We start from the raw sequence: 72,089 nt of genomic DNA on the forward strand, positions 1-72,089 counted from the left end.
GGGTACAATACTGACTCCTGATGGAGGACCTCCTCCTGGCACGCTCTATGGTGTACAGGGTAGAATACTGACTCCTGATGGAGGACCTCCTCCTGGCACGCTCTATGGTGTACAGGGTAGAATACTGACTCCTGATGGAGGACCTCCTCCTGGCACGCTCTATGGTGTACAGAGTAGAATACTGACTCCTGATGGAGGACCTCCTCCTGGCACGCTCTATGGTGTACAGGGTAGAATACTGACTCCTGATGGAGGACCTCCTCCTGGCACGCTCTATGGTGTACAGGGTAGAATACTGACTCCTGATGGAGGACCTCCTCCTGGCACCTCCAGCCTGGCCTGCTGTGTGGTGTACAGAGTGGAATACTGACTCCTGATGGAGGACCTCCTCCTGGCACGCTCTATGGTGTACAGAGTGGAATACTGACTCCTGATGGAGGACCTCCTCCTGGCACGCTCTATGGTGTACAGGGTAGAATACTGACTCCTGATGGAGGACCTCCTCCTGGCACGCTCTATGGTGTACAGAGTGGAATACTGACTCCTTATGGAGGACCTCCTCCTGGCACGCTCTATGGTGTACAGGGTAGACTACTGACTCCTGATGGAGGACCTCCTCCTGGCACCTCCAGCCTGGCCTGCTGTGTGGTGTACAGAGTGGAATACTGACTCCTGATGGAGGACCTCCTCCTGGCACCTCCAGCCTGGCCTACTGTGTGGTGTACAGAGTGGAATACTGACTCCTGATGGAGGACCTCCTCCTGGCACGCTCTATGGTGTACAGGGTAGAATACTGACTCCTGATGGAGGACCTCCTCCTGGCACGCTCTATGGTGTACAGGGTAGAATACTGACTCCTGATGGAGGACCTCCTCCTGGCACGCTCTATGGTGTACAGGGTAGAATACTGACTCCTGATGGAGGACCTCCTCCTCGCACGCTCTATGGTGTACAGGGTAGAATACTGACTCCTGATGGAGGACCTCCTCCTGGCACGCTCTATGGTGTACAGGGTAGAATACTGACTCCTGATGGAGGACCTCCTCCTGGCACGCTCTGTGTTGTACAGGGTAGAATACTGACTCCTGATGGAGGACCTCCTCCTGGCACGCTCTATGGTGTACAGGGTAGAATACTGACTCCTGATGGAGGACCTCCTCCTGGCACGCTCTATGGTGTACAGGGTAGAATACTGACTCCTGATGGAGGACCTCCTCCTGGCACGCTCTATGGTGTACAGGGTAGAATACTGACTCCTGATGGAGGACCTCCTCCTGGCACGCTCTATGGTGTACAGGGTAGAATACTGACTCCTGATGGAGGACCTCCTCCTCGCACGCTCTATGGTGTACAGGGTAGAATACTGACTCCTGATGGAGGACCTCCTCCTGGCACGCTCTATGGTGTACAGGGTAGAATACTGACTCCTGATGGAGGACCTCCTCCTGGCACGCTCTATGGTGTACAGGGTAGAATACTGACTCCTGATGGAGGACCTCCTCCTGGCACGCTCTATGGTGTACAGAGTGGAATACTGACTCCTGATGGAGGACCTCCTCCTGGCACGCTCTATGGTGTACAGGGTAGAATACTGACTCCTGATGGAGGACCTCCTCCTGGCACGCTCTATGGTGTACAGGGTAGAATACTGACTCCTGATGGAGGACCTCCTCCTGGCACCTCCAGCCTGGCCTGCTGTGTGGTGTACAGAGTGGAATACTGACTCCTGATGGAGGACCTCCTCCTGGCACGCTCTATGGTGTACAGAGTGGAATACTGACTCCTGATGGAGGACCTCCTCCTGGCACGCTCTATGGTGTACAGGGTAGAATACTGACTCCTGATGGAGGACCTCCTCCTGGCACGCTCTATGGTGTACAGGGTAGAATACTGACTCCTGATGGAGGACCTCCTCCTGGCTCGCTGTATGGTGTACAGAGTGGAATACTGACTCCTGATGGAGGACCTCCTCCTGGCACGCTCTATGGTGTACAGGGTAGAATACTGACTCCTGATGGAGGACCTCCTCCTGGCACCTCCAGCCTGGCCTGCTGTGTGGTGTACAGAGTGGAATACTGACCCCTGATGGAGGACCTCCTCCTGGCACGCTCTGTGTTGTACAGGGTAGAATACTGACTCCTGATGGAGGACCTCCTCCTCGCACGCTCTATGGTGTACAGGGTAGAATACTGACTCCTGATGGAGGACCTCCTCCTGGCACGCTCTATGGTGTACAGGGTAGAATACTGACTCCTGATGGAGGACCTCCTCCTGGCATGCTCTATGGTGTACAGGGTAGAATACTGACTCCTGATGGAGGACCTCCTCCTGGCACGCTCTATGGTGTACAGGGTAGAATACTGACTCCTGATGGAGGACCTCCTCCTCGCACGCTCTATGGTGTACAGGGTAGAATACTGACTCCTGATGGAGGACCTCCTCCTGGCACGCTCTATGGTGTACAGGGTAGAATACTGACTCCTGATGGAGGACCTCCTCCTGGCACGCTCTATGGTGTACAGGGTAGAATACTGACTCCTGATGGAGGACCTCCTCCTGGCACCTCCAGCCTGGCCTGCTGTGTGGTGTACAGAGTGGAATACTGACTCCTGATGGAGGACCTCCTCCTGGCACGCTCTATGGTGTACAGAGTGGAATACTGACTCCTGATGGAGGACCTCCTCCTGGCACGCTCTATGGTGTACAGGGTAGAATACTGACTCCTGATGGAGGACCTCCTCCTGGCTCGCTGTATGGTGTACAGAGTGGAATACTGACTCCTGATGGAGGACCTCCTCCTGGCACGCTCTATGGTGTACAGGGTAGAATACTGACTCCTGATGGAGGACCTCCTCCTGGCACCTCCAGCCTGGCCTGCTGTGTGGTGTACAGAGTGGAATACTGACCCCTGATGGAGGACCTCCTCCTGGCACGCTCTGTGTTGTACAGGGTAGAATACTGACTCCTGATGGAGGACCTCCTCCTCGCACGCTCTATGGTGTACAGGGTAGAATACTGACTCCTGATGGAGGACCTCCTCCTGGCACGCTCTATGGTGTACAGGGTAGAATACTGACTCCTGATGGAGGACCTCCTCCTGGCACGCTCTATGGTGTACAGGGTAGAATACTGACTCCTGATGGAGGACCTCCTCCTGGCACGCTCTATGGTGTACAGGGTAGAATACTGACTCCTGATGGAGGACCTCCTCCTCGCACGCTCTATGGTGTACAGGGTAGAATACTGACTCCTGATGGAGGACCTCCTCCTGGCACGCTCTATGGTGTACAGGGTAGAATACTGACTCCTGATGGAGGACCTCCTCCTGGCACGCTCTATGGCAGGGTTCCCCAACTCCAGTCCTCAAGGCCCACCAACAGGTCATGTTTTCAGGATTTCCTTAGTATTGCACAGGTGATGGAATTATTGCCTGTGCAGGTGATGCAATTATCACCTGTGTAATACTAAGGAAATCCTGAAAACATGACCTGTTGGTGGGCCTTGAGGACTGGAGTTGGGGAACCCTGCTCTATGGTGTACAGGGTAGAATACTGACTCCTGATGGAGGACCTCCTCCTGGCACGCTCTATGGTGTACAGGGTAGAATACTGACTCCTGATGGAGGACCTCCTCCTGGCACGCTCTATGGTGTACAGGGTAGAATACTGACTCCTGATGGAGGACCTCCTCCTGGCACGCTCTATGGTGTACAGGGTAGAATACTGACTCCTGATGGAGGACCTCCTCCTCGCACGCTCTATGGTGTACAGGGTAGAATACTGACTCCTGATGGAGGACCTCCTCCTGGCACGCTCTATGGTGTACAGGGTAGAATACTGACTCCTGATGGAGGACCTCCTCCTGGCACGCTCTATGGTGTACAGGGTAGAATACTGACTCCTGATGGAGGACCTCCTCCTGGCACGCTCTATGGTGTACAGAGTGGAATACTGACTCCTGATGGAGGACCTCCTCCTGGCACGCTCTATGGTGTACAGGGTAGAATACTGACTCCTAATGGAGGACCTCCTCCTGGCACGCTCTATGGTGTACAGGGTAGAATACTGACTCCTGATGGAGGACCTCCTCCTGGCACCTCCAGCCTGGCCTGCTGTGTGGTGTACAGAGTGGAATACTGACTCCTGATGGAGGACCTCCTCCTGGCACGCTTTATGGTGTACAGAGTGGAATACTGACTCCTGATGGAGGACCTCCTCCTGGCACGCTCTATGGTGTACAGGGTAGAATACTGACTCCTGATGGAGGACCTCCTCCTGGCACGCTCTATGGTGTACAGGGTAGAATACTGACTCCTGATGGAGGACCTCCTCCTGGCACGCTCTATGGTGTACAGAGTGGAATACTGACTCCTGATGGAGGACCTCCTCCTGGCACGCTCTATGGTGTACAGGGTAGACTACTGACTCCTGATGGAGGACCTCCTCCTGGCACCTCCAGCCTGGCCTGCTGTGTGGTGTACAGAGTGGAATACTGACTCCTGATGGAGGACCTCCTCCTGGCACCTCCAGCCTGGCCTACTGTGTGGTGTACAGAGTGGAATACTGACTCCTGATGGAGGACCTCCTCCTGGCACGCTCTATGGTGTACAGGGTAGAATACTGACTCCTGATGGAGGACCTCCTCCTGGCACGCTCTATGGTGTACAGGGTAGAATACTGACTCCTGATGGAGGACCTCCTCCTGGCACGCTCTATGGTGTACAGGGTAGAATACTGACTCCTGATGGAGGACCTCCTCCTGGCACGCTCTATGGTGTACAGGGTAGAATACTGACTCCTGATGGAGGACCTCCTCCTGGCACGCTCTGTGTTGTACAGGGTAGAATACTGACTCCTGATAGAGGACCTCCTCCTGGCACGCTCTATGGTGTACAGGGTAGAATACTGACTCCTGATGGAGGACCTCCTCCTGGCACGCTCTATGGTGTACAGGGTAGAATACTGACTCCTGATGGAGGACCTCCTCCTGGCACGCTCTATGGTGTACAGGGTAGAATACTGACTCCTGATGGAGGACCTCCTCCTGGCACGCTCTATGGTGTACAGGGTAGAATACTGACTCCTGATGGAGGACCTCCTCCTCGCACGCTCTATGTTGTACAGGGTAGAATACTGACTCCTGATGGAGGACCTCCTCCTGGCACGCTCTATGGTGTACAGGGTAGAATACTGACTCCTGATGGAGGACCTCCTCCTGGCACGCTCTATGATGTACAGGGTAGAATACTGACTCCTGATGGAGGACCTCCTCCTGGCACGCTCTATGGTGTACAGAGTGGAATACTGACTCCTGATGGAGGACCTCCTCCTGGCACGCTCTATGGTGTACAGGGTAGAATACTGACTCCTGATGGAGGACCTCCTCCTGGCACGCTCTATGGTGTACAGGGTAGAATACTGACTCCTGATGGAGGACCTCCTCCTGGCACCTCCAGCCTGGCCTGCTGTGTGGTGTACAGAGTGGAATACTGACTCCTGATGTAGGACCTCCTCCTGGCACGCTCTATGGTGTACAGAGTGGAATACTGACTCCTGATGGAGGACCTCCTCCTGGCACGCTCTATGGTGTACAGGGTAGAATACTGACTCCTGATGGAGGACCTCCTCCTGGCACGCTCTATGGTGTACAGGGTAGAATACTGACTCCTGATGGAGGACCTCCTCCTGGCACGCTCTATGGTGTACAGAGTGGAATACTGACTCCTGATGGAGGACCTCCTCCTGGCACGCTCTATGGTGTACAGGGTAGAATACTGACTCCTGATGGAGGACCTCCTCCTGGCACCTCCAGCCTGGCCTGCTGTGTGGTGTACAGAGTGGAATACTGACCCCTGATGGAGGACCTCCTCCTGGCACGCTCTATGGTGTACAGGGTAGAATACTGACTCCTGATGGAGGACCTCCTCCTGGCACGCTCTGTGTTGTACAGGGTAGAATACTGACTCCTGATGGAGGACCTCCTCCTCGCACGCTCTATGGTGTACAGGGTAGAATACTGACTCCTGATGGAGGACCTCCTCCTGGCACGCTCTATGGTGTACAGGGTAGAATACTGACTCCTGATGGAGGACCTCCTCCTGGCACGCTCTATGGTGTACAGGGTAGAATACTGACTCCTGATGGAGGACCTCCTCCTGGCACGCTCTATGGTGTACAGGGTAGAATACTGACTCCTGATGGAGGACCTCCTCCTCGCACGCTCTATGGTGTACAGGGTAGAATACTGACTCCTGATGGAGGACCTCCTCCTGGCACGCTCTATGGTGTACAGGGTAGAATACTGACTCCTGATGGAGGACCTCCTCCTGGCACGCTCTGTGTTGTACAGGGTAGAATACTGACTCCTGATGGAGGACCTCCACCTGGCACGCTCTATGGTGTACAGGGTAGAATACTGACTCCTGATGGAGGACCTCCTCCTGGCACGCTCTATGGTGTACAGGGTAGAATACTGACTCCTGATGGAGGACCTCCTCCTGGCACGCTCTATGGTGTACAGGGTAGAATACTGACTCCTGATGGAGGACCTCCTCCTGGCACGCTCTATGGTGTACAGGGTAGAATACTGACTCCTGATGGAGGACCTCCTCCTCGCACGCTCTATGGTGTACAGGGTAGAATACTGACTCCTGATGGAGGACCTCCTCCTGGCACGCTCTATGGTGTACAGGGTAGAATACTGACTCCTGATGGAGGACCTCCTCCTGGCACGCTCTATGGTGTACAGGGTAGAATACTGACTCCTGATGGAGGACCTCCTCCTGGCACGCTCTATGGTGTACACAGTGGAATACTGACTCCTGATGGAGGACCTCCTCCAGGCACGCTCTATGGTGTACAGGGTAGAATACTGACTCCTAATGGAGGAACTCCTCCTGGCACGCTCTATGGTGTACAGGGTAGAATACTGACTCCTGATGGAGGACCTCCTCCTGGCACCTCCAGCCTGGCCTGCTGTGTGGTGTACAGAGTGGAATACTGACTCCTGATGGAGGACCTCCTCCTGGCACGCTTTATGGTGTACAGAGTGGAATACTGACTCCTGATGGAGGACCTCCTCCTGGCACGCTCTATGGTGTACAGGGTAGAATACTGACTCCTGATGGAGGACCTCCTCCTGGCACGCTCTATGGTGTACAGGGTAGAATACTGACTCCTGATGGAGGACCTCCTCCTGGCACGCTCTATGGTGTACAGAGTGGAATACTGACTCCTGATGGAGGACCTCCTCCTGGCACGCTCTATGGTGTACAGGGTAGACTACTGACTCCTGATGGAGGACCTCCTCCTGGCACCTCCAGCCTGGCCTGCTGTGTGGTGTACAGAGTGGAATACTGACTCCTGATGGAGGACCTCCTCCTGGCACCTCCAGCCTGGCCTACTGTGTGGTGTACAGAGTGGAATACTGACTCCTGATGGAGGACCTCCTCCTGGCACGCTCTATGGTGTACAGGGTAGAATACTGACTCCTGATGGAGGACCTCCTCCTGGCACGCTCTATGGTGTACAGGGTAGAATACTGACTCCTGATGGAGGACCTCCTCCTGGCACGCTCTATGGTGTACAGGGTAGAATACTGACTCTTGATGGAGGACCTCCTCCTTGCACGCTCTATGGTGTACAGGGTAGAATACTGACTCCTGATGGAGGACCTCCTCCTGGCACGCTCTATGGTGTACAGGGTAGAATACTGACTCCTGATGGAGGACCTCCTCCTGGCACGCTCTGTGTTGTACAGGGTAGAATACTGACTCCTGATGGAGGACCTCCTCCTGGCACGCTCTATGGTGTACAGGGTAGAATACTGACTCCTGATGGAGGACCTCCTCCTGGCACGCTCTATGGTGTACAGGGTAGAATACTGACTTCTGATGGAGGACCTCCTCCTGGCACGCTCTATGGTGTACAGGGTAGAATACTGACTACTGATGGAGGACCTCCTCCTGGCACGCTCTATGGTGTACAGGGTAGAATACTGACTCCTGATGGAGGACCTCCTCCTCGCACGCTCTATGGTTTACAAGGTAGAATACTGACTCCTGATGGAGGACCTCCTCCTGGCACGCTCTATGGTGTACAGGGTAGAATACTGACTCCTGATGGAGGACCTCCTCCTGGCACGCTCTATGGTGTACAGTGTAGAATACTGACTCCTGATGGAGGACCTCCTCCTGGCACGCTCTATGGTGTACAGGGTAGAATACTGACTCCTGATGGAGGACCTCCTCCTGGCACGCTCTATGGTGTACAGAGTGGAATACTGACTCCTGATGGAGGACCTCCTCCTGGCACGCTCTATGGTGTACAGGGTAGAATACTGACTCCTAATGGAGGACCTCCTCCTGGCACGCTCTATGGTGTACAGGGTAGAATACTGACTCCTGATGGAGGACCTCCTCCTGGCACCTCCAGCCTGGCCTGCTGTGTGGTGTACAAAGTGGAATACTGACTCCTGATGGAGGACCTCCTCCTGGCACGCTTTATGGTGTACAGAGTGGAATACTGACTCCTGATGGAGGACCTCCTCCTGGCACGCTCTATGGTGTACAGGGTAGAATACTGATTCCTGATGGAGGACCTCCTCCTGGCACGCTCTATGGTGTACAGGGTAGAATACTGACTCCTGATGGAGGACCTCCTCCTGGCACGCTCTATGGTGTACAGAGTGGAATACTGACTCCTGATGGAGGACCTCCTCCTGGCACGCTCTATGGTGTACAGGGTAGACTACTGACTCCTGATGGAGGACCTCCTCCTGGCACCTCCAGCCTGGCCTGCTGTGTGGTGTACAGAGTGGAATACTGACTCCTGATGGAGGACCTCCTCCTGGCACCTCCAGCCTGGCCTACTGTGTGGTGTACAGAGTGGAATACTGACTCCTGATGGAGGACCTCCTCCTGGCACGCTCTATGGTGTACAGGGTAGAATACTGACTCCTGATGGAGGACCTCCTCCTGGCACGCTCTATGGTGTACAGGGTAGAATACTGACTCCTGATGGAGGACCTCCTCCTGGCACGCTCTATGGTGTACAGGGTAGAATACTGACTCTTGATGGAGGACCTCCTCCTCGCACGCTCTATGGTGTACAGGGTAGAATACTGACTCCTGATGGAGGACCTCCTCCTGGCACGCTCTATGGTGTACAGGGTAGAATACTGACTCCTGATGGAGGACCTCCTCCTGGCACGCTCTGTGTTGTACAGGGTAGAATACTGACTCCTGATGGAGGACCTCCTCCTGGCACGCTCTATGGTGTACAGGGTAGAATACTGACTCCTGATGGAGGACCTCCTCCTCGCACGCTCTATGGTTTACAAGGTAGAATACTGACTCCTGATGGAGGACCTCCTCCTGGCACGCTCTATGGTGTACAGGGTAGAATACTGACTCCTGATGGAGGACCTCCTCCTGGCACGCTCTATGGTGTACAGGGTAGAATACTGACTCCTGATGGAGGACCTCCTCCTGGCACGCTCTATGGTGTACAGAGTGGAATACTGACTCCTGATGGAGGACCTCCTCCTGGCACGCTCTATGGTGTACAGGGTAGAATACTGACTCCTGATGGAGGACCTCCTCCTGGCACGCTCTATGGTGTACAGGGTAGAATACTGACTCCTGATGGAGGACCTCCTCCTCGCACGCTCTATGGTTTACAAGGTAGAATACTGACTCCTGATGGAGGACCTCCTCCTGGCACGCTCTATGGTGTACAGGGTAGAATACTGACTCCTGATGGAGGACCTCCTCCTGGCACGCTCTATGGTGTACAGGGTAGAATACTGACTCCTGATGGAGGACCTCCTCCTGGCACGCTCTATGGTGTACAGAGTGGAATACTGACTCCTGATGGAGGACCTCCTCCTGGCACTCTCTATGGTGTACAGGGTAGAATACTGACTCCTGATGGAGGACCTCCTCCTGGCACGCTCTATGGTGTACAGGGTAGAATACTGACTCCTGATGGAGGACCTCCTCCTGGCACCTCCAGCCTGGCCTGCTGTGTGGTGTACAGAGTGGAATACTGACTCCTGATGGAGGACCTCCTCCTGGCACGCTCTATGGTGTACAGAGTGGAATACTGACTCCTGATGGAGGACCTCCTCCTGGCACGCTCTATGGTGTACAGGGTAGAATACTGACTCCTGATGGAGGACCTCCTCCTGGCACGCTCTATGGTGTACAGGGTAGAATACTGACTCCTGATGGAGGACCTCCTCCTGGCACGCTCTATGGTGTACAGGGTAGAATACTGACTCCTGATGGAGGACCTCCTCCTGGCACGCTCTATGGTGTACACAGTGGAATACTGACTCCTGATGGAGGACCTCCTCCAGGCACGCTCTATGGTGTACAGGGTAGAATACTGACTCCTAATGGAGGAACTCCTCCTGGCACGCTCTATGGTGTACAGGGTAGAATACTGACTCCTGATGGAGGACCTCCTCCTGGCACGCTCTATGGTGTACAGGGTAGAATACTGACTCCTGATGGAGGACCTCCTCCTCGCACGCTCTATGGTGTACAGGGTAAAATACTGACTCCTGATGGAGGACCTCCTCCTGGCACGCTCTATGGTGTACAGGGTAGAATACTGACTCCTGATGGAGGACCTCCTCCTGGCACGCTCTATGGTGTAGAGTGGAATACTGACTCCTGATGGAGGACCTCCTCCTGGCACGCTCTATGGTGTACAGGGTAGACTACTGACTCCTGATGGAGGACCTCCTCCTGGCACCTCCAGCCTGGCCTGCTGTGTGGTGTACAGAGTGGAATACTGACTCCTGATGGAGGACCTCCTCCTGGCACGCTCTATGGTGTACAGGGTAGAATACTGACTCCTGATGGAGGACCTCCTCCTGGCACGCTCTATGGTGTACAGGGTAGAATACTGACTCCTGATGGAGGACCTCCTCCTCGCACGCTCTATGGTGTACAGGGTAAAATACTGACTCCTGATGGAGGACCTCCTCCTGGCACGCTCTATGGTGTACAGGGTAGAATACTGACTCCTGATGGAGGACCTCCTCCTGGCAAGCTCTGTGTTGTACAGGGTAGAATACTGACTCCTGATGGAGGACCTCCTCCTGGCACGCTCTATGGTGTACAGGGTAGAATACTGACTCCTGATGGAGGACCTCCTCCTGGCACGCTCTATGGTGTACAGGGTAGAATACTGACTCCTGATGGAGGACCTCCTCCTCGCACGCTCTATGGTGTACAGGGTAGAATACTGACTCCTGATGGAGGACCTCCTCCTGCCACGCTCTATGGTGTACAGGGTAGAATACTGACTCCTGATGGAGGACCTCCTCCTGGCACGCTCTATGGTGTACAGGGTAGAATACTGACTCCTGATGGAGGACCTCCTCCTGGCACGCTCTATGGTGTACAGGGTAGAATACTGACTCCTGATGGAGGACCTCCTCCTGGCACGCTCTATGGTGTACAGGGTAGAATACTGACTCCTGATGGAGGACCTCCTCCTGACACCTCAAACCTGGCCTGCTGTGTGGTGTACAGAGTGGAATACTGACTCCTGATGGAGGATCTCCTCCTGGCACGCTCTATGGTGTACAGGGTAGAATACTGACTCCTGATGGAGGACCTCCTCCTGGCACGCTCTATGGTGTACAGAGTGGAATACTGACTCCTGATGGAGGACCTCCTCCTGGCACGCTCTATGGTGTACAGGGTAAAATACTGACTCCTGATGGAGGACCTCCTCCTGGCACGCTCTATGGTGTACAGAGTGGAATACTGACTCCTGATGGAGGACCTCCTCCTGGCACGCTCTATGGTGTACAGGGTAGAATACTGACTCCTGATGGAGGACCTCCTCCTGGCACGCTCTATGGTGTACAGGGTAGAATACTGACTCCTGATGGAGGACCTCCTCCTGGCACGCTCTATGGTGTACAGGGTAGAATACTGACTCCTGATGGAGGACCTCCTCCTGGCACGCTCTATGGTGTACAGGGTAGAATACTGACTCCTGATGGAGGACCTCCTCCTGGCACGCTCTATGGTGTACAGGGTAGAATACTGACTCCTGATGGAGGACCTCCTCCTGGCACGCTCTATGGTGTACAGGGTAGAATACTGACTCCTGATGGAGGACCTCCAGCCTGGCCTGCTGTGTGGTGTACAGAGTGGAATACTGACTCCTGATGGAGGACCTCCTCCTGGCACGCTCTATGGTGTACAGGGTAGAATACTGACTCCTGATGGAGGACCTCCTCCTGGCCTGCTGTGTGGTGTACAGAGTGGAATACTGACTCCTGATGGAGGACCTCCTCCTGGCACGCTCTATGGTGTACAGAGTGGAATACTGACTCCTGATGGAGGACCTCCTCCTGGCACGCTCTATGGTGTACAGGGTAGAATACTGACTCCTGATGGAGGACCTCCTCCTGGCACGTTCTATGGTGTACAGGGTAGAATACTGACTCCTGATGGAGGACCTCCTCCTGGCACGCTCTATGGTGTACAGGGTAGAATACTGACTCCTGATGGAGGACCTCCTCCTGGCACGCTCTATGGTGTACAGGGTAGAATACTGACTCCTGATGGAGGACCTCCTCCTGGCACGCTCTATGGTGTACAGGGTAGAATACTGACTCCTGATGGAGGACCTCCTCCTGGCACGCTCTATGGTGTACAGGGTAGAATACTGACTCCTGATGGAGGACCTCCAGCCTGGCCTGGTGTGTGGTGTACAGAGTGGAATACTGACTCCTGATGGAGGACCTCCTCCTGGCACGCTCTATGGTGTACAGGGTAGAATACTGACTCCTGATGGAGGACCTCCTCCTGGCACGCTCTATGGTGTACAGGGTAGAATACTGACTCCTGATGGAGGACCTCCTCCTGGCACGCTCTATGGTGTACAGAGTAGAATACTGACTCCTGATGGAGGACCTCCTCCTGGCACGCTCTATGGTGTACAGAGTGGAATACTGACTCCTGATGGAGGACCTCCTCCTGGCACGCTCTATGGTGTACAGGGTAGAATACTGACTCCTGATGGAGGACCTCCTCCTGGCACGCTCTATGGTGTACAGGGTAGAATACTGACTCCTGATGGAGGACCTCATCCTGGCACGCTCTATGGTGTACAGAGTGGAATACTGACTCCTGATGGAGGACCTCCTCCTGGCACGCTCTATGGTGTACAGGGTAGAATACTGACTCCTGATGGAGGACCTCCTCCTGGCACGCTCTATGGTGTACAGGGTAGAATACTGACTCCTGATGGAGGACCTCCTCCTGGCACGCTCTATGGTGTACAGGGTAGAATACTGACTCCTGATGGAGGACTTCCTCCTGGCACGCTCTATGGTGTACAGGGTAGAATACTGACTCCTGATGGAGGACCTCCTCCTGGCACGCTCTATGGTGTACAGGGTAGAATACTGACTCCTGATGGAGGACCTCCTCCTGGCACGCTCTATGGTGTACAGGGTAGAATACTGACTCCTGATGGAGGACCTCCTCCTGGCACGCTCTATGGTGTACAGGGTAGAATACTGACTCCTGATGGAGGACCTCCTCCTGGCACGCTCTATGGTGTACAGGGTAGAATACTGACTCCTGATGGAGGACCTCCTCCTGGCACGCTCTATGGTGTACAGGGTAGAATACTGACTCCTGATGGAGGACCTCCTCCTGGCCTGCTGTGTGGTGTACAGAGTGGAATACTGACTCCTGATGGAGGACCTCCTCCTGGCACGCTCTATGGTGTACAGGGTAGAATACTGACTCCTGATGGAGGACCTCCTCCTGGCCTGCTGTGTGGTGTACAGAGTGGAATACTGACTCCTGATGGAGGACCTCCTCCTGGCACGCTCTATGGTGTACAGGGTAGAATACTGACTCCTGATGGAGGACCTCCTCCTGGCACGCTCTATGGTGTACAGAGTAGAATACTGACTCCTGATGGAGGACCTCCTCCTGGCACGCTCTATGGTGTACAGAGTGGAATACTGACTCCTGATGGAGGACCTCCTCCTGGCACGCTCTATGGTGTACAGGGTAGAATACTGACTCCTGATGGAGGACCTCCTCCTGGCACGCTCTATGGTGTACAGGGTAGAATACTGACTCCTGATGGAGGACCTCCTCCTGGCATGCTCTATGGTGTACAGGGTAGAATACTGACTCCTGATGGAGGACTTCCTCCTGGCACGCTCTATGGTGTACAGGGTAGAATACTGACTCCTGATGGAGGACCTCCTCCTGGCACGCTCTATGGTGTACAGGGTAGAATACTGACTCCTGATGGAGGACCTCCTCCTGGCACGCTCTATGGTGTACAGGGTAGAATACTGACTCCTGATGGAGGACCTCCTCCTGGCATGCTCTATGGTGTACAGGGTAGAATACTGACTCCTGATGGAGGACCTCCTCCTGGCACGCTCTATGGTGTACAGGGTAGAATACTGACTCCTGATGGAGGACCTCCTCCTGGCACGCTCTATGGTGTACAGGGTAGAATACTGACTCCTGATGGAGGACCTCCTCCTGGCACGCTCTATGGTGTACAGGGTAGAATACTGACTCCTGATGGAGGACCTCCTCCTGGCACGCTCTATGGTGTACAGGGTAGAATACTGACTCCTGATGGAGGACCTCCTCCTGGCACGCTCTATGGTGTACAGGGTAGAATACTGACTCCTGATGGAGGACCTCCTCCTGGCACGCTCTATGGTGTACAGGGTAGAATACTGACTCCTGATGGAGGACCTCCTCCTGGCACGCTCTATGGTGTACAGAGTAGAATACTGACTCCTGATGGAGGACCTCCTCCTGGCACGCTCTATGGTGTACAGAGTGGAATACTGACTCCTGATGGAGGACCTCCTCCTGGCACGCTCTATGGTGTACAGGGTAGAATACTGACTCCTGATGGAGGACCTCCTCCTGGCACGCTCTATGGTGTACAGGGTAGAATACTGACTCCTGATGGAGGACCTCATCCTGGCACGCTCTATGGTGTACAGAGTGGAATACTGACTCCTGATGGAGGACCTCCTCCTGGCACGCTCTATGGTGTACAGGGTAGAATACTGACTCCTGATGGAGGACCTCCTCCTGGCACGCTCTATGGTGTACAGGGTAGAATACTGACTCCTGATGGAGGACCTCCTCCTGGCACGCTCTATGGTGTACAGGGTAGAATACTGACTCCTGATGGAGGACTTCCTCCTGGCACGCTCTATGGTGTACAGGGTAGAATACTGACTCCTGATGGAGGACCTCCTCCTGGCACGCTCTATGGTGTACAGGGTAGAATACTGACTCCTGATGGAGGACCTCCTCCTGGCACGCTCTATGGTGTACAGGGTAGAATACTGACTCCTGATGGAGGACCTCCTCCTGGCACGCTCTATGGTGTACAGGGTAGAATACTGACTCCTGATGGAGGACCTCCTCCTGGCACGCTCTATGGTGTACAGGGTAGAATACTGACTCCTGATGGAGGACCTCCTCCTGGCACGCTCTATGGTGTACAGGGTAGAATACTGACTCCTGATGGAGGACCTCCTCCTGGCCTGCTGTGTGGTGTACAGAGTGGAATACTGACTCCTGATGGAGGACCTCCTCCTGGCACGCTCTATGGTGTACAGGGTAGAATACTGACTCCTGATGGAGGACCTCCTCCTGGCCTGCTGTGTGGTGTACAGAGTGGAATACTGACTCCTGATGGAGGACCTCCTCCTGGCACGCTCTATGGTGTACAGGGTAGAATACTGACTCCTGATGGAGGACCTCCTCCTGGCACGCTCTATGGTGTACAGAGTAGAATACTGACTCCTGATGGAGGACCTCCTCCTGGCACGCTCTATGGTGTACAGAGTGGAATACTGACTCCTGATGGAGGACCTCCTCCTGGCACGCTCTATGGTGTACAGGGTAGAATACTGACTCCTGATGGAGGACCTCCTCCTGGCACGCTCTATGGTGTACAGGGTAGAATACTGACTCCTGATGGAGGACCTCCTCCTGGCATGCTCTATGGTGTACAGGGTAGAATACTGACTCCTGATGGAGGACTTCCTCCTGGCACGCTCTATGGTGTACAGGGTAGAATACTGACTCCTGATGGAGGACCTCCTCCTGGCACGCTCTATGGTGTACAGGGTAGAATACTGACTCCTGATGGAGGACCTCCTCCTGGCACGCTCTATGGTGTACAGGGTAGAATACTGACTCCTGATGGAGGACCTCCTCCTGGCACGCTCTATGGTGTACAGGGTAGAATACTGACTCCTGATGGAGGACCTCCTCCTGGCACGCTCTATGGTGTACAGGGTAGAATACTGACTCCTGATGGAGGACCTCCTCCTGGCACGCTCTATGGTGTACAGGGTAGAATACTGACTCCTGATGGAGGACCTCCTCCTGGCACGCTCTATGGTGTACAGGGTAGAATACTGACTCCTGATGGAGGACCTCCTCCTGGCACGCTCTATGGTGTACAGGGTAGAATACTGACTCCTGATGGAGGACCTCCTCCTGGCACGCTCTATGGTGTACAGGGTAGAATACTGACTCCTGATGGAGGACCTCCTCCTGGCACGCTCTATGGTGTACAGGGTAGAATACTGACTCCTGATGGAGGACCTCCTCCTGGCACGCTCTATGGTGTACAGGGTAGAATACTGACTCCTGATGGAGGACCTCCTCCTGGCACCTCCGTTCCTGTGCAGCCTACTGAGACAATTGCTGTTGATCAACAATGAAGTGAAATGAGCGCGTACTGTCACGTGGGTTGAGCGTAGTTCACTGCCGCAAGTGTCGCGATATTTGGACTCTTCTTCCACTATGACCTGCTTGTAACAATAGTGGTCGCACATTTATTTCCGCCCCCATAACATACTGTCCAATCTTCATGTACCATCGGCTGTAGCAGACAACCAATCAGTGCGTGGCAGTATCGGCGGAGGGATACGCGCGGTGGATCCCCCCGAGAGTGACCGGACCGGTGGCGGAATGGATAGGAAACGTTGGGAGTGCTCGGCTCTGCCACAGGGCTGGAAAAAGGAAGAGGTGACCCGCAGGTCAGGCTTGTCCGCTGGCAAGAGCGATGTCTACTATTATAGGTTGGTTTGCTTTGCTCTAGCGGGGATACACTCCTGTAGTGAGTGACACGGCCAGCAGTGAGAACAGACCCTGAGATACGGCGGTGCTCCAGGTGCCGCTGCACATGAGGCCGCCGCTTCCGCCAGGGCTTTGTCTGTGTGTCCGTCCTCTGTAACCTGTGCGCTGGCTGCGTGGAGGGGAGACGGACACAGCGCAATGTACGTCCAGGATCAGGAGGCTGTTCTCACGCTGCGGTTAGCCTCCATGTGTATGACCCCAAAGGCAGGATTCAGACGGAACCAGCGACTGCTTTATTGAGTGCAGCCCAGGCCTCGTGTGTAACCAGACACTGCAGACCCCGCCGGCTAGGGGCCACGTGAGGCCGGACACTGCAGACCCCGCCGGCTAGGGGCCACGTGAGGCCGGACACTGCAGACCCCACCTGCTGGGGGCCACGTGAGGCCGGACACTGCAGACCCCGCCGGCTAGGGGCCACGTGAGGCCGGACACTGCAGACCCCGCCGGCTAGGGGCCACGTGAGGCCGGACACTGCAGACCCCACCTGCTAGGGGCCACGTGAGGCCGGACACTGCAGACCCCGCCGGCTAGGGGCCACGTGAGGCCGGACACTGCAGACCCCGCCGGCTAGGGGCCACGTGAGGCCGGACACTGCAGACCCCGCCGGCTAGGGGCCACGTGAGGCCGGACACTGCAGACCCCACCGGCTAGGGGCCACGTGAGGCCGGACACTGCAGACCCCGCCGGCCAGGGGCCACGTGAGGCCGGACACTGCAGACCCCGCCGGCCAGGGGCCACGTGAGGCCGGACACTGCAGACCCCGCCGGCCAGGGGCCACGTGAGGCCGGACACTGCAGACCCCGCCGGCCAGGGGCCACGTGAGGCCGGACACTGCAGACCCCGCCGGCCAGGGGCCACGTGAGGCCGGACACTGCAGACCCCGCCGGCCAGGGGCCACGTGAGGCCGGACACTGCAGACCCCGCCGGCTGGGGGGGCCACGTGAGGTCGGGGCTCCACTCAATGGCTCTTCCGCTGCTTCCATCTGAATCTTTCATTTTTCTTTTAGGAGGGGCGTTAGAACAGGAGTCCTGAGGGGACAGGTTTAACCCCATAGTGACCAGGCTCCACTTACAATATCTGACCAGTGTCACCTTAATGATAACTCTGGAACGCTTCTGTATATCCCCGTCTTTCTGACATTGTTTTTGTTGACACATTGTACTTTATATGAGTGATAAATTTAAGACTATGATTTCTGTTTATTTGTGAAAAGGTTAAAAATGTTACAAAAAATGTGAAAAAAAAAAAAAAAAATATTATCAATCCCAAACGCTGAATTTTTAGACACTGTACCAGACAGTCATCTCACACAATAACCACTAACATTTCCCATAGGTCTTCTTTACATCAGCATTTTTCAAACGTCCTTTTATTTCTGTTACTATCTTAGAGGGGTGAAACATATAGTAGGGGGTTTTTCAAGGAACATATTTTTGAGGGATCTATTCAGTTTTGAAGTTGAATGAAAAACATTTTTTTTTTTATCTTTTATACCACTATAATGTTCCTTAGGCCACGGCCCCACTATCAGTATTCGGTCAGTATTTTTTCTCAGGAGTGGGAGCCAAAACCAGGAGTGGGTGATAAATGCAGAATTGGTGACTTGTTTCTATTATACCTTTTCTCTGATTGTTCCTCACCTGGTTTTGGCTCCCACTCCTGAGAAAAAATACTGACCGAATACTGATAGTGGGGCCGTGGCTTTAAAGGCCACCTTAGCTGGCAGATGAGGAGGCAATTAGGGTATGTGCCCACGATCCGGAGCCTCTGTGGATTTGAAGCTGTGTGTTTATGCAGCGTCAAACCCGCAGCGTCCAGACATTACAGCATAGTGGATGGTTTTGTAGAAATCACATGTTCACTATGTGTCTCTGTGCACCTGTGGATCGCCCACGGACATGCGGCTCGTCTTTCCAGACCACTGCATGTCAATTTCTCTTGCGGCTCCGCATGCAGGCTTTCCCCATAGACCTAACATCTGAGGAGCCATGTAGCGCTGTATATAGAAGGTGTTTGACGAGCCACGTAGTGCTGCAGGGGGCTGAGGAGCCACGTACTGCTGCGGGAGGCTGTATGTAGAAGGGGGCTGAGGAGCCACGTACTGCTGCGGGAGGCTGTATGTAAAAGGGGGCTGAGGAGCCACGTACTGCTGCGGGAGGCTGTATGTAGAAGGGGGCTGAGGAGCCACGTACTGCTGCGGGAGGCTGTATGTAGAAGGGGGCTGAGGAGCCACGTACTGCTGCGGGAGGCTGTATGTAGAAGGGGGCTGAGGAGCCACGTACTGCTGCGGGAGGCTGTATGTAGAAGGGGGCTGAGGAGCCACGTACTGCTGCGGGAGGCTGTATGTAGAAGGGGGCTGAGGAGCCACGTACTGCTGCGGGAGGCTGTATGTAGAAGGGGGCTGAGGAGCCACGTACTGCTGCGGGAGGCTGTATGTAGAAGGGGGCCGAGGAGCCCCGTACTGCTGCGGGAGGCTGTATGTAGAAGGGGGCCGAGGAGCCCCGTACTGCTGCGGGAGGCTGTATGTAGAAGGGGGCCGAGGAGCCCCGTACTGCTGCGGGAGGCTGTATGTAGAAGGGGGCCGAGGAGCCCCGTACTGCTGCGGGAGGCTGTATGTAGAAGGGGGCCGAGGAGCCCCGTACTGCTGCGGGAGGCTGTATGTAGAAGGGGGCCGAGGAGCCCCGTACTGCTGCGGGAGGCTGTATGTAGAAGGGGGCCGAGGAGCCCCGTACTGCTGCGGGAGGCTGTATGTAGAAGGGGGCCGAGGAGCCCCGTACTGCTGCGGGAGGCTGTATGTAGAAGGGGGCCGAGGAGCCCCGTACTGCTGCGGGAGGCTGTATGTAGAAGGGGGCCGAGGAGCCCCGTACTGCTGCGGGAGGCTGTATGTAGAAGGGGGCCGAGGAGCCCCGTACTGCTGCGGGAGGCTGTATGTAGAAGGGGGCCGAGGAGCCCCGTACTGCTGCGGGAGGCTGTATGTAGAAGGGGGCTGACGAGCCACGTACTGCTCCCTTTCCATTCCATCCAAGACAACTTTGTGACGCATCGTCCCAGGCAGACCACCAGACAAAACCAAAGTCCAAATGCAGATGATGGAAGAGCTGGAGCCAGGCATCCTTGTGACAACAGGCTGAAGCCAAGCTCGCTCCACTTCTCCAGCACATGCGACCAAGAAGGCTGGTAAGAACTGTCCCCGACTACCACAACCATACACATTAGATACATCAGCTGCCAGCTTTCTTAATCATGCATAGGAACATTCGGCTCTGCCAAGAGTTCCTGTGTTCTGTAGAAGGCCACGGCCCCACTATCAGTATTTGATCAGTATTCAGTCAGTATTTTTCTTAGGAGTGGGAACCAAAACCAGGTGAGGAACAATCAGAGAAAAGGTATAATAGAAACAAGTCACCAATTCTGCATTTATCACCCACTCCTGGTTTTGGCTCCCACTCCTGAGAAAAAATACTGACCAAATACTGATAGTGGGTCCACCTAAGGGCCCCGTCACACTAAGCGATGCAGCAGCGATCCCGACAACGATACGACCTGTCAGGGATCGTTGCTGCATCGCTAATACATCGCTGGTGAGCTGTCAAACAGGCAGGCTCACCAGCGATCAGGGGAGCAGCGATATCGTGGAAAGAATCGTTCCACGATGTCCTGCTCCCGTTACCAGCCTGCTGCAAGCAGGAGCAGGCTGGTAACTATGGTAAACATCGGGTTACTAAGTGCGCGTGTGCCCCTAGTAACCCGCTGTTTACCATGGATACCACTCTGCTACGGTGCGCGGGAGCCTCCGTGCACCGTAGCAGAGTGGTATCCATGGTAAACAGCGGGTTACTAAGTGCGCGCGTGCCCCTAGTAACCCGATGTTTATCATAGTTACCAGCCAGATCGTTGGTCCCGCTGGTCACACACAGCGATGTGTGCTGGCCAGCGGGAGGCCAACGACCAAAAAATGGTCCAGGACACTTTGCAACGATCAGCGACCTCACAGCAGGGGCCTGATCGTTGCAAAGTGTCACACACAGCGACATCGCTGGTGAGGTCGCTGGTGAGTCACCAAAACCGTGACTCAGCAGCGATATCGCTAGCGATATCGCTATGTGAGACGGGGGCTTAAGAGAGACAAGACTACACTTATCTTCAAGGCTACTTTATCTTGGTGCCAAACAAACTTCTCAAACTTTGAAAAGCTATCCAGAAACTTTCCTCAGACTAGTCATCCCAAGCAGAGTGAGTTGGTATCCTGCAATTGAGCGGCCAGTGTCTGATTCGTACTGCCCGTGGTTCGGACAGCATGAATCTGATGACAGTTTCTCTTTAAAGAGAAACTATCAGCATGGAATGACTGTTCAAATCAAATACAGGTACTTGGGGTGGCCAAATATTTTAGTGCAGTTTCCCCCTTTCTTGGACAGTTTTAGTAGCTTCAAGGAGCCAGAGACGAGCAGATGTAGATGGGAAAACAAGCAGGTGGTAAGGTGTAGTTAAATGTTTGGCCACACCAAGGGTGCCCCGAGCGCCTGTACTTGGTTTAAACAGTCATTCTGTGCGGACAGTCCCTTTAATTTTTTTCCATGGTTGTTCAGTTAGAGAAGTACTACATTTCTTCAGAAGACATGGAAAAATGGCTTAGCTCAGTAAGAAGCACTATGGCTGTAGAAATGATGTGCACTGTTGAGGGTAGAGTTTTCGTCAGGTTGAGGTCCAAAAAGAAACAGGCGTTTACTATACATGAGGATATCCAAAACCTAATTCTTAATAACTAGGAATATCCAATGAGACCTCTGGCCATAGCTGGTTAGTTGAAGAAAGGGATTTCCGACGAGCAAGTGGATACCTAAGATTGCTTCTTTAGTCACTTTTATATAATTAAAAAAGAAAAAAACTACCCTTTCTTTTGAAGAATTTTAAGTGTAAGAACTCCATGGACCAAAAAAATGTATAGACTAATAAAGAAATCATGGGAAACATTGCAGCTTTATTAAACACTAATGTACCATCTACATGTTTGGCCAAATATGTTTCACTGATTAGGACAGATCATAGGATCTGAGAAATTCTGAAAAAAGGGACAGCTAGATATTAAGATAGTCACAGGTTTCCTTTCAAAAGACTTGGCTGTCATTGACATTTGCAGCCGTAACATTGGAGCTGTCTGACTCGGCGAGATAGGCCATATGGCTGAAAATGAGTGCTGATGTCATCACCAAATCCAAACTTTGTTCTGTTCTAGGAGGAATGTGGCTTCTGTGCAGTCTTGGATGAATTATTTCGAAAGGCCACTAATAAAAGAAATCCCTTCCAGAGCCTAAGGCTCCTAAATAGTTTTTCTTGTCCCCAACTGAACCAACACCTCAATATGAGTAAAATTAAGATGGAGCATTGGAGTTAACTTAAAGGGAGTAATGGCAGGAACATGCTGCTTACTCTGACTTGATTTAAGACAAGTAATGATTTTGAAAACAAAATATCAGATTTTTACTCGAGTGTCAAAAGAGATTTATCCAAAGCATGAGTCTTTAACATCCATCAGGGAAGGAATCAAAATCAAATTTCTAACTAACCTTCAGCAATGTTAAGAATAATATCTCCATTCTTGAGCGCTGCTCCCTAATCTCTGGCATTCAGAAACTCCTGACCGTAGTCATTCCTCTACAGTCCCAATCTAAGAACAGGAATCTTGACGTTATTCTTGCCTCTTCTTTGTGGAAAAAAAAAACTGTGACCTTCCAGAATAATGAGTATACAACCACTGAACCTATACTTTGTTCAAGATGGAGTACGTAAAATCCATGATTCTTCTGATAGGCAAGTACTTTGTCATGGCCACCATTGTCCACTAGGATGCCTGCTTTCATATACACATCCTTCCTATGTAAACTTAATTCCTGATTTTTGCCATGTCTCACAATCCTAGAAATGCTTTATCCCCATGCCTTCAGGAATTTCATCAGCTCCAAGAATTTTGCAAAAGATACGGCGGAAGTAGAGGTATAAATTAGAAATTAAAAGATCAGCGTCATCCCATTCTAGGGCAATCTAATAGTAGTTCCATTCCTCCTCCTCTACTAGATCTAAAGAAGACATTTCAGATCTTAAGTTTTTTGTATGACCATATTATTCTATGCCTAGATCCATCCTTTTGCCCAAAAGTGGGTTCTGAGTTCCATAGTCTCAGAAGATTGTTCTGCCGCCTTTTTAGGCTGTGTGCCCAAGTAGCGTTTTTCAAGCGTATATGCTGCGGAATTTCCGCAGCGTAAACGCTTGAAAAACGCATGTAGATCCGCACCCCATGGTCCCCAATGGCATTCCGCAATGTCAATGCCCATGCTGCGGATTTTTCCGCAGCGTATATGCTGCAGTCAAAAATCCGCAGCATGTTCATTAATTTTGCGGAAGCGCTGCGGAATCAATGTGCGGATGGTACCCAAGTCTGGAGGAGAGGAGACTCTCCTCCAGACCTGGGTACCAAAGAACCTGTAAAAAAAAGAATAAAATAAAGTTTATACTTATCTTCTGATGTTTTCCCTCCGTCGCGCTGTTGTCTGAAGGACCTGCCACGTCATTGAGTCATGTGACCCACCACATGACTCAATGACGTCACCGCAGGTCCTGCACACAACAGCGTGAGCCGCTCAAGACTCCGGACGGGGCAGAGAATGCATCAGAAGGTGAGTATAAAGTTTATTTTTTTATTTTTTACCATTCTGAACAAGTTGTCAAGCACTTTTCCAAGTGATGCTTGGAGAAGTGCTTGATAACCCGCATGCGGAAATGCATGCAAAGACGCCTCACAAACGCTTCTACCTGGCGGGAAAACCGCATGTAATATCCGCATGCGATTTTCCCGCCAGGGAGAAGCGTAAAAAATATGCTTCAGGTCCGCAATGTGGGCACATAGCCTTATGAGCATCCGTCCAACAGTTAAGAATTCCATTCTATTAGATGTGACATGGAATGAAAGGGTTAATTCTGCGCTGCCCTTAAATCAAGGATAGAAGATAAGAGAAGTATCCAAGAATGTGGTTTATTTGTCAACATGTTTCCAAGTTACAAACTTCATCAGGACAAAACCACACTGTTGTTGTCCTGAAGGAGTCTGACTTTGAGACACGTTGACAGTTAACCACTTTTGTACATCCTTTGGTTCCTGGATCCTTGACTCATAGTTCAGCAGCACAGAGTAAGTCCACTTTCCTGATCTCTTGATATGTTGAATCCTCGGGGATTCTGCAGCAGGTGATATTAGACTCCATATAGTTGTTGTCACACAAAACCCCATCGGGTGAGCATGTAATACCTGGGTTTACCAATCCTGCTTAACCTGGATAAAGACCCTATTTGCTCTCTACATTCTTTCATAGCATTAGATCAGTGTTAAAGGGGTTGTCCACTACTATGGATAATGTGTCAATGTATTTTTATGGTGGAAATAAGTTTTTGTAATTACCTTGCTATAGCTATCGCTGGCCGCTCACAGGCATCACCTGACCCCCGGCTGCAGCCGGCTATTTCTTCCGCTGATGTCACATCAAGTGAGACGTGACGTCAGCGATGCGGTCCCCGCGGTGGATGCTTGGCAGTGGGTGGGGTTACCCCGCACATCACACCCAGCATCCACTGTGCGCTTTCCCAATGAATGAGGAGAGGGAGAGCGCGTGGTGGATGCTGGGTGTGACATGCGGGGTAAGCCTGCCCACAGCCCATCACTCATCGTGGAGCGCAGCACTGAGTCACGCCCGGTTGCATCCGGAACTTGACGTGACCTCAGCGGATGTCTGAGCAGGCTGCAGCCGGGGTTCACGTGATGCCTGTGAGCGGTCAGTGATAGCGCCACTCACAGGCAAGAAGAACAGCATAAGGTATTTACAAATAAACTTATTTCCACAATAAAAATACATTGGCACATTATCAATAGTAGTGGACAACCCCTTTAAGTCACAGTTGGACGGAAGCTCTGTGAATCTACCTTTCGGTATCCCTGGTGTAGCTTTTGATTAGCTGGACTGATGCGACCTCACCATTGCGGTGTTATCCAGATGACGTTGCGCCAGCCCAACTAATCACAGAATACTGATCTGGCCGATGGACTGGAGTCCTGTGAGTTCATCAACCCAACTCCTACTTGTTTTGGTGTGTCTCCTTTTGGTGCTGTTGTATAGAATTATACTTATTGGTAATTAATTTTCTAGACACCCTCCTTGACGTCAAATGCTTTGAGCATTCGTTCCGGTCTGGTTATTTGGAAATACATTGAGGTGGGGAGAGTATACGTAAACTGTTAAGCACAGATTTATTAAGATTGCCATTTTGTACACCAATCTTGAAGGACGTGTGGGAACTTCAAGAGACGCACGGCACTTAATGATTCGGCCCATCTTGTCAGTGGGGTGTGCCTTGGCAGATATATTACTTCTGTCGGACACATTTCTGGCACAAGAAACGCCGTCCCTTACCTTGAGTTTGGCTGACAGACTTAGCCATGCCGTGTCCCTCCCCGTCTCTGCAAATTTTGGCAGAGCTGCTTTAAACTGTCGTGAAAGCACCAAATATATTTAGGAAAGTAATCAATTTATTTTAATCAGCATCATGTCATGAGCGGTCTCTGCTCCAATGGCCATAAGTGCTCTACTGCCTGCTCATAAGTCAGGCTCCATACACTAATTACCGTACGTGTTGGGTCCTCTAATGCCAGAACAGGTGAACTCCTCCAAATGTTTGGACACAAAACAGAAACCTTCCTCTGCTGCTAAGCAGCCATGTAACGCAACAGGCTTAGATTAGTCGCCCAATAGAAATGGATTCATAATTCAATTATTGATGCACTTTTGGATGGTAGAAATTATTGACTAAAGCAAGATATACAGTTGCGCTTAAAAGTTTACATACCCCAGCTGAATTTTTGCTTTCTTGGCCTTGTTTTACGAGTCCAGGTGGTGGAACCGCTGTGCTTCGGTGCAAGGAGGGATCAGAGGGGAGTGACTAAGTGCCTATACGGGCTGACCAAGGTCGCACGGCGGCTCAATCGACTCAGTGAACCAGGGAGGGACCGGGCAGGTGGACCAGGTGCCACTCTGGGACCGACCTTGTATGAGAGCAGGTGACTCCCACGGGTCAGATGGCAGGAACTGACCGGTACAGCGGATGAGCACGGGACGACATCTCTGCCCAGCTGAAGGCAGCGATTCCAATGCTACTCCTTGTTTCAGAGAATATGAATGATAACAAAAAACTTTTTCTCCACTCATGGTTATTGGTTGGGTGAAGCCATTTATTGTCAAACTACTGTGTTTTCTCTTTTTAAATCATAATGACAACCAAAAACATCCAAATGACCCTGATCAAAAGTTCACAAACCCTAGTTCTTAATACCGTGTATTGTCCCCTCTAACATCAATGACAGCTTGAAGTCTTTTGTTGTAGTTGAGGATGAGTTTCTTTATTTTCTCAGATGGTAAAGCTGCCCATTCTTCTTGGCAAAAAGCCTCCAGTTCCTGTAAATTCCTGGGCTGTCTAGCATGAACTGCGCGCAGGAGATCTCCCCAGAGTGGCTCAATGATACTGAGGTCAGGAGACTGAGATGACCAATCTAGAACCTTCACTTTATTCTGCTGTAGCCAATGACAGGTCAACTTGGCCTTGTGTTTTGGATCTTTGTCATGTTGGAACGTCAAAGTACGTCCCATGCGCAGCTTCCGGGTTGATGAGTGCAAATTTGCCTCCAGTATTTGCTGATAACGTGCTGCATTCATCTTTCCTTCAACTTTTACCAAGTTTCCTGTGCCTTTGTAGCTCACACATCCCCACAACATCAGCAACCCACCTCCGTGCTTTACTGTAGGAATGGTGTTCCTTTCATCATAGACCTTGTTGACCTCTCTCCAAATGTAACGTTTATGGTTGTGGCCAAAAAGTTCCATTTTGGTCTCATCACTCCAAATTACTTTGTTCCAGAAGTTTTGAGGCTTGTTTGGCACGTTGTAAGCGAGATACTTTGTGTCATTTGCGCAGTAATGGCTTTCTTCTGGCGACTCGACCATGCAGCCCATTTTTCTTCAAGTGCCTTCTTATTGTGCATCTTGAAACAGCCACACCGCTAGTTTTCAGAGAGTCCTGAATTTCAGCTGATGTTATTTGTGGGTTTTTCTTTGCATCCCGAACAATTTTCCTGGCAGTTGTGGCCAAAATTATTGTTGGTCTACCTGACCGTGGTTTGGTTTTTACTGCGCCCCTGATTTCCATTTGCTAATCAGTTTGAACGCTGCTAACTGGCTTTATCAATTCCTTGGATATCTTTTTGTATCCCTTTCCTCTGTTATACAGTTCAACTACTTTTTCCCGTAGATCCATTGACAATTCTTTTGCTTTCCCCATGACTCACAATCCAGAAGCATCAGTGGCTGGATGAAAGATGCAAGAGTCTGTCTGGATCCCAGAAACTCACTCAGCTTTTATGCACACACACTGATTACAAGCAAACAGGTCACAGGTGAGGATGTTACCTTTAGTAGCCATTCAAACCCATTTGTGTCAAATTCTGTGCATGTTATCAGGCCAAAATCGCCAGGGTATATGAACTTTTGATCAGGGTCATTTGGATATTTTTGGTTGTCATTAAGATTTAAAAAGATAAAACACAGTAGTTTGACAATAAATGGCTTCACCCAACCAATAGCCATGAGTGGAGAAAACATTTTTTTGTTATCATTCGTATTCTCTGAAACAGGGCCAGGAAAGCAAAAATTCTGCCGGGGTATGTAAACTTTTGAGCACATTTGGATTACTTTGTATGTCCACATTAATTGACATATGTAATTCAAATTGCTCATCACTGCTTACCAATGTGACTATTCGTACTACACATCGAAAATGAAACATCCCCTTTCGCTAAAATATTTATAAACCCATTGATTGTCAAAAAAAGCTTTTGATGGAACAGTGTTGCACCTTCTCAACTACTATTTCACACACTTCTTTGGCACTTTTACAATGTCTTTCATTGGCAGTCTGATATTAGTGAATGAAGCGGAGATTGCCACAGGGACTTTGGGAACCCCATTCTTGGGATCATAGCTTTATCACCTAACTTGTGGATGGGGAGCAGATGTATTTCATAGGAAGCCTCCTTTTAATATTCAGCTGATTATTCACATCAATTTGTTTAACATGCATACAGATTAACAAAAAACTGCACTACTTTAATCACCATAGTTACTTTCTTAATTATATGTAAAAGCTATTAAGATGATTGTCGGTCAGTTTAAAAATTCAAGCGTTGTGTCCTAAACAAAAGCATTACAGGGGACATGGATGGGGAGAAAATACCAATCAGGCATTCTCTCCCGTTACAGGCCTCAGTTACAGAAGAACTGTGATACCAACACTCGCGCGGCCTGTGCTGGTGACAGCAGGTGAGTATTCCAGGTTTTCTTATTTTTACCCTATCCATGTCCCCGGTGATGTTCTTATTTAGGCTAGACCACCCATTTACCCAAATAAATAACGATAGCTGATCTCCATGTAGGAGGGGATCCTCTCTCACTTAATTCTCTGCAAATTGTTTGCCCTCTTCTTGGGAGATATTACTATTGATCGCAGATACATTAAAACCAACATGTTGTGCCTACAGAGAGACATCCCATACATTTGTAAGTGGATTCCGTTATACCCTATAGCAGGGGTGAGGAACCTATTTCCCCCATGCAGTTTAAGGCCCGTGATGACCTTTTGTCCTGCCAGATTCCCGGGACCAAAGTTTTCTGGCCGGCAGTTGCGTTTTGATGGCTTGCGGCCCTTTAATTTCTTATTAATCTGCGAGCACACACATGCAGCGGTCACTACTGGATGTTACGGCGTGTGCAGTGGAAGGATATGTCAGTCAGGATGTACTGTCGTAGGAGTTAGCGCACAGTGCCCTCCCGTCCAACAGGAGAAGACTGCAGCAGTGTCTCCAATAATATGTATGCCCCGGCCCCGTGTCTCTCCAGTGGTATGTGTGCCCCCGGCCCCGTGTCTCTCCAGTGGTATGTGTGCCCCCGGCCCCGTGTCTCTCCAGTGGTATGTGTGCCCCCGGCCCCGTGTCTCTCCAGTGGTATGTGTGCCCCCGGCCCCGTGTCTCTCCAGTGGTATGTGTGCCCCCGGCCCCGTGTCTCTCCAGTGGTATGTGTGCCCCCGGCCCCGTGTCTCTCCAGTGGTATGTGTGCCCCCGGCCCCGTGTCTCTCCAGTGGTATGTGTGCCCCCGGCCCCGTGTCTCTCGTCATGTCTCCTTATCACAAAGAGTCGCCTGCGCTCCAGACTGATGTAAACCTGGGAAAGCAACATCATCTATACCACCTAACTTCACACGTTTCACCAAAGAAAAGCCGTTTCAGACATCACTTTAGGGGAGAGTTAATTAAATGTTTTAACAAATATAGCACAATCATTTTCAAGTTGATCATTTTGTACGGACCCGAAGGATGGTATAAGTATCCAAATGGCTTTTGGCAGAAAAAAGGTTCCCCACCCCTACCCTATAGGTTGTAATTAGCAACAGGTATCGGTGAGAGCTAGACAATATGTATTTGTTATCTTACTACTATGTGCGTTTACTCTGTCTGGATCACTCTGTTTCTAACAGTATGACTTATTACTCGGATTTTTACTATTCCTCATCATGTTTGTAATTGCATCATATGAATTTTGAGATATCAAAATGTTTTTAGGGTATGTTTTCTCAATCAGTAATCGCTGCGGATTGGACGCAGTGCGCTTGCTTTTCGTGCAATCCGCAGCTGCCAGATGTTACAGCATAGTGGATGGGATTTCAAGAACTCCCATGCCCACTATGCATCTGCTCCTGCGGCTCACCCTCGGAGACGGACATGCGGGGCGTCTTCACAGATCGCAGCATGTCAATTTATCTTGTGGAGACGCTAGTCTCCGCAAGAAAAATTAGATCAATACAATGTATAGGATGCGGTGAATCCGCATGGTTCAATGAACACATACGGATTCTCCTGCGTGCAGCGCTTTGGACGCAGCATAAAGTATACTGCATTCAAAGTGCTAAACGTACTGACGGTGTGCACATACCCTTATACTGTAGTCTCTGGAGATGCTGCCTATCCAACTCCTTTTTAATGTTTACTCAGTAAAGATTATTTGTACATATGTGTCTGCCATGGAATTTTGTAGAAGTTAGTATTGGAATTAGCCATGCAACTCACTGCTTATTCCGTTATGTCTCTGTTAAATGGGTTTTCCACTGTATTGATGGCCTATTCTTAGGAAAAGCCAGCAGTAACAGATTGGTGAGGGTATTGGGTGCTGGCCCCCCACTATCTGCTGCAGGTTACAGGCTATGGCAATGGCCATATGTAGACTGCGATCAGTCCAGATTACCACTGCACCCCACCATCTGTTGTTGAAGACATGTCCTAGTGATAGTTCATCATTATTGGTGTAGTGGAAAACCCCTTTAAGGCCATGGTCACACTATCAGTATTTGGTCAGTATTTCACATCAGTCTTTGTAAGCCAAAACCAGGAGAGGGTGATAAATACAGAAGTGGTGACGTGTTTCTATTATACTTTTCCTCTGATTGTTCCTCACCTGGCTTTGGCTTACAAATACTGATGTAAAATACTAGCGTGACCATAGCCTAAGGCTATGTGCCCACGATGCAGAAATGCTCCGGATTTTTTCCTGAGCGTTTCTGCATCTCCCTGGCAGAAAAAACACATGCGGATTGTACATGCGGATTGCACATGTGTTTTTCCTGCCAGGGACAAGCGGATGTGAAGCGTTCTTCACATGCATTTCCGCATGCGGGTGTCAAGCGCTTTCCAAGCGATTTTAGCATCACTTGGAAAGTGCTTGACAACTTGGTCACACTATATAAATCCATGCAAACGGCATGGATTTATATAGTGTGACCCGAGAGAATGGTAAAAAATATATACTTACCTTCTGATGGCCCCCGGAGTCCTTGTCTCGGCTTGCTGGCAGCTCGCGGTAGATTTAAGGACCTGCCGACGTCAGCGGTCGCGTGACCCGTCACATGACTAAATGACGTCAGCGCAGGTCCTTTAGTCTACCGCGAGCTGCTGAGACGCATAGAATAAAGACACCGGGAGCCATCAGAAGGTAAGTATAATATTTATTTTTTATTTTATTCTTTTTTTTTTTTTTTTTTTTTTACTGGTTCTATGGTACCCGGGTCTGGAGGAGAGTCTCCTCTTCTTCAAACCCGGGTACCATCTGCACATTGAAATGCATGGAATCCGCATGTACAGATGCAGTGATGAGGATTCCATTCATTCCAATGCAAGTCAATGGCGGCGAAAACGTCGTGCTTCCGCAAAATAATTGGTAATGCTGCATATTTTCCCGCAGTGATAATCCGCTGCGGAAATTTCCGCAGCATGTCCACAGCACATGCGGATTATCATTGGGGAACATGGCAGACCTTCTACCAAGCGTTTTTTAAGCATTTCTGCAGCAGAATTGCCGCTGCGGAAACTCTTAAACGCATAGTGGGCACACAGCCTTAGGCTATGTTCACACATCAGTTTTTTCAGCGTTTTTTGTGCAAATTTTCTGCTGCGTTTTGCAGTACCAGCAAAGTCTATAAGATTCCAGAAGTCTCATGAACATGTATTTTTTTTTTTGTTCAGGATTTTGTGCTTTGCATGTACCGTATTTACCGGACCATAAGACGCACCTATGTTTTAGAGGAAGGAAAAGAAAACAAAAATTTAAGCAAAAAATGTGGTCATGATGCACTTTTAAGGGGGAGGGAGTCTTCTGCTGACACTGGTATAGGGTTAATGTCCCCCAATTCTGACAATATCCCCCGTCCTGGTATGCGTGGCACTCGTCATCCCTATCCTGGTATGCGTGGCACCCGTCATCCCTATCCTGGTATGCGTGGCACCCGTCATCCCTATCCTGGTATGCGTGGCACCCGTCATCCCTATCCTGGTATGCGTGGCACCCCTCATCCCTATCCTGGTATGCGTGGCACCCCTCATCCCTATCCTGGTATGCGTGGCACCCCTCATCCCTATCCTGGTATGCGTGGCACCCCTCATCCCTATCCTGGTATGCGTGGCACCCCTCATCCCTATCCTGGTATGCGTGGCTCCCCCAGATCCCTATCCTGGTATGCGTGGCTCCCCCAGATCCCTATCCTGGTATGCGTGGCTCCCCCAGATCCCTATCCTGGTATGCGTGGCACCCCTCATCCCTATCCTGGTATGCGTGGCACCCCTCATCCCTATCCTGGTATGCGTGGCTCCCCCAGATCCCTATCCTGGTATGCGTGGCACCCCTCATCCCTGTCCTGGTATGCATGGCACCCCTCATCCCTATCCTGGTATGCATGGCACCCCTCATCCTTATCCTGGTATGCATGCCACCCCTCATCCTTATCCTGGTATGCGTGCCACCCCTCATCCTTATCCTGGTATGCGTGGCACCCCTCATCTTTATCCTGGTATGCGTGGCTCCCCCAGATCCCTATCCTGGTATGCGTGGCTCCCCTAGATCCCTATCCTGGTATGCGTGGCTCCCCCAGATCCCTATCCTGGTATGCGTGGCTCCCCCAGATCCCTATCCTGGTATGCGTGGCTCCCCCAGATCCCTATCCTGGTATGCGTGGCTCCCCCAGATCCCTATCCTGGTATGCGTGGCTCCCCCAGATCCCTATCCTGGTATGCGTGGCTCCCCCAGATCCCTATCCTGGTATGCGTGGCTCCCCCAGATCCCTATCCTGGTATGCGTGGCTCCCCCAGATCCCTATCCTGGTATGCGTGGCTCCCCCAGATCCCTATCCTGGTATGCGTGGCTCCCCCAGATCCCTATCCTGGTATGCGTGGCTCCCCCAGATCCCTATCCTGGTATGCGTGGCTCCCCCAGATCCCTATCCTGGTATGCGTGGCTCCCCCAGATCCCTATCCTGGTATGCGTGGCTCCCCCAGATCCCTATCCTGGTATGCGTGGCTCCCCCAGATCCCTATCCTGGTATGCGTGGCTCCCCCAGATCCCTATCCTGGTATGCGTGGCTCCCCCAGATCCCTATCCTGGTATGCGTGGCTCCCCCAGATCCCTATCCTGGTATGCGTGGCTCCCCCAGATCCCTATCCTGGTATGCGTGGCTCCCCCAGATCCCTATCCTGGTATGCGTGGCTCCCCCAGATCCCTATCCTGGTATGCGTGGCTCCCCCAGATCCCTATCCTGGTATGCGTGGCTCCCCCAGATCCCTATCCTGGTATGCGTGGCTCCCCCAGATCCCTATCCTGGTATGCGTGGCTCCCCCAGATCCCTATCCTGGTATGCGTGGCTCCCCCAGATCCCTATCCTGGTATGCGTGGCTCCCCCAGATCCCTATCCTGGTATGCGTGGCTCCCCCAGATCCCTATCCTGGTATGCGTGGCTCCCCCAGATCCCTATCCTGGTATGCGTGGCTCCCCCAGATCCCTATCCTGGTATGCGTGGCTCCCCCAGATCCCTATCCTGGTATGCGTGGCTCCCCCAGATCCCTATCCTGGTATGCGTGGCTCCCCCAGATCCCTATCCTGGTATGCGTGGCTCCCCCAGATCCCTATCCTGGTATGCGTGGCTCCCCCAGATCCCTATCCTGGTATGCGTGGCTCCCCCAGATCCCTATCCTGGTATGCGTGGCTCCCCCAGATCCCTATCCTGGTATGCGTGGCTCCCCCAGATCCCTATCCTGGTATGCGTGGCTCCCCCAGATCCCTATCCTGGTATGCGTGGCTCCCCCAGATCCCTATCCTGGTATGCGTGGCTCCCCCAGATCCCTATCCTGGTATGCGTGGCTCCCCCAGATCCCTATCCTGGTATGCGTGGCTCCCCCAGATCCCTATCCTGGTATGCGTGGCTCCCCCAGATCCCTATCCTGGTATGCGTGGCTCCCCCAGATCCCTATCCTGGTATGCGTGGCTCCCCCAGATCCCTATCCTGGTATGCGTGGCTCCCCCAGATCCCTATCCTGGTATGCGTGGCTCCCCCAGATCCCTATCCTGGTATGCGTGGCTCCCCCAGATCCCTATCCTGGTATGCGTGGCTCCCCCAGATCCCTATCCTGGTATGCGTGGCTCCCCCAGATCCCTATCCTGGTATGCGTGGCTCCCCCAGATCCCTATCCTGGTATGCGTGGCTCCCCCAGATCCCTATCCTGGTATGCGTGGCTCCCCCAGATCCCTATCCTGGTATGCGTGGCTCCCCCAGATCCCTATCCTGGTATGCGTGGCTCCCCCTCATCCCTATCCTGGTATGCGTGGCTCCCCCTCATCCCTATCCTGGTATGCGTGGCTCCCCCTCATCCCTATCCTGGTATGCGTGGCTCCCCCTCATCCCTATCCTGGTATGCGTGGCTCCCCCTCATCCCTATCCTGGTATGCGTGGCTCCCCCTCATCCCTATCCTGGTATGCGTGGCTCCCCCTCATCCCTATCCTGGTATGCGTGGCTCCCCCTCATCCCTATCCTGGTATGCGTGGCTCCCCCTCATCCCTATCCTGGTATGCGTGGCTCCCCCTCATCCCTATCCTGGTATGCGTGGCTCCCCCTCATCCCTATCCTGGTATGCGTGGCTCCCCCTCATCCCTATCCTGGTATGCGTGGCTCCCCCTCATCCCTATCCTGGTATGCGTGGCTCCCCCTCATCCCTATCCTGGTATGCGTGGCTCCCCCTGATCCCTATCCTGGTATGCGTGGCTCCCCCTGATCCCTATCCTGGTATGCGTGGCTCCCCCTGATCCCTATCCTGGTATGCGTGGCTCCCCCTCATCCCTATCCTGGTATGCGTGGCTCCCCCTGATCCCTATCCTGGTATGCGTGGCTCCCCCTCATCCCTATCCTGGTATGCGTGGCTCCCCCTGATCCCTATCCTGGTATGCGTGGCTCCCCCTGATCCCTATCCTGGTATGCGTGGCTCCCCCTGATCCCTATCCTGGTATGCGTGGCTCCCCCTGATCCCTATCCTGGTATGCGTGGCTCCCCCTGATCCCTATCCTGGTATGCGTGGCTCCCCCTGATCCCTATCCTGGTATGCGTGGCTCCCCCTGATCCCTATCCTGGTATGCGTGGCTCCCCCTGATCCCTATCCTGGTATGCGTGGCTCCCCCTGATCCCTATCCTGGTATGCGTGGCTCCCCCTGATCCCTATCCTGGTATGCGTGGCTCCCCCTGATCCCTATCCTGGTATGCGTGGCTCCCCCTGATCCCTATCCTGGTATGCGTGGCTCCCCCTGATCCCTATCCTGGTATGCGTGGCTCCCCCTCATCCCTATCCTGGTATGCGTGGCTCCCCCTCATCCCTATCCTGGTATGCGTGGCTCCCCCTCATCCCTATCCTGGTATGCGTGGCTCCCCCTCATCCCTATCCTGGTATGCGTGGCTCCCCCTCATCCCTATCCTGGTATGCGTGGCTCCCCCTCATCCCTATCCTGGTATGCGTGGCTCCCCCTCATCCCTATCCTGGTATGCGTGGCTCCCCCTCATCCCTATCCTGGTATGCGTGGCTCCCCCTCATCCCTATCCTGGTATGCGTGGCTCCCCCTCATCCCTATCCTGGTATGCGTGGCTCCCCCTCATCCCTATCCTGGTATGCGTGGCTCCCCCTCATCCCTATCCTGGTATGCGTGGCTCCCCCTCATCCCTATCCTGGTATGCGTGGCTCCCCCTCATCCCTATCCTGGTATGCGTGGCTCCCCCTCATCCCTATCCTGGTATGCGTGGCTCCCCCTCATCCCTATCCTGGTGTGGTAGGTGGGACCTCTTCCATTGGTTGTTCGTGCCTTTTTATACTGCACTTATATCACTCTGCACATACCCCTTGACAAAGGCTGCTCGCCGAAACGCGCGTCGGGGTTGGCGCACACACACCAGGAACAGGTATACTCTTTATTGGGGACTTACTTTCATGCTACTTAGTATGGTTTATATATAATTTAAGGTCTCCATCTATTATACTTTATACTACAAATGCAATCTGTCTATGTCAGACATGTCCAGGTGGCTGTGCATCTGTAGCCATATGTACACCTTACCTGATCCTGAGTTTCTCCATCTAATGTGTGCGCCATTTTAATACTTTGCATCTTATGTGTGTACTCCACCCCTATCGTTAATAAATGTATACCTTTTTACTATGTTGCTGCTAAGGATCATCATTTTTTGCTTCGGCCTCCTATCCTGGTATGCATGGAACCCCCAGATCCCTATCCTGGTATGCATGGAACCCCCAGATCCCTATCCTGGTATGCATGGTACCCCTCATCCCTATCCTGCTACGCATGGAACTCCTCCATCCTGGCATGCATGGCACCCCTCATCCCTGTCCTGGTATGCATGGCACCCCTCATCCCTGTCCTGGTATGCATGGCACCCCTCATCCCTGTCCTGGTATGCATGGCACCCCTCATCCCTGTCCTGGTATGCATGGCACCCCTCATCCCTGTCCTGGTATGCATGGCACCCCTCATCCCTGTCCTGGTATGGATTGGCACCCCTCATCCCTGTCCTGGTATGGATTGGCACCCCTCATCCCTGTCCTGGTATGGATTGGCACCCCTCATCCCTGTCCTGGTATGGATTGGCACCCCTCATCCCTGTCCTGGTATGGATTGGCACCCCTCATCCCTGTCCTGGTATGGATTGGCACCCCTCATCCCTGTCCTGGTATGGATTGGCGCCCCTCATCCCTGTCCTGGTATGGATTGGCACCCCTCATCCCTGTCCTGGTATGGATTGGCACCCCTCATCCCTGTCCTGGTATGGATTGGCACCCCCTCATCCCTGTCCTGGTATGGATTGGCACCCCCTCATCCCTGTCCTGGTATGGATTGGCACCCCCTCATCCCTGTCCTGGTATGGATTGGCACCCCCTCATCCCTGTCCTGGTATGGATTGGCACCCCCTCATCCCTGTCCTGGTATGGATTGGCACCCCCTCATCCCTGTCCTGGTATGGATTGGCACCCCCTCATCCCTGTCCTGGTATGGATTGGCACCCCCTCATCCCTGTCCTGGTATGGATTGGCACCCCCTCATCCCTGTCCTGGTATGGATTGGCACCCCCTCATCCCTGTCCTGGTATGGATTGGCACCCCCTCATCCCTGTCCTGGTATGGATTGGCACCCCCTCATCCCTGTCCTGGTATGGATTGGCACCCCCTCATCCCTGTCCTGGTATGGATTGGCACCCCCTCATCCCTGTCCTGGTATGGATTGGCACCCCCTCATCCCTGTCCTGGTATGGATTGGCACCCCCTCATCCCTGTCCTGGTATGGATTGGCACCCCCTCATCCCTGTCCTGGTATGGATTGGCACCCCCTCATCCCTGTCCTGGTATGGATTGGCACCCCCTCATCCCTGTCCTGGTATGGATTGGCACCCCCTCATCCCTGTCCTGGTATGGATTGGCACCCCCTCATCCCTGTCCTGGTATGGATTGGCACCCCCTCATCCCTGTCCTGGTATGGATTGGCACCCCCTCATCCCTGTCCTGGTATGGATTGGCACCCCCTCATCCCTGTCCTGGTATGGATTGGCACCCCCTCATCCCTGTCCTGGTATGGATTGGCACCCCCTCATCCCTGTCCTGGTATGGATTGGCACCCCCTCATCCCTGTCCTGGTATGGATTGGCACCCCCTCATCCCTGTCCTGGTATGGATTGGCACCCCCTCATCCCTGTCCTGGTATGGATTGGCACCCCCTCATCCCTGTCCTGGTATGGATTGGCACCCCCTCATCCCTGTCCTGGTATGGATTGGCACCCCCTCATCCCTGTCCTGGTATGGATTGGCACCCCCTCATCCCTGTCCTGGTATGGATTGGCACCCCCTCATCCCTGTCCTGGTATGGATTGGCACCCCCTCATCCCTGTCCTGGTATGGATTGGCACCCCCTCATCCCTGTCCTGGTATGGATTGGCACCCCCTCATCCCTGTCCTGGTATGGATTGGCACCCCCTCATCCCTGTCCTGGTATGGATTGGCACCCCCTCATCCCTGTCCTGGTATGGATTGGCACCCCCTCATCCCTGTCCTGGTATGGATTGGCACCCCCTCATCCCTGTCCTGGTATGGATTGGCACCCCCTCATCCCTGTCCTGGTATGGATTGGCACCCCCTCATCCCTGTCCTGGTATGGATTGGCACCCCCTCATCCCTGTCCTGGTATGGATTGGCACCCCCTCATCCCTGTCCTGGTATGGATTGGCACCCCCTCATCCCTGTCCTGGTATGGATTGGCACCCCCTCATCCCTGTCCTGGTATGGATTGGCACCCCCTCATCCCTGTCCTGGTATGGATTGGCACCCCCTCATCCCTGTCCTGGTATGGATTGGCACCCCCTCATCCCTGTCCTGGTATGGATTGGCACCCCCTCATCCCTGTCCTGGTATGGATTGGCACCCCCTCATCCCTGTCCTGGTATGGATTGGCACCCCCTCATCCCTGTCCTGGTATGGATTGGCACCCCCTCATCCCTGTCCTGGTATGGATTGGCACCCCCTCATCCCTGTCCTGGTATGGATTGGCACCCCCTCATCCCTGTCCTGGTATGGATTGGCACCCCCTCATCCCTGTCCTGGTATGGATTGGCACCCCCTCATCCCTGTCCTGGTATGGATTGGCACCCCCTCATCCCTGTCCTGGTGTGGATTGGCACCCCCTCATCCCTGTCCTGGTGTGGATTGGCACCCCCTCATCCCTGTCCTGGTGTGGATTGGCACCCCCTCATCCCTGTCCTGGTGTGGATTGGCACCCCCTCATCCCTGTCCTGGTGTGGATTGGCACCCCCTCATCCCTGTCCTGGTGTGGATTGGCACCCCCTCATCCCTGTCCTGGTGTGGATTGGCACCCCCTCATCCCTGTCCTGGTGTGGATTGGCACCCCCTCATCCCTGTCCTGGTGTGGATTGGCACCCCCTCATCCCTGTCCTGGTGTGGATTGGCACCCCCTCATCCCTGTCCTGGTGTGGATTGGCACCCCCTCATCCCTGTCCTGGTGTGGATTGGCACCCCCTCATCCCTGTCCTGGTGTGGATTGGCACCCCCTCATCCCTGTCCTGGTGTGGATTGGCACCCCCTCATCCCTGTCCTGGTGTGGATTGGCACCCCCTCATCCCTGTCCTGGTGTGGATTGGCACCCCCTCATCCCTGTCCTGGTGTGGATTGGCACCCCCTCATCCCTGTCCTGGTGTGGATTGGCACCCCCTCATCCCTGTCCTGGTGTGGATTGGCACCCCCTCATCCCTGTCCTGGTGTGGATTGGCACCCCTCATCCCTGTCCTGGTGTGGATTGGCACCCCCAGATTCCTGTCTTGGTGTGGATTGGCACCCCCAGATTCCTGTCTTGGTATGGATTGGCACCCCTCATTCCTGTCTTGGTATGGATTGGCACCCCTCATCCCTGTCTTGGTATGGATTGGCACCCCCTCATCCCTGTCTTGGTATGGATTGGCACCCCCTCATCCCTGTCTTGGTATGGATTGGCACCCCCTCATCCCTGTCTTGGTATGGATTGGCACCCCCTCATCCCTGTCTTGGTATGGATTGGCACCCCCTCATCCCTGTCCTGGTATGGATTGGCACCCCCTCATCCCTGTCCTGGTATGGATTGGCACCCCCTCATCCCTGTCCTGGTATGGATTGGCACCCCCTCATCCCTGTCTTGGTATGGATTGGCACCCCCAGATTCCTGTCTTGGTATGGATTGGCACCCCTCATCCCTGTCTTGGTATGGATTGGCACCCCCAGATTCCTATCCTGGTATGCTTGGCACCCCTCATCCCCATCATGCTCCACATAAAATAAATAAACACTCCTACTCACCTTTCTTCTCTCCTCCAGCGCTGCGTCCTGTCTGCCCGCACTGATCTCTCCATGTGAGCCGCGCATGACGTCGCTGCCATGCGCGGCTCACAAGGAGAGATCAGCTGCCGGAAGTCACTGCTCCCCACGCCAGGACTGTGTGCGCGGGGAGCAGTGACTTCACTCTCCTTCATAGCCTGCACACAGCGTAGCCGCGCTGCGGCTCCTGCTGCTGCCGGCTGTCGCGTGTGCCCGCTTATTAAAGGGCATGAATATTCACCCCCTCCACACGCCCATGGGCGTGGAGAGAGGTTGAATATTCATGCCCTTTTAACAGCGGGCACAGGCGATTCCGGCAGCAGCAGCAGGAGCCGCAGCCCGGCTACACAGTGAGCCGCAGCCCGGCTACACTGTGTGCCACTATTAAGGAGCATGAATATTCAGTGCTCCCCACGCCCCATGGGCGTGGGGAGCAGTGAATATTCATTTTCTTTAGCAGCGGGGACAGTGTAGGCTGCAGTAGGTGGCTGCTGCCTCCTGTGCCCCGTTCCTCCACCGATACCGCTCCCCCCCCCCCCACACACACACACACACCACACATAAATATACACCCCCCCCCCCCCCAACATTCGGACTATAAGACGCACCCCCCATTTTCCTACAAAATTTTGGAGGAAAAAAGTGCGTCTTGTAGTCCGAAAAATACAGTATTTTTGCAAAATAGAGCATGTCACTACTTTCAGCGGTTTTTCACCCATTGGAAGTAATGAGTGGTGAATAAAGCGCATGAAAAACGCAAGTGTTAAGTTTTCAGCGGTTTTGTATTTTGTGCCTGAACCAGAATGAGATTTTTTTTTTTTTCTTTTCACTGAACTTTATGTACATGCATAACAGACAAAAGGACAGTGAAAAAACCGCACCAAGGAAAAAAAAAAGCAGCAAGCCGGCAACAAAAATCCTGAACAAACTCCTGGCAAGAGATCAGATTTTGTTGCAGAAAGAAAATGCTGAAAAAACCATAATGTGTGAACCTAGCCTAAAACTGAGGAATGATAAATGCGTATGTGTTCCAAGAGACCAGACATTTACCCCTTTCTTTTCCTCTACACCAGTGTCTGCCTGTAAAGGTAACCCATACATGTTATATAGCAGACAGCTTAATGTCTTTAGCCCCCCTCCCCAAACTGAAGCTGACTAAAGCTGAATTTAGACATTTGTGTGCAGATAGTGATGAACAGACTGGCCGCAGTCACCCGGATTGTGCATCACAGCTGTCTGAATTTGACCTTTAAAGAAGCTCTCCCATCTTTATTTTTTATTAAATGTGTGTATATGTGCATGTAGTGTAGCATAGTATGAGTTTATTAAAGAAGTTGTCTACTACTATTTTCAGTGGGTACGGAAAGAATTCAGACCCCTTTAAATTTTTCATTCTTTGTTTCATTGCAGCCATTTGGTAAATTCTAAAAAGTTCATTTTTTTTCTCATTAACGTACACTCTGCGCCCCATCTTGTATGAAAAAACAGAAATGTAGACATTTTTGCAAATTTATTAAAAAAGAAAAACTGAAATATCCCATGGTCATAAGTATTCAGACCCTTTGCTCAGACACTCATATGTAAGTCACATGCTGTCCATTTCCTTGTGATCCTCCTTAAGATGGTTCTACTCCATCATTGGAGTCCAGCTGTGTTTAATTAAACTGATAGGACTTGATTTGGAAAGGCACACACCTGTCTATATAAGACCTCACAGCTCACAGTGCATGTCATATGAAATGAGAATCATGAGCTCAAAGGAACTGCCCAAGGAGCTCAGAGACAGAATTGTGGCAAGGCACAGATCTGGCCAAGGTTACAAAAGCATTTCTGCATTACTCAAGGTGCCTAAGAGCACAGTGGCCTCCATAATCCTTAAATGGAAGAAGTCTTCCTAGACCTGGCCGTCCAGCCAAACTGAGCAATAATGGGAGAAGAGCCTTGGTGAGATAGGTAACGAAGAACCCCAAGATCACTGGCTGAGCTCCAGAGATAAGATACAAAAAACTGAATGTAGCAGCACAGGCCACTGACCATGTTCAGACCCGCAGATCACCAGGTCTATCAATTATCGTGTGCTTACTATATGGACCAATGGGGAATGGCAGACCATTCAGTAAAACACATGAGAAAGGAGAACCACCGACTGATAGGTCCAATCAAACAAAGGGATTTAAATAAATAACCTTTATTAGTGTTATGGTTAAAGTGGCACTACATGCACAAGGAAGGCCGCACTGCAGTAACCAAAAAAATTGCATACGAAGGACATGTTTCCGAAACGCGTGTCGGGGTTTGGCCGCGTGGTGCCACTCACACATGCTGGACTAGTGTACAGGTATGCAACCTTTAACTCTTTAATGGTTGGAGTCAGTATCTTGGTATTAATATTATCAGCAGTTCAGGTATATATGGGGCACATGAATGGTCATTAATACAGAGCACATGGAATTTTCCCCATAGCATTTATATATATACTATTTGGCCATTCATCTGCCACCTGTATTGGACTGTTTGGTGATTATGTCTACTTACCATATCCTGGTTGGTTAAGCTGATTTTCAGTCTTTTATGTACCTGTCTTTGTACTCACCAGTACATTTTGTAGTCAAGCATAAAATCTAAATATAATGTTGTTCTATACAATTTTTTTGGTTACTGCAGTGCGGCCTTCCTTGTGCATGTAGTTCCACTTTAACCAGAACACTAATAAAGGTTATTTATTTAAATCCCTTTGTTTGATTGGACCTATCATTCGGTGGTTCTCCTTTCTCATGAGCTCCAGAGATGCAGTAGGGAGATGGGAGAAAGTTCCTCAAAGTCAACGATCACTGCAGCCCTCCACCAGTCGGGCCTTTATGGCGGAGTAGCCCGACGGAAGCCTCTCCTCTATGCTGGCTTTCATATGTCTTGCATTGAGTTTGCTCAAAAACACATGAAGGACTGACAGACTATGAGAAATAAGATTCTCTGGTCTGATGAGACCAAGATAGAACTTTTTGGGTGATAATTCTCAGCGGTATGTGTGGAGAAAACCAGGCACTGCTCATCACCTGCCCAATATAATCCCAACAGTGAAACGTGGTGGCAGCATCATGCTATGGGGGTGTTTTTCAGCTGCAGGGACAGGAGGACTGGTTGCAATTGAAGGAAACATGAATGCGGCCAAGTACAGAGACATCCTGGTTGAAAACCTCTTCCAGAATGCTTTGGACCTCAGACTTGGCAGAAGGTTCACCTTCCAACAAGACAGTAACCCTAAGCACACAGCTAAAATAACAAAGGAGTGGCTTCAGAAGAACTGTGACCATTCTTAACTGTCCGAGCCAGAGCCCTGACCTAAACCCAATTGAGCATCTCTGAAGAGACCTGAAAATGGCTGTTCACCATCCAACCTGACGAAACTGGAGAGGATCTGCACGGAAGAATGGCAGAGGATCCCCAAATCCAGGTGTGAAAAACTTGTTGCATCATTCCCAAGACGACTCATGGCTGTACTAGCTCAAAAGGGTGCTTCTACTCAATACTGAACAAAGGGTCTGAATACTTATGACCATGTGATATTTCAGTTTTTCTTTTTTAATAAATTTGCAGAAATTTCTACATTTTCTGTTTTTTTTTTTCTCATTCAAGATGAGGTACAAAGTGTACTTTAATGAGAAAAAACAATGAACTTAACCAAATTACTGCAATGAAACAGAGTGAAGAATGTAAGGGGGTATGAATACTTTCAGTACTCACTGTAAAATACCCCCACTGTATTTAAAGGGGTTGTCCATTACTTTATATTCTCCCCACCAATGTATCCCCCCGGGGCCCCTAAGGATTTTTGTAATTACCTTACGTTGCAGATAATGCCTGTGAGCGGCGCTATCACTGGCCGCTCACAGGCATCACGTGACCCCCAGCTGGTGCCGGCTCTGACATCCGCTGATGTCACGACAAGTCCTGGCAGCAGCTGGGGGTCTTTGTCTCCCCCCACCGCATCACACCCGGCATCCACCGCTCGCTCTGCCTCTCCCCATTCATTGGGAAAGCGTGCGGTGGATGCTGGGTGTGACACGGGGACCCCAGCGCTGAGTCACACCTCATTTGTCGTGACGACAGCGCGGGGTCACGTGTTGCCTGTGAGTGGCCACCGATGGCGCCGCTCACAGGCATTAATAATAATAATAATAATCTTTATTTATATAGCGCCAACATATTCCGCAGATCTTTACAATTCAGAGGTTCATAAACAACAGTCATAAGTAACATAGCTAAAGATAGTATAATTAAAGCAAAAATGATGATGGTAAGATAACGCCCTGACAATGCGCCTGCTGGCTCGGCGTTATTGTGGTGCCACACACGGAGAGAGAGATGTCAGATTTAGGGAGGTGAGTAGACGGCAGGAGCAGAAGAAGTTCAGTTTTGGAAAGGTTGAGTTTCAGAGAGAGAGCGGACATGATGTTAGAAACTGCGGCCAGACAAGCACATTATCAGCAATGTAAGGTAATTACAAAAAGTCTTAGGGGCCCGGGGGGATACATTGGGGTGGGGGTATTATAAAGTACTGTACAACTTCTTTAAACTGTGGAGAGAAGTTTTTTTTCTAATTACCTTGTCTGTTCTTTATTACCTGTGAGTGGCGCTATTGCTGGCCGCTCACAGACGTTACGTGACCCCCGGCTGCAGCCAGCTCTGACATCCGCTGATGTCACGTCAGGCGTGAGCCAGTGACGTGCTCCCCGCTGATTGATGGGCTGTGGGCAGGGTGGAGAAGTGCATCACAGCCCAGCATCCACTGCTCGTTTTCCCAGTGAATGAGGAGAGGCGCGGTGGATGCTGGGCTGTCACATGGGGAAACCCCGCCCACAGCCCATCAATCAGCGGGGAGCACATCACTGGGTCAAGCCCCACTTGACGTGACGTATGTGGATACATTGGGGGCATTTTAAATAGTAGTGGACAACCTCTTTAATATACTCGCCTACCGCCGTTCTTCTCTTCTCAGTGAAGTCACCACAATTGCGACTAGCCGACTGTCTGTGTGAGCCAGAGGTCTCTTACAATGAAGGCCTATAAGGCCTCGTTCTGACTTTCCATAGGCTTGCATTCTAAAAGTAATTTCTGGGTCGCAGCGCACTGTGTGACCCGGAGGAGTCTGCAGAGCGGTGACGTCACTCAAGAGGACCAGAACTGTGCTAGACAGCAGAGAGAGCAGAGGTAGATCACTATATTAATACACTCATACTGCACTCAGTGTAAATTCTCCCTTGGTTAAAAACACTTGTTTTTCAATGTGGGGAGCAGGAGTAAATGTCTGCTGATGCCTCTGCTGGTGTCTCTAGGGTGAACAACAATATTGGGAATTGAAACCAAAAGCAATGAACTGGAATATAAGTTGGTTTGCATGCATGTAGGTGCATGTTCTCACTGGCCAGTAAACAGACAAAACTCAAGCCAAAAACAAAATGAGCAAATACCCTGCAGTAAATAAATAGCAATAGTGCATGGAAATAACATAGGATACTTGGTTAACATAATTTTGATCAAAAGTACGGAAAAGCCATTCCATTACATCAAGTTGACACCATTGGGGATGGTCCCAACCTATAATATTAAAACCTTACCATGTGTCTAATGATGTATGTGTGAATAAGGGCTGAGAAGGACCGAGGCCCTGACTAATGGACACCTAGCGGTGGGGAGCATTTTAAATGTAATGTCCAGTTCAAAGAAAAGGGAGGCCATGCTCCTATATGCACAGGGTGCAACAACTGAATTAGGAGGAATTGCCCAATTGCTCCATTAAGAGCATTTGGGCATTGCCTCCTAATTGGGAGGTCCTTATTCACATTACATGGATATCAAGTGGATGGGTTAGGCCAACTTTTCTCTGTATAAGGGGGCCTGAAGATATCTGGCTGCAGAAAGTGCTTATACCCTCCTCCTAGAATGTATTTTAGGACTTTATGGAAAATCTTACAAACAGTGGGGGCAAATTAAACTTCTTTCTACTAACTTATTATCCATTTCTAGCTTTTATGTTCCCTTTAATAATAATTTAGAGAAGTCAAATTAGGAAAACGATTGTTGACTTTCAGTCTTGCCTTCATTTTCAGCCCAAGTGGTAAGAAGTTCCGTAGTAAGCCACAGCTGGCACGATACCTTGGAAACTCCATGGACCTAAGCACATTTGACTTTCGGACAGGGAAAATGCTGATGAGCAAAATCAACAAGAACCGCCAACGTTTGCGGTACGATGGACTAAATCAGGCTAAGGTAATGTTAAATCTTAGGAGTACCAATTAGAAATCAAAGTATTCGCTATGTAATGAGTTAATTTTCGTTAAGTCCAGGTGGGTGCTATCAGTGTTTTTACTGGGGGCGTGTACTCCTTCTCCCTGTATGATGCTGACCAATCATAAGAAGGCAGCATCACAGCAGAAAAAACACTTCCCCACAATAGCTCAGAGCAGGTTCCTCTGTGTGTGAGATGTAATGATACAGCTCAGATCTCCTGGTCTAACATCCTGTATGAGTCTGTGTGGGGGGAGGGGCAGTGCAGTGGAGTTTACCTGTATCACATTACAAACCCTTCTGGTAAGGACACCTCTGCTTTACTGCCCCCACCACCAGCAGTGTCTGTCCAAAGCGGAGAGCTCAAAGGTGTCAGTGACACTTGTTTGTACTCACTCTGCAGTGAAATCAGAGCAGGGTGTCCTTTCATCTCACACAGCAGTCCAGAAATCTGGTTGCTCCTGAGATCTAATGACTGCCTGATCTCCCTGCAGAGTGAGTACAAGTTGGGCGCAGCAGACACGAATGTGATTACTGACCCCTGAGTGTTGCGGCCTGTTTATGATTGGTTAGTGTCATAAAGGAAGAACATCATGAAAAATGTGGTGAAAGCTTCTCTTTAAAGTGGCCAGTATACACAGAAAAGAAAAAATGTCACAGAGCCACAGAAAAAAAATGAAACTGTATTGTTCCAATTACTATTTTTCTAGGGAAAGCCTGATCTAAACACTGCACTTCCAGTTAGACAGACGGCCTCCATCTTCAAGCAACCAGTTACCAAAGTAACAAACCATCCTACCAACAAAGTGAAAAGTGACCCCCAGAAAGCAGTTGACCAGCCACGTCAGGTAGCCAATTACAAAACATATTCAAAACATCTTTTGATGAGTACATCTTCCCAGGACTAAACTTTTACTTCTTTATCCTTTTAAATAGCTTTTTTGGGAAAAGAAGCTAAGTGGCTTAAATGCTTTTGACATAGCTGAGGAGCTTGTGAAAACTATGGAATTGCCAAAAGGACTTCAGGGTAAGTGCTTTGTTCTTACACTGTTTTTCTTTTTCTTTTTTTTTTTTTTTTTTTGTACCCAAAAATTATAGACCTTTTTTTTAGGCATGTGTTGTTCTGATTATTTCCCATCTATGCCATCTATAGAGGATCCTGCTCTAGATACCCTGATTTCCTCCACATAGCCATTCTGGGAAATATAATGATCGCTGCCTATAGTCCATGTGGGGTTCTCGCTCTGCTGGCGTTATTATGCTTGCACGTTGCAGAGATTCAGCTGGAAGTGGCTGCAGTTAGCCCACGTTTTGTCTTATACATGCAGGCCAGCTGGTGTTCAGACATTGATCAAACAGCAGAAACCTCCATGGGTAAGCGGTTATCATCAGGAAGGTGAAGGTGGCTGCAAGTAGATTACATGGTGATCATCGTTGTTTGCTCTTAGTTATGGTTTTATCTTTATACCTTACTAATGATGGTGTTCCTGACCTTTTCTCCACTCCTAGGTGTGGGCCCTGGATGCACTGATGAAACTCTCCTTTCTGCTATTGCTAGCGCCTTACATACCAGCACCATGCCAATCACTGGGCAGTTGTCTGCTGCAGTGGAGAAGAACCCAGGAGTATGGCTTAACACTTCTCAGCCACTTTGTAAAGCATTTATGGTGACAGATGAGGACATCAGGTAGATGGATATTTGTCTACCATTACAATATGTTGTGAGAGCTATACATGGAAAAGTGCATATAGTTCTGTGATTTTTTTTTCAAAGCTAGACAATTGCAATACTATTCTATTCATGGTAAATATCATTTTTTTTTTTTTTTTTTTTTTTTTTTTTAAATTCACCTCCCATACAATGTGATGAAAACGCCATGTTTACCTCAAAATGGTAGAGATGTGACTTCATCTTGTGCCACAAAAAAACAAATTCTGACTCCACTCCATTCTAGAAAATTAAAATTTTGGCTCCCAGAAATTGGAGACACAAAATCAATTGTTTTATTAAAATTATCTCTAACTGGGTAATAGAAAAACCTAATATAAACTTTTCTTTTTTTTCTTCTTTATTCTTTCCGCTGCCCACACAAAAAATAACTTGTATTTAATAAAAAACAAAACATTGCTTATACAATAATGGTACAAATAACCAATTGACGACTGCCAATAAACTTTTTTTATATCTGATATTAAGGGACCCTGATCTTCAACGCTGCTATTAGGTGAATAGTGACCCACCTCCCGATGGTCAAAAATGCAGCAAGTGTCAGCTGTGTATTGTAGCCAACACACTGCTGCATCAGGCACAATTTTTTTTTTTATAAGCACGGATCACAGCCATTTCATAACCTTAACCTCTTTCCGACGTGGTCAGTAATAGTACGCACCACGTCGGAAAGGCCGGTTCAGCGGCTGCTCCGGCGGTGAGCCCGCACTGAACCGGGCAAGTGTCAGCTGATTCTTACAGCTGACATGTGCCCGCAACAGCCGCGGGTGGAATCGCGATCCACCCGCGGCTGTTAACCAGTTAAATGGCGCTGTCAATCTCTGACAGCGGCATATAACAGCACCGTGCCGGAAGCGCTGCATTAGCCCCGCCCATTGGTGACCCCCGTCACGTAATCGCGGTTCATCGATGCGTGGGCATGATAACCCGGGATTTGCAGGAGACCCCTCTGGTTGTCATGTCTCACTTGCTATGAGCGCCACCCAGTGGTCGGCGCTCATAGCAAGTGAGTATTTCTACTACATAGAGGCAATCTGCTCATCACCTCTATGTAGCAGAGGTGATCGGACAGCCTCTGCTTCTAGTCTCCTAAGGAAACTATAGAAGCAAGCAAAAAGTGTAAAGAAGGAAAAAAAAAAAAAATTTAAATATATAAAAGTTTAAATCACCCCCCTTTTGCCCCATTCAAAATAAAATAATAAAAAATAAACCCCACATACACATTTGGTATCTCCGCGTTCAGAATTGCCTGATCTAACAATATAAAAAAAGAATCTGATCGGTAAATAGCGTAACGAGAAAAAAATTCCAAACGCCAGAATTAAGTTTTTTTTGGTCGACGCAACATTGCAATAGCGGGCAATCAAAACATCGGATATACCCCAAAATGGTATCAATAAAAACGTCAGCCCGGCACGCAAAAAATAAGTCCTCACCCAGCCCCAGATCCCGAAAAATGGAGACGCTAGGGGTCTCGGAAAATGCCTTTTGATTTAAAAAAAAAAATTAGATTTTTTTTTCGCCACTTAAATAAAAAAGAACCTATACATGTTTGGTGTCTACGAACTCGTAATGACCTGGAAAATAATAATGGCAGGTCAGTTTTAGCATTCAGTTAATTTTTTTTTGCAATTTCACAGCACTTGGAATTTTTTTCCCTTTTTCCAGTACACAATATGGTAAAACCAGTGATGGCGTTCAAAAGTACAACTCGTCCCGCAAAAAATAAGCCCTCACATGGCCATATTGAACAAAAAATAAAAAAGTTCTGGCTCTGGGAAGAAGGGGAGCAAAAAAAACGGAAAATGCTCCGGTCATTAAGGGGTTAATACTGCTTTTAATCGTGACCGTGGCATCCGGATGGTTAACTGAATGAGATGGCTCTCTTTAATATATCGGGACCCAATAATCGCGGGTTCCGGAAGTTGCCACACTATCCCCAAGCAAAGTAATGTTCTTGGGGTTAGGCCCTGCCACAAGCCAGGTATAATAGGCAGTGTAATTATAAAACTGATAGACCTCATGCACTGCAGTGCGTTAGTATTGCAGTTCATGAGACCAGCGATTAAAGTGAAAAATATTCACGTCCCATAAGGGGACTAAAACGCCATTAAAAAAAAAAAAAAATTCACCACAAAAAAAACACAGCTTTTGTGTAAAAACTAAAAAAAAGTACACATAATTGGTATTGTCGTGTCCAAAATGACTATAAAATGGTCACATTATTTATCCTTAAAGGTGAGCAGGAAAAAAAAATAACATGTCAAAAATGTAGCCCTTTCATTGTGCTGCATGCAAATAGGAAATAAAAAGCGATCAAAAAGTCATGTAAAAAAAAAACAAGCGTTGAGAACCTCACTGACTCGCAAAAAACAACCCCTCAAGTGGCTCTGTTAGCAGAAAAATGTTACGAATATGGCAATGCAAAATATATTTTATGAATTAATGTTTCTAGTGTGAAAACATTGCAAATCATAAACCTATGTAAATGTGGTATCTCTGTAATTATACTGAACAGAGCTGTCTTCTCACTCTTACCACACAACTGCATATAAAAGTTTCCAGAATTACTGTTTCGTTCATTTTGTATATGAAAAATCTGAATAAAAAGTGATTATAAAATATTATGTACCCCAAAATGGTACCAGTAAAAAGTTCAACTCGTCCCACAAAAAACAGCCCTCGTACAGCTCTGCCAGCAAAAGTATAAAAGTGTAGTTCTTGGAATACGGCAACAAAGAAACAATTTTTAGTTAACTTTTGTGCAAAACTGCCAAAACATAAACTATATAAATCTTGTATCTCTATAATTGTACTGACCTGGAAAATGCTTGTCTGATCACTTATACTGCATTGTGAATGGCAGACAAAAAAAATGTAACAGTTCAAGAATTTGTTTTTATTAGTTCATTTTACCTCTTAAAAATCAGACTTGGTACACATTATCCTGTGCTCTACACTGAGCACTAATATCGGGGTTTCCATCTAAATTCCCCCCAAATACAGATTCAGGCCAAACTCCCAATGGAACCATTCAGTGTAATGAGCAGGAGACATTTGGGTCTCCATCTGGTCTTTGATGGAAGCTGTATGCATACCTAAAGACGGGATACTGCTGGAACAGAGGCCAGACTGACTTTCTGCCTCAGTGAATGGTCATTTGAATCTCCTTTTTGGGGATGTTACTGTGTAAGTACGGTATAAATGTGAACTTTAGGCTTAGATGCAAACAAACTGGCTTTTCCTAGAAAAAAATAAGTATACACTTGGCTGGAATATCTGTAAAAAATAGAGGGGTTTACATTATACAGGCACAAAAGCTCTAGAAAATTGTCATTTTATTTTTATTTTGCTCAATTATATAGCGCCATTAATGCCACAGCACTTTACAGACATTATTTATAATCGCTGTCCCCATTGTGGCTCAGTCTACATTCCCGATCAGTATGTCTTTGGGGTGTGGGAGGAGAAAGGAGAACACAAACACAGGGAGAACATGCAAACTCCTTGCAGATGTTGTTCTTGATTGGATTTGAACCCAGGACCCCAGTGCTGCAAGGCTGCAGTGCTAACCACTGAGCCACCGTGCTGCTCATGGCTCCCACCCCCACAAATAAAATTCAGTGACATCCGCGCTCCCAAGTCCCCCTCCTTTTGAGTCTCCTAATGTACTAAAACTTTACAATGTGCGTGTCCTCATAGGCACAAGCTGCACACAATACGGCATATTTGCAATTTTCACTTCTGGAAAACAGCTTTTGTGGCCAAAATAGTCACTGCACCCATAGATGAATTCAAGGGGTCTAGTTTCCAAAATAAGGTCTTTTGGCTGGGGGGTTTCTGCTGTTTTGTCACATGGGATTCTGCAAATGGCACCCATATTCCTTTCCAGAAAAATCTGTCTTCCAAAATAATGAAATTTCACTCCTTTCTTTTTGAACCCTGGTTTGTGGCCATACAATTTCTAATGACCTATGTGATTATCGCCAACTTAAAATTGTAGTGGTAAAATGAGCCATTGAAATAAAATACATTTTTGCAATTAAAATGTTAGTTGCAAATTCTTCATTTTCACAAGGGCTAATGGGATAAAATGGTCGCCACAATTTATGGGGTATCACCATGTACAGGAGAAATTGCATATGTGGTTGAAAACGGTTTGGGCGCACAGAAGGGAAGGAGTGCCATTTGGCTTAAGGAATGCAGATTTTGTTGAATAGATTGGGGTGCCATTTGCAGAGCTCCTAAGGTGCCAGATCAGTTAAAAAAAAAAAAAAAAAACTACCCCACAGTGACCCTATTTTGGAAATTTCTTTGCTTAAGGATTTCATCTAGGGGTTTAGTGAGTATTTTTAACCTCCACGTGCCTAAAAGAATTTTGTCCGGTGGAGCTGTTGAACAAAAAAAAAATCCTGAGAGTTGAACATACTCTTTACACCACTAGATGGAAGCTTCACTGCTCAAGGAATTCAGTATGGGGTCACTTGTGGGGGTTTCTGCTGATCTCTCAACTCAGGGGTGCAGTTAAAGGCACTCACGATCTATTCTAACAAAATCAGCCCTCTGAAAGCCAAATGGTGCTGCTTCCCTTATGAGCACCGCTGTGTGCCCAAGCAATATTGTACAACCACATGTGAGGGTATTGCCGTGTTATGTAGAATTTAAAAAAAAATGAAAAATAGCAGCTCAGTGTTCTCATCTAAAATCTTAACAAAATAAAAAGACGTTTGAAAAAAGATGCTGACCTAATGTAGACAAATGGGAAATGTGATTTAATAACTAGTTTGTGTTGCATGACTATCAGGTTTACGGGCAGAAACAATTGAAAGTTTGACACCAACTGGGGGGGGGGCAGGAGAGGAAGCAAAAGAGTATACTGACATTACAGCAGGAGAGGAAGCAAAAGAGTATACTGACATTACAGCAGGAGAAGAAGCAAAAGAGTATACTGACATTACAGCAGGAGAAGAAGCAAAAGAGTATACTGACATTACAGCAGGGGATCACAGCTGATTCTTTCTGTGAGCTAAAACAAATTGTTAAACAGGCAGGGGAATGTTTTACCTCACAGAAATAATAATCTGTGATCCCCTGCTGTCCTGTCTGTATACTCTTTTGATCCTCCCCTGCCCAGGAGATGTGGTATGATGAGACCATGTTCCTGTACGGTCAGACACGGCCATTACACAGTAGGGGCACATTTATAAGATTATGTCAGCACAGGAACATTTTTTTTTTTTTTTGTAATACCTCAAATTATGAAAATTATTTATTTTCCAAGATGTATTGATTTAAAGTGTACCTTATTTGTGGGACAACTCCTTTTAAGCCTGATGCCAATTTATTGGGACCACAAAACTTCAGGACACTTTTGGCTTCCATCTAGCAATAGAAGTGTATGGACTCTCTGAACCTGTACATTGCAAGCTTTCCCAACAATATATTTATATATTATGGAAAATGTGGTTTGGTGTGAATATCCAGGGCTACTGGGTGGCTCCTCTCTAGATACTTTTATTGGCTTAGGTTTTTTTTTGTAGGCTTTTGTGCATCATACTGAGGTTTTCTATGCAGAAAAATTACTGACTGATACATTTTTGTTTCTTCATTGATATATACTATGTCATTAACCATCATTGATCCTGTAATAAGGTAAAAAAGTAGATGTACTTTGGCATGTAAAAGTTTGGGCACCCCTGGTCAAGTGTTATTGTGAACAGTTAAGCAAGTTGAAGATGAAATTGTCTAAAAAGCCTAAAGTTAAAAATTACTCATTTACTTTGTACAAACTGAGCCAATGCAAAAGTTTGGGCACCCTTGGAGATTTGTGTGCTCAAATAACTTTGACCAAGGTTTCACACCTTAATTAGCCTGTTAGGGTTATGGCTTGTTCACTATCATCATTGAGAAAGGCCAGGTGATGCAAATTACCCAGCTTTATAAAAACCCGGCCTCCTCTAATCTTGTGCCAAAAAACAGCAACCATGGGTTCTTCTAAGCAGCTGCCTAGCACTTTGAAAATGGTGTAGGCCCACAAAGCAGGAGAAGGCTATAAGAACATATCAAAGCGTTTTCAGGTTCCCCTTTCCTCAGTTTGAAATGTAATTAAGAAATTACACTTAACAGGAACAGTGGAGGTCAAGATAAGGTCTGGAAGACCAAGAAAATTTTCAGTGAGAGCTGCTCATAGGATTGCTAGAGAGGCAAATCAAAATCCCCCACTTGACTGCAAAAAGACCTTCAGAAAGATTGATCAGACTCTGGAGTTGTGGTACATTGTTCTACTGTTCAGAGACACCTGCACAAATATGGCCTTCATTGAGGAGTCATCAGAAGAAAACCTCTCCTGGGTCCTCACCATAAAATTCAGAGTTAGAAGTATGCAAAAGAACATCTGAGCACGCCTGATGCATTTTGAAAACAAGTCATGTGGACCGATGAGGTTAGAATATAATGGATACGGGTGCATCTCACTTAAATTACCTTTTAGATGATATTCTAATTTCAGTTCTTCAATGCAAAAAATGAAACTCGTATATTATATAGTCATTACAAACAGAGTGATCTATTGCTAGTGTTTATTTCTGTTAATGTTGATGATTATGGCTTACAGCCAATGAAAACACAAAAGTCATTATCTCAGTAAATAAAAATAATTAACAAAAAACACCTGCAAAGGCTTCCTCGGCATCATTTAAAAAGGTCCCTTAGTCTGTTTCAGTAGGCTCCACAATCATGAGGAAGACTGCTGACTTGACAGATGTACAGAAAGCAGTCATTGACACACTCCACAAGGTCTCAGAGTTTTAATTTTCATTTGGAAATAAAGGTCCCAGAGTCTGGAGGAAGAGTGGAGAGGCACACAATCTAAGCTGCTTGAGGTCTAGTGTGAAGTGTCCACAATCTGTGATGGTTCGGGGAGCCATGTCATCTGCTGGTGTAGGTCCACTGTGTTTTATTAAGACCAAAGTCAGCGCAGCAGTCTGCCAGGAAATTTTAGAGCACTTCATGCTTCCCTCTGCCGTCAAGCTTTTTGGAGATGGAAATTTCATTCTCCAGCAGGACTTGGCAACTGTCCACACTGCCAAAAGTACCAATACCTGGTTTAAAAACAACAGTATCACTGCTTGATTGGCCAGCAAACTTGCCTGACCTTAACCCCATAGAGAATCTATCTAGAATCAAGAGGAAGATGAGAGACACCAGAGCCAACAATGCAGACGAGCTGAAGGCTGCTATCAAAGCAACCTGGGCTTCCATAACATCTCAGCAGTGCCACAGGCTGATCGCCTCTATGCCACTGCATCAATGCGGCGTAATTGATGCAAAAGGAGCCCCGACCAAGTATTGAGTGCATTTACTGAACATACATTTCAGTGGGCCAACATTTTGGATTTTAAAATCCTTTTTCAGGCTGTTATAAAGTATTCTAATTTACCGAGATAATGACTTGTGTTTTCATTGGCTGTAAGCCATAATCATCAACATTGACAGAAATAAACACTTGAAATATATAGTCAATACAAAGTTATCTATAATATGAGTTTCACTTTTTGTATTGAAGAACTGAAATTAACTTTTTGATGATCTAATTTAGTGAGATGCACCTGTATGTGTGGAGAAAAAAGTGCACAGAATTTAAGGGAAAGAACATCTCGCCAACCATTAAGCATGGGGGTGGATCATTCATGCTTTAGGGTTGTGTTGCAGCCAATGACACGGGGAACATTTTACAGGTAGAGGGAAGAATGGATCCAAGAAATTTCAACAAATTCTTGATGCAAACATAACACAATCTGTAAAAAAGGTGAAGTTGAAAAGAGGATGGCTTCTACAAATAGATAATACTAAACACTCCAAAATCCACAATAGACTACCTTCAAAAGGCATAAGTTGAAGCTTTTACAATGGCCCTCACAGTCCCCTGATCTGCACATCATTGAAAATCTGTGGCTAGACCTCAAAAGATCAGTGCATGCAAGACAACACAGGAATTTCGCAGAACTGGAAGAATTTTCCAAGGAGGAATGGATGAAAATCCCTCAAACAAGAATTGAAAGTCTCTTGTCTGGCTACAAAAAGAATTTACAAGCTGTGATACTTGCGAAAAGGGGGTGCTACTATCTACTAAGCATTAATCTTCAACTTGCTTAACTGTCCACGCTAACAGTAATTTTGAGCAAGCATGCCACTGTATACATCTGCTGCCTTATGTTCTGAAATCCAGGCCCACATTCTTGTCTACTCACTCCTATCTCTTAGCTTTCTCCACTTTGCTCGCATACTATCTTTATACGAATGTCTCCTCCTTGGTATCATCCAGTGTTGTTGGGCTGTCCACTGTGCTTTGCTTGTTTGCTGAAAATCCAGCACCTTGCTTCTCCATGTAGATTTGTCCTGGGCCCAGGTAATATGTCATTGACACTGAAATGTTTAACATTTTACAGGAAACAGGAAGAACTTGTGCAGCAGGTGAGGAAAAAGTTGGAAGAAGCTCTTATGGCGGACATGCTAGCTCATGTAGAGGAGATATCGAAGGATGGCGGTGCCCCACTTGATAAAGATCTTGAGGACGACGAGGAAGAGGAAGATGTCCGAGGACAGGAAGCAGATGATGCATAACTGCGAGAATTCAGTCTTCTGCTTTCAATATTGTAGACATTTGTGGCCCCTTTTTTTTTTTTCTTTTATTCTTTCTTCCCTTGGCACCAGGGCGCCTGATTTATCATCCGAACTATACATACACATCAACCAATGTACAAGGGGAAGATTAGTAGATCTGGAGCCTCCTTCATCTTGAACTTTGTCACTACAGGTTTCTGCAGTTCTTTTAAATCCAAGTACATTTGGCCTTCTGTTTTTAAGTCAAGTTACAAATGTAGGTTTTTGTTTTTTTGCCATATATAGATCTTAGATGAAGGAACAATAAACAAACTGAAGATGCTTCACCTCTGTTTAAATTGTTGCAGTGTTAACCTGGGTATTAAGAACTGCCTCCCTTGACAGCAAACTGTTAACGTTTTACAGTGTAAACATTATTATTTTGTGGGGGGTTTTTTGTTCTTCAAAATATGGTTGTTGTGTATAAGAGGACCTGCCGGGTGTTTGTTGCTGGTGTATTATGTACACTGGTATTCTTCATCACTTTTTGGAGCATCTTTCATTGGATGATTGGGTGATACTATTCCCCTTGTTAGTTGTGTGACCCTACAATCTGGTGTCTGCACTCCTTGGAAGGTGTCGGGAAATGACACAAGCTGAAATGATAAAGCCCCAGTTAAAGTGGGAATAACAGAGAAGCAGCCCAATCTAAGTTGTGAAGGATGCTTCAGAATTGTGATTTCATCAAGAATACAACAAATATGTACTGAAGTGAAATGCCAAGAAGGCTGAGTTAACCCCGTAGCAACATGTGCCACATTCACTTGGGGAAAAAAAAACAAAACTTAAACTTCATTATCTTGGCTTATAAATGACCATTATGAATGTGTTTCACCCCGAAGCCTGTGTTTGCCTTCCTGACCAAGCCAATTTTTTAAATTCTGACCACTGTCACTTTATGAGGTAATACCTCTGGAACACTTAACCGGATCCCCCTGATTCTGAGACTGTTTTTTCGTGACATATTGTACTTCATGATAGTGGTAAAATTTCTTTGATATGACTTGTTTATTTGTGAAAAAATCGCATATTTGGCGATAATTTAGCAATTTTCAAACTTTTAATTTTTATGCCCTTAAATCAGAGCATCAACATTTCCCACATATCTACTTTACATCAGCACACTTTTGGAAACATAATTTTTTTTTGTTAGATAAGGGTTAAAAGTTCACCAGCGATTTCTCATTTTTACAACAAAATTTACAAAACCATTTTCTTTTTAGGAACCACAACATTTGAAGTGACTTTGAGGGGTCTATATGACAGAAAATACCCCAAAATGACACAATTCTAAAAATTGCACCCCTCGATGCTCAAAACCACATTCAAGAAGTTTATTAACACTTTAGGTGCTTCACAGGAATTAAAGCGCACCTGTCAGCAGGATTGTGCTAAGTAAACCACATACACTGTCAGGTGGGCGCCATTACACTGATTAAAATGATCCCTTGGTTGATGAAATCGGTCCTGTGGTTCTTGTGTAATCTTTATTTTCAGTTTTGAGATAATGATATGATATGCTCGTGCTTCGGGGCGGCCTCCCCACAGGCCCGCACAAACTGAAAGTAAAGATTACACGAACCACAGGACCGATTTCATCAACCAAGGTATCCTTTTAATCAGTGTAATGGCGCCCACCTAACAGTGTATGTGGTTTGCTCCGCACAATCCTGCTGACCGGTGCACTTTAATTTCTTTGAAGCGCTTAAAGGGTTAAAAAATGTGGAAGGAAAAAATAAACATTTAACTTTTTTTCACACATTTTATTTTAAACACAATTTTTCTTTAATTACTTTCACAAGGGTAACAGGAGAAAATGGACCACAAAATTTGTTGTGCAATTTCTCCTGCGCACACCGATATCCAATATGCGGGGGAAAACCACTGTTTGGGCACACAGCACGACTCTGGAGAGAAGGATTGCCATTTGAGTTTTTGAATCTAAAATTTACTGTCCTAATTAGCGGACGCCATGTCGCGTTTGGAGAGCCCCTGATGTGCCTAAACAGTGGAAACCCCCCACAAGTGACACCATTCTGGAACCTAGACCCCTCAGGGAACTTTTCTCATAGGTCAGACGTTGTCCACAGTCCCTCCCATCTGCCTCATTATAGGGACTCTTCCACCGGGGGTTCTGTCTGAATCACGGATTTCAGAGATTTACACGGAAACCCCGGTAGAAGCTCGTAGCGTAGAGCACAGGATAAATGTGAGCCAGATTGAAAAGTGATTAGACAACTTTATTCTTTGGGTCGGTGCAATTACAGCGATACCAGATTTATATCGGTTTTTATGATTGGCAACTGTCACACACTAAAAGACACTTTTTATTGGAAAAAAGTTTTTTAATCGCCATATTTTGATAGCTATAATTTTTCCATATTTCTGCCGACAGTCATGTGAGAGCTTGTTTTTTGCAGAACGAGTTAATTGTTTTATTGGTACCATTCTTGGGCAAATGTGATCTTTTGATCGCTTTCTTTTCTGTATTTTTGGAGGCAGAATGAACAAAAACCAGCAATTCAGGAATTGTGTTTTGGGGATTTTTTTTATGCCATTCCTTGTGTAATAAAATTGATAATGCAGCTTTATTCTTCGGGTCAGTACAATTACAGTGATACCACTTTTTATTTTTTTTTGTGTGTTGGTGCTTTTACACTATAAAAACTTTTATAGAAAAAAGCATAGTTTTTGCCTTGTTTTTCATTTATTTTTTTACGGTGTTTACTGAAGGGGATAACTAATGGGACAGTTTTATAGGTCTGGTTGTTAGACACGGCGATACAAAATATGTATTTTTTTACACATACATGTATTTATTGGATTAATATATTTTTTCCTTTTTTTTTTTTTTTTTTTTTTTTTAAATATACTTTTTTACATTTTCCCACTATGGAACATCAACCTTCTCTGCCCTGATCACTGATCCAATACCCTGCAGTGGTTCTGTACTGCAGAGCATCAGATCAGCGTCAGACAGGCAGGAAGGAGGCGTCTCGGCTCTTGCTCTCTGAGCAGGCGCTGAGAAGCCACCTTCCTGAAGGACCCCTCGGGGGTCACCATGGAGACCATCAGCACAATGCGATCGCATTGTGCTGATGGAAGCACAGAGGGGTCTCCTCCCTCTGAGACGCCTCGCAATGTTGCTGTCACCATTGACAGCGGCATCGGAGGGGTTAAACGCTCGTGATCTGTGCTAGCACCAATTGTGGGCGGTGCTGCCTCATATAGAGCTGACACCCGCACATGATCGTGGTGGCGCTCAGTGTGAGCCCACGCAATCATGAAGCAGTGTATATATGCGGCGGTTTGCGGGAACGCAGCTCCCACAGCACCGTATATATACGACACACGTCGGGAAGGGGTTAAAAAAAAAAATTTGATTCACCATTATCTTGCCGTGTAAACACGCTGCAGGTCACCCGATGAATGAGCAAAATGTTTGTTCATTGGGCGAAATGATCTTTTGTGCTGCGCCAAAAAAATTTTTGTTCTCGGCAATGCATCATCCTGTGTTAACAGGTCTCGCACTGCTGAGAACCATGGAAGCCTATACATATTGAGGGATATAGTATAAATCTCTCAGTGCTCATTGCTTACTTTAATCTGCCTGTACAAACGGGAATTTAAACGTTTACCGATTGACGGTAATAGTGTGCCTCTGGTCAATTCATGTAAAAGGACCCTTAGTCCACTTCTTCGATATAGGCCATCAGTCCAAATAGCGGACACCTCTTCCCACCACAGGCCGTACAGATGTCAGCATGGTTGCCTAGCTAGCAACTGATCAGAGTGATCTATAAGCACTACTGTTTGATCACTGACTGTGGTGCAGTGCCAGTGACTCGTCTGTTCCAGTGCCCATCAAAGCCAGTCAACACTTACCATTGTACTCCCATGAAGGGTTTTATATTGGTCTTGAGTATTACTGTATATTAATGGTAAATACAAAGTTCAGCTGCTTGCTGTTGATGGGCACTTTGAATCATGTTTCTATTAGACATGGTTACCAACGTTCCTTGCATGGGTGCTGGCCATCACCAAGCACCACTCTACTCTGCTCATGATTTCTGTGTAGCGCTGCGCAGGATGCGTAATGCGTAGACATTACAGGTAGCAGACATTTACAACCTGTAGAAATATTCTATAGAGAATCAGTTGGCTGACATTGGGTATACGCAGTAGACTAGAGGAATAGGGTCAAGTGTGTGGATTGTACAGTACATGAAACCAAAATTACTGTGATTTTTGAGACCGGAATAAAAAAAAAAAATTGGGCTGAAGAAAAAAATGCGAGTCTCGAAAATGTAATTAATTTCAACCTTGGTTACCATAAATTGGTAAAACAGTGTTTGGCAGGGAAAACAGGTTGAGGGGTATGTGCACACGTTGAGTATTTGATTGCAGAAATTTCTGCAAGGTTCCTGCATCTTGTGGCAGCAAAAACGCTGCTGTAAAAACGCATCTTTTTGGTGCATTTTTTTATGCGTTTTTGTACAGCAATGAATGCTTTTTCTAGTTAAAGATATTTGAAAAAACAAATGTGGGACATCGCTTTAACCCTTTGATTACCATTGGACCTGGGGTGAGTATATATGCTTAATTTAAATGATGAAAGAATGTCAGTTTTATTTCAAATAGTGTTTTATTCTCGGGATGTCTATTTATTTAACTCTTTACTTACAGGTTTAGTAATGAGGGTGTCTGGCTGACACCTCTTAATTACTAAACCTTGGGCTTGGTGTCAGTGACACCTAATCCCAATACCCTGATGCAACTGCACCAGGGCATCAGGAAGAGCCTGGGTTAAGTGCCAGAATTGGCATTTCAAATATGAAGTGCCATTTCTGGGGCAGCTGAGGGCTGGTATTTTTAGCCTAGGAAGGGACCATTAGGCCAAAATGTTCCCTGGCTATTAATAACAGCCCACACCTGTTTGGTTAGCCTTTAACTATGATCAGGAAACAGCAGCGCTTTGGACGCAGTGTATTTTTGCTGCATTCTAATGCCGCACTTGTTTTGTCAGTACATGCGGATCCACCACATGTAATGACATTTCAATTGGTCAAACTCTGCAGCGGAGATTAGTGTCTTCGTTTCAGAAATTGACATACTGCGGGTGAGTTTACGCAGTGTCAAATACAAGCACAGGGGGCATGGGATTTCTTATAAATGAAATAAAATGAATTAAATTAAAAAAAATGGCATGGTCTCCTCCATCATCTTCATAACAAGCAGAGAGAAAGCTGACCATTGGGGGGGCTGATATTACTAGCCAGGGGGCCATTAGCCAAAAATGTTCCCTGGTTCATAACAGCCCACAACTGTTTGCTTAGCGTTTTACTTGACGTGACATGAGCGGATTTCAGGTAACGTGATGCCTGTGAGCGGCCACCTATAGCGCCGCTCACAGGCAATAAAGACTACCAAAGGTAATTACAAAAACAGTTATGGGCACATGCTAAATACGTTGGGGCAATTGAACACCACTCTTAAAAGTCAGAACAGTGCAAGCAGGTATTGGGTTGGATGGCAGATCATGCTTCCAGTCTGCTTCCTAGCACCACCTTGTCTTTCACATGGTCCAGTCTCGCTAGCCAAGAGTCTGGACCACATAATCCTCACACTGATCCTAATTCCTCCCACCAGGCCGAGTCCCAGAAGACAAGTAACCCCATACTTGCAAACTCTGAGGAGCTTTTTACTTTAACAGTTATGGCTTCTTCTGGCCTGTCACCATGCAAGTTTCAGGAGGAGACTGCGTGTACTGATGCCCAAATGTATGAGTAGCCACGATAAGAAGTCGATAGTGGGGCTTGACCATTACAGTCTCAAGAGTTGGATGATGAGAGACAGTTGCAAAGAAGTCATGTTAATAGAACAAGTCAGGTGGAGGACCAGAGTGAGGAAGTGGAAGACTATTTTAAGGATCATAAAGTCACTGATTCAAGGTGGCATGCAGAGCAAGCACAGCAGCGCAGAGGGGGAAGGATCTGCAGCGGTGGAAGAGGCAGTGGGCTGATAGAGGGAGAAGGCGGTCAACTGTTCCCCAGAGCCCCCCCCAAGCAACCAGATCCTAGTCCAAGGGTCAGGTGTTCCCCAGTCTGGAGCTTATTTTTACAGAAAGTGCAGAAGATAAGTAAATGATCATTTGCAGCCTGCACCATACCAAGATCAGCAGGGGCCTGACCACTACCAGCTTGACCACCACCACCAGCATGCTCAGGCACATGTCATCCAAGCACCCGACTAGGTAGGCCGACCACCTGGGTCCCCAATCAGTGTCTGCGGGGTGACACAACTGCCTCTTCCCCCTGTGCTACGTGCTTGCCAACCCCCCTGTCTAGGACGCAGGCACGGATGCCTCCTGTCATTGCATGTACGCAACCACGTCCACTTCCATGTCTGAGCACAGCGTTCAGCTGTCCCTGCCACAGCCCTTTTGAATGCAAGCGGAAATATGCAGCCACCCACAGGCCCAAACACTAAACTGCCACATTTCCGGACTGCTTGCTCTGGAAATGTTGCCGTTTTGGCTTATGGACACTGAGGCTTTCCGCAATCTCATGGCAGCAGCGACCGCCCCCTGGTACTTGCTCCCCAGCTGCCACTATTTCTCGTGGAAAGCCATCCCTGCCTTACACCAGCACGTGTCCCATAACATAACCCGTGCCCTGACCAACGCAGTTACTGGGAAGGTCCACTTAACTTGTGAACAAGTGCTTGTGGCCAGAGACGCTACATTTCCCTGACAGCACACTGGGTGAACCTGTTGGAGCCCGGGACCAAGTCGGACCCTGGGACCGCACACATGTTACCGACACCTAGAATTGTAGGCTAAAGTTCCATCAGGGTTTCTCCCTTCTACGCTAGTTCCTGCACCTCCTCCATCTCAGAACTATCGTCTATATCTGTCGCAAGTTGGTAGTACTGCCTCGATGAAGCGGCAACAGGCTCTGCTTCAACTCCCATGTTTAGGTGACAAACAACACACTGCAGCAGAGTTGTTAAAAGGTCTAACAGACCAGTCAGATCTGTGGCTATCGCCGCTAAACCTACAACCAGGCATTGTGTGTGATAATGGCCATAACCTGGTGGCAGCTCTGAAGCTTGGCAACCTCACACACTTACTATGCCTGGCTCTCGTGCTCAACTTAGTGGTTCAGCGCCTTCTAAAAACCTACCCCAATTTGCCTGAGCTACTTGTCAAGGTACGCCACGTGTGCATCCATTTCCGCAAGTCACCTACAACTGCCTCCGGTCTGGCAATGCTGCAGCAGCGCATGCAACTGCGAGCTCACGGGCTGGTGTGCAACCTGCCCACGCACTGGAACTCAACATTGCATATGTTGGCAAGGCTTTGTGAGCAGCAGAAGGAAGTAGTTGAGTATGAGCTACAACATGCCAGTCAGTATTCCGCTCAGCCAGTCGGTATTCCGCACATAACAAGTGATGACGTCTGACATCTGTGTAGTACACCAAAACTTGAATGAATCAACCAAGATGGTGAGTGGTGATGACATAATTATATTGACCATCCCGCTACTGTGTCTACTCAAATGCTCACTGCTCACAATGAAAGATGAAACTTTGCATGCAGACCAGGTGGCGATGGAGGAAGAAAGTAGACAGTGCGATACTACCCAGCCCTGCCTCATCTCAGCATGGATTGGGTGATAATGAGGAGGAGGAGGCTGAGGAGGAGAAGCACGAGATGGTTACCTGCGCTACAGAGGGTACTACCAACACCCACTTCTCGTCCGTTCAGCGTGGATGGCCTGAAGAGGAGGAGAGGGAGGAGATGAAGAGTCGTCCTGGTGGGGACAGTGAACTCTTGACTGTTGGGAGTCTAGCACACATTGCAAACTTTATGTCCAGCTGCCTTTCACGTGACCCTTGCGTTATACGCATTTTGGGCACCATCTATTACTGGCTTTTTACCCTTCCTGACCCTCCTGAAAGGAGAACTTTCCTTCTGGCGGTGTAGAGGGCTAATAAAATGGTGCAATACCGGAAGGCCTTAGTAGAAGAATTGGTCAAAAAATTCCCATCTGACAACGCAGTGGAAGAGGTCAGAGTTCTTTAGACAATCAAGCAGTAAAGAGGAGCGAGACACACAGCAGGTCCAACAGAGACAGGGGAACACTAATATCTGGGACAGTTTCATTAGACTCTCCCAGCGCCCATGTAATAGTTTGTGAGGTACACTAACGAGGGAAAAGTTAAAGAAGATGGTGAAGGAGTACCTAGACGACCATACCAGCATCCTACGTGATTCCTCTGTGCCATACAACTATTGGGTGTCCAAACTGAACATGCGGCATGAATGGTATCTCTACGACTTGGAGGTGCTGGCCTGTCTTGCCGCTATCATTTTGTCAGAGCTCGTTTTTAGTGCTTCCGGGGGCATAATAACTGAAAATGCTGACAGGCTGACTGTCATCAAAATGAACAGGTGTTAGCTGCACCTTTACTTGTAACAGATGCAAATTGTTTGCTTCTTTTTTTCCGTTCAGGTAGTTGTTGTCACTAAGGCTGAGTGCCCACGTAGCGTTTTTCAAGCGTATATGCTGCAGAATTTCCGCAGCGTAAACGCTTGTGAAACGCTATGTAATCCGCCCCCCATGGTTCCCAAGGGGATTCCGCATGTTCTATGCACATGCTGCGGATTTTTCCGCAGCGTTTATGATGCGGGGAAAAATCCGCAGCATGTCAATTAATTTTGCGTTTCCGCAAGCGGAATTTCCTTTGCAATGCAATGAAAAACACAAGGCAATTCCGCATGTGGAAATCGCACGATAAACGCGTGCGGAATTCCGCATGCGTTTATCCGGGAGAGGACATGCAGAAATGAAGCAGAAAATTTCTGCTTCATTTCCGCAGCGTGGGCACATAGCCTTACTCTGACTTTTTATTTGAACATTTACATATGGATCAAGTAAGGGATGTGGTCAGTTTCCTGTCTTGAGAAAATATTCTTTTACAGGCAAGTCTTATCACTTTCACTTTCTTTGTTTTGGACTCTTCCACAGTCCACAGCATGAAGCCTTCTTTCCATGCATTCATTGCTCGATTCTGTCTCTTTATGGTCATGTGTAGACAGAAATTCCCTAAAGATTGCAATCAAATTCACAATCCACAATTCACAATCTTTTTCAAATTGTCAAAAAAATGCAATCCAATTGACAAGCTTTTTAAAATTGTCTTGATGGCTGTATTGCAATGCCTCCTTGTAAGTTTAGCTAGGCCTCGCAGCGGCTGCATAGCCTTTGCCAGCTTTGGAGTCAGAATCTTTATAAAATTCTACCAGAATTGAATCAGAGTCCATCCTCTCCATGTCTGTGTCTGAGGCTCTCACCTGCATATCCTTCAGGGTGTATCGGAGAGCCCCCTTCTAATTTTTGTTCACCCTTGCACATAGTGCATTGGCTTTATGAGTGAAACACACAAGGACACCGTAAAACAAACGTATAAAACTACTCTGTTGTAAAAAGGTAACAGTAAACAGCAAGTGTTAGTAAAAAGGTGATAAAAAACAGGGTATTTGGTTGACACGCTTTTTTTTTTTTGCAAAAAGCCGCTCTACCAACATCAAGGTAACCCTCATCAGAGCAGTCCCTAACTAATGTATTTAAAAACTGATCATGTGTATAGTACCTATATGAGCAGATCTGACATGTAATGTCCATGTGGACACGCTGCAGAGGATTAGGGAGGTCTCCACTCCTCCCTTGTACGCCATGCACATAAATGTTGTTCTCTGCAGCGTGTCCACATGGACAATACCTGTCAGATCTGCTCATATAGGTACTATACACATGATCAGTTTGTAATTACATCAGTTAGGGACTGCTCTGATGTGGGTTACCTTGACGTTGGTAGAGAGGCTTAGTATACATTTTTTGCAAAAAAACGTGTCAACCAAATGCCCTGTTTTATCACCTTTTTACTAGCACTTGCTGTTTACTGTTACTTTTTTACAACAGAGTATTTTTATAGGTTTGTTTTACTGTGTCCTTGTGTGTTTCAGTCTTTTGGTGGTGTGAACACTGTCCTACAGACTTGTTCACCGTGTGCATGGCCCATGTGTTTGCATTCAATTGGCTTTATGAGTGTAGGAGTCACAGTACCTAACAATTTTAACAGAGTGTATGAGGCCCTCCTTTATGTCTATTACAGGGTGTATCTGAGTCCCTCCTCCAAATATTTGCCAGTTCTTGCATTGTCGGCATTGGCTTGTTGCCATATCAAAGCCCCGCCTTCATAAAGTAAGTAGGATGTGTCTCATCATACCACATGTCCGGATAAGGTAGTAAAATGTTAAAACTACATTGTTTTAAATGTTAAAACAAAATCTTTTTTTTTACCATTGAAAGCAATGAGAAAATGCAAAAACGCTGTGTTAACATAGCCTAAAGGGATGGAGGATATTTTGTTTTTCCTCTTGTTTTTTATTTTGCCTACATTTTTTCCTGTAAAATCCATATTTGCTTTGGGTTTGTGTGTTATACTGCGAGTCTGTAAAAGTGGCGTAATACCCTGACAACATTGTTCCCAGAAGCGACCTGGAAGTCAGAGATGTGTCCAGGCATCTTCCCCATGCTGTTTTCTCATTCCATTTGAGCACTTTTTCATCCATTTATGCAATTTTAATGCCCCTCCATACCTCCTGAGAGGGTCTGCCTGAAAACTGCTAGAGTTTCCTATTGACTTCCATTATACTCGTTACTCGAGACGAGCACTGGAGTAGTACGATATGCTTGAAATGAGTAACAAGCACCCGAGCATTTTTGTGCTCTCCCATCACTACTTAACAACATCACTCTTTGACAACTGTGTCTCATCATCATCAACAGCTTGAGACTCTAATTGATGTAGCACACCGTCGTCTTCTGACCGTGGCTGCACAAATATTTGGCCATCACTATACACAATATCATCATGTCCCTCTTGAAATGTCCAGGGCGAGAGGCAGGAATCAATAAATGCAAATGTCAACACTCGCTCCTCGTAGTGTCAGATTGTGGGATCACTTGTATTCTGGGACTTGCCATAGTGGGAGGAAGGAGGATCAGGTTGATGATTAGCTGGTCCAGACTCTTGGGTAGTGAGACTAGACTGTGTGGAAGACAGGGTGGTGATGGGAAACAGACTAGAAGCATTATGTACCATACAACGGAACACCTGTTCGTACAGGTCTACCTTAAATAGTGTTGTTCCGCATCCCACTGCAAAGTGGGACAGGAATCTAGATGAGCATATTTGTTGTGCTTCAAATATATTTATTTATGAGTGAGGGATGGCTGGTGGCCTTCCAAATTAATAAGCGAGGGCTGGCTGCTGGTCCTTCAACTTTTATAATTGAGGGCCGGCTGCTGGCCCTCCAAATTTTCTGAGTGTATTTATGAGTTCTCCTCGGAGCGTGAGTCTAGAAGGGTGAAAAGCAGGAATAATGGGAAAAAATAAAAATTCAGCTCACCCTCCAGTCGGCTTCAATAGATCCAGGAGTCCGTGATTGTCACTACTGCATGTGCCCAGCAAGACAAATGGAAGAAATGATCCAGCTCTCTGGATGCTGTAAATAGGTAAAATATGCAAGCTTTCATTCCAAACAGTTTAAAAACAAATGGAGAATTCCGTAAAAGTTCATGGATGAGTCACAATCCATAATAGATAATTTAGGGGTGAAACATGACGTTAGATTAGATTACCAGATGAGTTTCGAACAGCTTATGTTCTTAAACTGACTATTTTCATACCAAGTCTAACAGTTTTTAAACTGTTTGGAGTAAAAGCTTGCATATTTTACCTATTTACGGCATCTGGAGAGCTGGATCATTTCTTCCATTTGAACAAGCAGGAATCAGTGTTGTACAAACTGCATATAACACGTGGGTCACGGGAAACAGCCGTACATAAAGTTAGCCATGTCTGTTAGAGTCTCAACAGTCAAGACTTACCTGTCCCCACAAGGAGGAGGACTCTCCATCTCCCCCTCCCGCTCCTCCTCCTAACATTTCAGGCTTGTTCTGGCCCAACATTTAAAAAAAAAATGTCAAAAAGCCTGTAAAGCAGATAAATAATAATTGCAGCACTGGAAACTGCTGATCTGCCAGAAGATTATTCCTGTACTCACAGCAAACTTTTTACATTTTTGTTTTAAAAAAGGCCCTCCCAGAATAGAGTGAGGGCCCTCCCAAAGTAATGGTAGAGGGCCGCCTGAGGGCCCTCCCAAATTAATGGTAGAGGCCTGTCTGAGGGCCCTCCCAAATATATGAGTGACGGCTGCCTGAGGGCACTCCAAAATTTAGGAGTGTGTTTATGAGTTCTCCTTACAGCATAGGTCGAGAAGGGTGCGCAAGCAGGAATAAGTGTTGTGCAGACTGCATATAACACGTGAGTCACAGGAAACTCCACAGTACATAAAGTTAGCCATGTCTGCCAGAATCCCAACAGTCAACACTTCCCTGTCACCACAAGGAGGCGGACTCTCCATCTCACCCTCCCTCTCCTACTCCTCCTAACATTTCAGTCTTGTTGCTGGCCCAAAATTTTTAAACGTTTTTCAAAAAGCCTGTAAATCAGATAATAAATAATAATTGCAACACTAGGAACCGCTGATCTGCCATAAAATAATTCCTGCACTAACTGCAAACTTTTTACATTTTTGTTTAAAAAAAAAAGGCCCTCCCAAAATAGAGTGAGGGCCGCCTGAGGGCCCTCCCAAATTAATGGCAGAGGACTGTCTGAGGGCCGCTTGATGGCCTTTCCAAATTTATGAGCCAGTCGACATTCAGTGTGGGCACCATTTTGGTTGATTCCTCACAGATGTCATACATCCATGGCCACTAATCACTTGTAATGTAAACCGTAAACTAGTTTTTAGGTGGGAAGGGGTGCATGGGAATAGGAATACGCCAGCAAAAAAAGGAACACTTAAACCTTGACGAGGCAAATTGCCGCATGTGATTGCTCTGGGGAACAGTTGCCCGCCTTCTCCCTCTAGCCACCCTACTGCCTCTGATGGCCCTATAAAAATTACTAACCATAGGAAGGATGACACCACAGCTACAGAGGCGACAGTCTGATAGCCCAGCTCGACTATCCATCTCCACTGAAGACCCTTTCAGCTTTTTGAGAGTTGGGTGGAGGGCATCATCTCTGAAAATAGGGTCTCACAGCTGCACCCCAACAGTTGGAACAGCACTCTTAGAAGAGTCAATACCCTGAGACTACAGGGGGCATGTAGCCCCCTCACTTTGTCACTGAGGATGATTTCATTCTGCAACGGATTACTCCGGAGTGGTTCTCGTGGTGGGATGCAGGTCTGGACAGCTGTCGTCATCCTATTAAATAGATAAGAATTAATGTATGTGTGTGTATGCTTTATTAAAGATGGTGTTATGCGCACGAGTTAATCTACTTGGTAGCGACTCGCATCTGACCAGTAAATGCGCAGTCAAAGATGCACTTAGCTCAAGCCACCACTACTAGGCAAGTCCAAAGGGTCGGGATATTCTTCACTCGCTCCCAATAAGGATGGGGGCTTTACAGAGTCCTTCCCATACTGCTGTCGCAGGGTAGCTGGCATCTGGTGACGTGGACGATGTTAGAGTCAGGATACCACAGTAAGTCCTAAGAAAGCAGTATTAAACCAAAACAAAAGCAAAGGAAGAAGAACCAGAAATTACCCTAGGCAACTGCTGAGAAGCAACCTGAACTTCACCAGGAAGAACTCACCCCACCACTACGCAAGGGAACTTTATAAACAGCACTGTAGTGGAAAGGAGCAGGCTTTAAATAGATAGTCGAATGCTAAAGATAAAAATTAGGTGATGCATTCCCCCAGTCATGTCAAGGGAGCCACTCCCTACTCACCTGAACAGCAAGATGCACACATTCCCACCATTTGCTTACACCAGACAAGGCAGTGTACTGCGTTGCCTGGCAACTGAGAGACACAGCATCCCATGTCTCCCAGGCCGTGAAACAAGTTGGAAGCTCGGCGTCCCGTGTTCCCACATCACTCACTATTTCCACACACGAGAAGCCACCATGTGTAGTTGTACCATCCAAGTGCGCAATAGCTCCGCCCCCAGCATGGACAGACCGGCAGGGAAGTCTGGAAACTGGAGGAGGATGATCGCGTCCACAGCAGATATTCCTAACAGATGGAATGAATGCTTAATCTAAGGGGTGGAGGAGTTTTTTTCTCTCTTTTTTATATTGCGTTATATACAAGTAATTATACAGGAAAGAATGTTTCCTAACATTTTTTCCTGTAAAATCCATTTTTATCTTTGGTTTTGGATGTTTTATTGTGAGTCCGTAAAAGTGGCGTAATACTCTGACAACATTATTCCCAAAACGAACTGGGAGTCGGAGATGTGTCCCAGACCTCCTGGGAAGGTCCGCCGGGAAAATGCTCGAGTTTCCCATTGACTTCCTTATACGTGTTTCTCGAGACCAGCACAAAGCTTGTTACGAGTAACAACACCCGAGCATTTTAATGCTCCCTCATCACTACTTATAATGAAATCTAAAGGAAAGCAGTCATTCACTGTCAGGGCAAAAGAAGACTGGCCTTGCTCTGGGCTGATAACTAGAGATGAGCAAACCTTTCAAGGTTTTGTTCGGATTGGCGAACTTCCCGATGTTCGTTGAACATTTTCGAACGCCATTGAATTCAATGGGAGGCAAAACCAAACGCAGAGACAACACCTTCAGCGGGGTCCAAATTAGGGGCAGACACCAGGAAAAGTGGCGTCAATTGACCCGGAGTACAAATAGTATAATTGCGCAGCATGGATGCATGGGACAGGGCTTGGACCAGCATTTCTAGCTTAAACATTGATGAGTAACATGTGGATGAGTGACAGATGTAGGTCTGGTGCTCTGAATGCCATGCCGAATTTAGGCAACACACATGAAGGAGACCCAACTTTGAGTCTAAACATTTCCAAAAATTAGGGGCAGACACTAGGAAAAGTGGCATCAATTCATCCGCAGTAGGAATTTTATAATGGCACAGCAGTAGTCAGGCAAGGGTCATGCATGAGGTATCAGGGTCTGGGCCAACATTTACAGCTTTAAATTTAAGTTCAAATTAAGAAGTGGGTGAGGGATCGGTGTAGGCCTGCTGTGCTGGAAGCCCTGATACCTCATGCAACAGCTCAAACTGCATTTCTGCTCAGCCACACTCAGGTTGCACAAATTTCAGCTTCGTAGACTACTATTGTTGGAAAAATGTAAGGATAGTAACACAGGGAGTTGACTGAAAGTAAGTGCAAGCCTACCGGTCTGGGAGGCCTACTGCTATAGGCAACACACATGAAGGAGACCCAACTTGGAGTCCAAACAT

General features: G+C 48.4%; 1 protein-coding gene across 4 annotated transcripts; it reads left to right on the plus strand.

Annotated features, from left to right (window-relative positions):
• The first annotated feature begins 16,795 nt into the window (after positions 1 to 16,795).
• MBD3 (methyl-CpG binding domain protein 3) lies at positions 16,796 to 57,015 on the plus strand. Of its 4 annotated transcripts, none has more exons than XM_073686345.1 (7): positions 16,796 to 17,127; positions 28,541 to 28,600; positions 46,161 to 46,320; positions 47,049 to 47,186; positions 47,275 to 47,365; positions 47,848 to 48,025; positions 56,515 to 57,015. In XM_073686345.1, the coding sequence occupies exons 1-7, from the start codon at positions 17,018 to 17,020 to the stop codon at positions 56,687 to 56,689; spliced, it is 912 nt and encodes a 303-aa protein (XP_073542446.1). In that variant the 5' UTR covers positions 16,796 to 17,017; the 3' UTR covers positions 56,690 to 57,015. The 4 variants fall into 4 exon arrangements, with proteins under 4 accessions (XP_073542446.1, XP_073542447.1, XP_073542448.1 ...); XM_073686346.1 differs by having other exon boundaries at positions 16,796 to 17,085; XM_073686347.1 differs by lacking the exon at positions 28,541 to 28,600 and having other exon boundaries at positions 16,797 to 17,127.
• The last annotated feature ends 15,074 nt before the right edge of the window (positions 57,016 to 72,089 follow it).

Source organism: Phyllobates terribilis, unplaced genomic scaffold (genome assembly GCF_046119375.1).
Source record: "Phyllobates terribilis strain yellow unplaced genomic scaffold, ASM4611937v1 Scaffold_1__5_contigs__length_1240528914, whole genome shotgun sequence".
Taxonomy (NCBI): Eukaryota; Metazoa; Chordata; class Amphibia; order Anura; family Dendrobatidae; genus Phyllobates; species Phyllobates terribilis.

Coding starts and splice junctions, on each gene's coding strand:
- MBD3 (XM_073686345.1), top strand. CDS start 17,018: ATGGATAGGAAACGTTGGGAGTGCTCGGCTCTGCCACAGGGCTGGAAA. Junction 17,128..28,540: donor AGCGATGTCTACTATTATAG/GTTGGTTTGCTT, acceptor CTCCCGTTACAG/GCCTCAGTTACAGAAGAACT. Junction 48,026..56,514: donor GTGACAGATGAGGACATCAG/GTAGATGGATAT, acceptor AACATTTTACAG/GAAACAGGAAGAACTTGTGC.